Consider the following 71,719-nt stretch of genomic DNA (forward strand, 5'->3'; position numbering starts at 1 on the left):
TCCTGGCTTTGGATCGGCTGAGCTCCTCCCATTGCTGCCACTTGGGGAGTGAACCAGCAAATATAGCATCTCTCTCTGTCCCTCTCCTTCTTGGTGTAAATCTGTCTTTCCATAAATATAAATTTAAAAAGAAAGAAACAAAGAAACAAAGAAAGGAAGTAAGCTAGCAGGTCGCAGGGACCCAGTTCCACAAATGAGAATGACAGGAGGCAGCGCTCAGTGAAGGACTAGGACCTCTCCTGTAGGAGGTGGGACGAGAGAGAGGTCGAGGTTATGAGGTTGGGAATTAGAACAAGGACGCAAGACATGTCAAAGCAGGGTTAGCCTTCACTGCGGAATCACCCTCGTGTATAACTAGTGAGCGTTACATCCCGTAACGATTTCTACAACTGCTTTCACTTGCTTGTTAAAAAGAATTCAGGAAATACAGAAAAACACACTAAGAAAGAACATAGGGATTTTCAATCTTGAGATGAGATTGTTTCTAGAGTTCAGAGCTGGGTAGAGAATCAAAAGCTTTTTTGTTTTTGGGAGGAGGGCTTGGCATGCCTGGGGCCAAGAGAGTGGGTCAAAACTAGAAGCTGGTGGCCCAGCTTTCCCAAATCACCCAAAGCAGCACTCATGCTGACTTCTGTCATGTTTGCTTTGAAAACATTGTAGTCCAGGACCCAAAATAGTCCACATAGCTCTTATCCAGCCAGATAACCAGCACTCATAGTATAGCTTAGTCTGTTTAGGAATTACAGAATCTCAGGATAACAATATTTGTATCTCATTAAAATGCATGCTCTAAATTCCTTTCTGGCAGTTATGGATTCATCATGGATTCTGTTGTCTTCTTAAAATACTTTTATTGTTATTATTATTTGCATGGTATGGTCCTGTAGGTATAGGGAGGCCCCTCTGCGCCTCCCTGCCTCCCCCCCATCTGTTCCTCACAGTCATTTTCCCCGATAATACCACCATAGAACAGTCTTTTAGCAGCAATCATGAATCCAGTATCCTGCTATTCAAGTGCATCATGGCATTGTAAGAATTGGCAAGCGTGCAACATCTAGTATCCCATTGTTGAGGCATATTTAATAGTTTCATTCGGGGTTCCTCTTTTTATTCGGGAGTAGAGCCACATACTGCAATGTATCTTCACTTCCTGGTGTGTTAGTCTCCAGGACACAATTCATCCATTCATCTATGAGAATATTGTATAGCCTTATATCAGAAAATTATATACAATTATTTAGATTAAAATTATATAGAATAATTTAGAATAATTTAGAGAACTTGGATCTTTTCGGACTTCAGATACTAAGCTTTTTTTAAGTACTATCAGCCATGGCCAGTGTTTTTAGTAGGTGAGTGATTTTTCCAAGGGCACAGAACAAGTCAAATTCAGACTACAATTAAATCCTTTGGACCTGAATTAGTTACACCTATCTGTTATGTTGAAATCTAGTTCTGGATCTGGTACTCAAAAGCCTTAGGCTTCTAGCTTTGTCTGGGCCCGGTCCTAGACACTGCATCTCTTGGTGACTGAACCAATGAACAAGAGTAACATGTTCTCTCTCCCTCTCAAATAGGTTGAAGCAATTTTAAAAAGTTATCAAATGAATGAAAGAATGAATTATTTTTGATCCCAGTGCTGTAGCCTAGCAGCTAAAGTCCTTGCCTTGTATGCACTAGGGTCTCACATGGGCAAATGTCCCGGAGGCCTCATTTCCCCTCCAGCTCAATGCTTGTGGTTTGGGAAAGCAATCGAGGATGGCTCAAAACCTTGGTACCCTGCACCCAAGTGGGCAACCCAGAAGAAGCTCCTGGTTCTTGGTTATAGATCAGGTCAGCCCTGGCCGTTGCAGCCAATTGGGGAGTGAATCAGCACATGAAAGATCTTTCTTCTGTATATTTGTCTTCCAATAACAATAAATAAATCTTAAAAAAGAATGAATTGACTTTTTTTTTTTTCAAATTGATAATTTAGAAGACAAGTATGTTACTCAGAAAAGAAACATTTCAGGTTAGTGTTCTCTGGGTCATTTTTGTACTGCACTGCCACTTTTTCTAAAATCAACAAAAGAAATCACTCATCCTATGGTCGTAGAATGGCATTTTCAATGAATAGGGGCTTTGTGCAGAGCTTGTGTCCAAGAGGTAAACCCTAAAACTTCCCACGTCTGACGGTCATGGCGAGTGCACGCAAACACTCTAACATCTGATACTCAAACATTATTTGTGTATTTAGGTTTTTTTTCCCCCTTAAGCTTCCTCTTCTTTTAGGTAATGACCACATCTGCTTTAATAATTTTATGATCTTTAAACTTCCTTTTGCAAGAAAGTTTTAAAAAGATGTCCATACAACGGAAATTTGAATATACAAAATAAAAGGGATAAAAAACGAAACCATAAATATTTTTTAAACAAGGTATGGCAAGGATATTTTTCTCATAGTCTTTCACTCATAGAAATTTATATAGTTATGACTGCAAGAAACAGTGGTGTAAAATGTCTAGCTGAATCATCAATGAATGTTTAATAGATGAGTTAAGAAACAGCAATGCAGGAAATAAAAAAATTCTAATCTTAGCTCCCTTGATGTAATTTCATGATGTCAAATCATTCATTTAGCTCTGTTGCCTCCAATTTTGTTCCTCACAAAAAATGTGGAAACTATTAATAGGTAAGCAGTGGGAAGAATGGAAGAGACGTTGTGATAAAGAGAGATAGTGCGGGAGTTTGAAGAATTGCTTTAAGCCTAGCCTAGTCACTTAAAATAGCTACATGAATTTAGACGAGACGCTCTTGTCTCCGGAGGCTGCCCATTTTCCTCATCCTCTCAAACACATGACAAAATGTGTCTGTGTCTTTTTTCTTTTTTTGGTGTAGAGAGAACAAAATTAAGTCATGTTGGTGAGAGGACTTCATAAATTGCAGAATGCTGTATAAATGCAAATGGTGTTTTCCGAAGCAGCAGCAGGACGCTGCTGTGGCCTGGAGTCAATAGAACACGGATGCCAGTGCCACATGCTGCAAAGGCATTGTCAGTGCGAAGGCCATGACTGGGTCTTTCGGTGGGAATTGCTAGGATGCTCTCAGAATGACATTTGAAGATTATTTAGAATTCAGATTTTACTTTTACTCCATCACACCAATGCTGTTTGTGATTTACGTTTGTTTGGAGAACTTTCAGATTTCCTTATCTCCATTTGCTCCACTAAAAACAGACATTTGTAATAGAAACAGTGGTCATCCTTGTGCCCCGGATGTATGTCTTGCAAATCTGCACCATAAGGAAAGGGAGTTGAAGAGATCTGTGCTGGGACCCGTGTTGCGGCAAATGGGGTTAAGCTGCTGCCTATGGCTCAAGGATTCTGTATCAAAGTTCCATGTACATCCTGGCTGTTTTGGTTCCCAACCAGCTTCCCATTAATGCACCTGGGAACCAGCTGGTGATGGTTCAGGCACCGATGTGACACACCCAGATGGAATTCCTGCATCCTGACTTTGGCCTGACCATCCTTGGCTGTTGCAACCATTTAGAGAATTAGCCATCAGACAAAAGACCTATTTCCCTTTCTTTCTTTTCTTTTCTTTTCTCTTCCCTTTTCTTTTCTTTTTTCTTTTCTTTTCTTTTCTTTTCTTTTCTTTTCTTTTCTTTTCTTTTCTTTTCTTTTCTTCCTTCCTTCCTTTTTCTTTCTTTCTTTCTTTCTTTCTTTCTTTCTTTCTTTCTTTCTTTCTTTCTTTCTTTCTTTCTTTCTTTCTTTCTTTCTTTCTTTCTTTCTTTCTTTCTTTCTTTCTTTCTTTCTTTCTTTCTCTTCCTCCCTCCTTTCCTCCCTTCCTCCCTTCCTCCCTTCCTCCCTTCCTTTCTTCAGATTTGTTCCATTTAACTTGAAACAGTTATATGAGGGAGAGGCAGAAGGATAGATCCTGTATCATCTGGTTCACTGCCTACATGGTGCTAAGGGCCAGGGCTAGGCCAGGCCACAGCTGGCAGCTGGAAGCTTCTTCCAGGCTTGCTATGTGGTAGAGGAGCCCAAGGCCTTGGGCCATACTTCACTGCGTTCCCAGGGAGCTGGATCAGAAGTAGAGTAGCCATGGCAAGAATTGACACACATATGGGATATTGGTGCCCATATGGAATGCATACCACCATGCCAGTTCTTCTATTCAAACAAATAAGTAGATAAATACGTATAGAGTAGCTTTTAAAAAGCAAAGATGTTGTGGGGCTAGTCTGGCTATAGTGAAAGTTAACCTGAAATAATACTGGTTTATTTTATTTGCTGTCATCTTCTGAAATCAATCAAATAGCAATTGTTTCTAGTGTTGAATTCCTGTTCATTTTAATCAGAAGTATTTTTGAAAGAGATTTATTTATTTATTTCAAGGCAGAATTACACAGAGAGATAAATTTTCTATCTGCTAGCTCACTCCTTTAATGGGTGTGATGACAAGGGTTGGTCCAAGCCAAAACCAGCATCCAGGAGCTTCTTCTAGGTCTCCCACATGGGTGCCACCTGCTGCACATTAACAGGGAGCAGCTGGGACTTGAACCAGTACCCATGTGATGCCAGAGTCACAGGTGGCAGCTTAACGTGGCATGCCATAGCAGTGGCCCCTCAAAAGCACTTTTAATAATACTAACATTAATGTAAAGCTGAATTTTCTGTTTCTTACACTTTGCTAATACTCCTGAGTGTTATTTCCAATGATAAGCTTGATTTCTTTACTTGATTTCAGTGTTGGCCCTTTAAATGTCACGAGGACAACACAGTATTCTTGGTATCGTATTTGCCACCAGAACACATTGTTTATCCCAGTCTTCCCCATCCTAATTGATGAAATACTACTCAGTGCCTTATCGGTCAGGCAAAATCCTGTTTCCCATGATTCTTTTTTAATTTTAGCCTATACATTTGTCATCAGTCTTTTGGCTTCACCTGTAAAACACAGCCTCAGTGTTTGCATTAATCTCATTTTTAAAAAGCCATTTAACAGTAACCTGAGGACACAATTCTTCATTACCCATACATACTTCAGTGTTGAGTTCACGAATGGGAGGAGATTCTCTTAGGCAGCCACCGGTTTTAAAAGAAGGAAACGGACCCAGTTTCTGCGTTGCTGTGTTTTGGAGACCTTGTTCAGTTTTCTCCATGGATACAAACCAGAGGCTCTCACTTTCATCACCTTCCTCTACAGAAAAGTGTAGGACGGTGTTGCACTCAGCAGGGCAAGGACAGGCAGGAGCAGCGGTGCCATGGACTTAGTTCTACTTATGTTGTCAGCACCTTTATGAAAACGCATGAAAGGTCTTTGGTTCTAACTGTGAGGTTATGGGAGGTGATCTCTGCGGGCCCCCTGGTACTGGGATTTTGTAACTTAAGGATGGTGTGAGGGGCCATAGCCTAGTCTCGGGCTGAACTCAGGCATCCTTCTGAGGCTTGTCAGGGGCTGAGCTCACAGCAGGAGGATCTGCAAAGGCAGTTCCTGCCCTGGGGGTCTCCACAAGGCCCCCATCAGAGCTCACGCACAGTGACAGGGCTGTGCCTCGCAGGAAGCCACTGAGCTACACTGGGTCCTCTCTGCTCAAGGACCTTCACGCTGCTCTGCTGACAAAGGAACCAGGCCTTGGAAAGCTGAACATCACTAATTGCTTTTGCAACATTTTCTTCTAATGATATTTAAACAGAGGCGAACTTTCATGGCTGGCACCATGGCACAGCAGGGTAAGCCTCCTGTGGTGACCTGGCTGCCCCATTTCTGACCCAGCTCTCTGTTCATGTGCTTGGGAAAACAGCAGGAGATGGCCCAAGTGCTGCAGCGTGGGAGAGCCTAAAGGAGCTCCTGACTCCTGCCTTCTGACTGGCTCAGCTCCACTGTGTGCTGTTCATGGAGTAAGCCAGCAGATGGAAACTGTCTCTCTTTGCAATTCTGCCTTTCAAATAAATGAATCTCAGACATATACACGGATAGGATTGGGACTTCTGACTTAGTTGCCGGCTTAAATGGGATGCCCAACAGATACTGTATTAGATCAGGGTGCTCGGTGGGGTCAGACACACCCAGAGTATCCTCCAGGCACGTCCGTCAGGATGGGGCCTTTAACCTTCTTGGTTAGCTTGACATATAGAATGACACTGTAAGTCTAGACCTGTGCTCCGCTTTGGCTTCCTTGATGAGGGGTGGGTAGGTGGGGCTGCCACATACAGAACCGTCCGCCTGCATCTCTTGAAGGATCCCTTCGCCGTGTCTGCTCCTGCTTTTCCTCCTGCTGTCTTCCCTTCCCCCGTGGATAAGTGTCTTACTTAGTATTACAGATAACTGTGTTATTCCACCACCCCGCCCCGTTAAACATTTTCAGTGACAATGTCATCCTTCCAGGCAAGCAGACACTTTATGTAGCAATAAGTAAGAGCAGGTTGGGCAGGAAGAGAAGGAAGACAAGTTCTCCCGTCTGGCATTAAAATACAAGCTCTGGGGTTGATACCATGCAGCCAAAGCTGAGAGTAAAATTCTCTGGTAACATGACCACATGGGACCTGCTGAGGTTTGATTCGGATTCATTCATTACAGGGAACCAGGCCACGGACACAGTGCCCCTTTAGAGTGCGGCAAGAAAGGCACCTGCCAACAGCTACTTGTGATACCCATTTCAGGCAAACAGACCTGGAAGACCCCGCGTGTAGTGTAAGCACCCACAGAAAAAGAACGCCAACAACAAACGTCAAATCTTATTCCCGTGACATCAAAGTTCATCCAACACTGAAAGCCCACTCTGCTGGGCATGCAGGACACTCAATCCCTCCCTCTGCGAACACCCCGGGCACGGACGAGGTGGTAGCTTTAGCCGCTCAACCTCCTCCAGGCAAACAAGCTGGGGGACAAAACCGACGAGGAGCTTGCTGCCGGGAGGACGGTTGCAGGCGTAGGGGCCATTCGGCTTCCCTGGCTAGTGCCAGGTACACATTAAAAGTCACGACTGGAGTCGAGAATTAACTGCAAGCTCAAGACTGGCTCCTGCCGTGCACACCCAGGGCCCCACGTAAGAAACGGAGCCGCCGCGGGAAGCCTGAGAACGCCGGCACCGACTTGCTGGGGTCCCGGTGGGCGCTCACGGTCACACAGGGAATGTTCTAAGAGGCGCTTTCTGAGCGACCTCACCTGTATGGCCTCCGCGCCCACACTTCCGGGTATCGGTTCGGAAAAGAACCGCCCCCCAACTCGGCACTGACCAATGGGCTTGCCCCGCAACTCGGCACTGACCAATGGGCTCGTCCCGCAACTCGGCACTGACCAATGTGCTTGTTTCGTCCCCTCATCAAGGGGGGGGCTCGGAGACACGCCCCCTCTTCCGTGGCGTACGTGCGTGCACGGCCAGGCGCGTCGCGAGCTGGTTTCTCCAGCGCGCGGCGCCCCCCGGCGGCCCCGAAGGTTCCATGCCGCGGCCCGACCAGAGGCGCCCGCCATGGAGCCGTCTACACCCGGGCGCCCCAGCGCCGGGGCCTCGAGCTCGCCGCCCGCGGACGGGGAGGGCGGCGCCGAGGCGGACGGGCTGTGGGAGCTGCCGGTGGAGCCGGCCGAGCGGAGGCCCGAGTGCGGCCGCTGCAGGTGACCGCGGAGCCGGGGGCGGGCGCTGACGGAAGCGGCGGCCCGGGGGTGGGGCTGCGTCCCGCAGGAATTAGCCCCGTGTCCGCGTGGCGTGCCCCGTGCTGCCGGCTGGGCGCCTTAGGGAAGCGGTGGCCCTGGCGGTGGCGGCCACGCGGGTGCTTCGGTCCCGGGCGCAGTTGAACAGCCCCGTGAAACGGACGGGAAGGGAGAGCCGGTGGGCTGCGGCTGCCCCCGGGGTTGGGCTTGTGCTGGGAAACCTGGCCTGGGCTCCACTGTCCCCCAGCGTGCGAGTGTGTAAAACTGGGTGGTACCTGCAGATACTGCGTGTGCAGCGCTGCCCTTGCCGACACGCCTGCAGGCTCATGTCAGGAGAAGTCGTGAGCTACTGGCACCTCACAGTACTCCATGCAAGATGTTGGCATTGCAGATGGTGGCCCTAAACACGGACTGTGACTTCCATATTTTATAAATGGCATTTTACTGATTTCTTGAAACCATTTCTGGAGTTGATGGCACTGTTCGCTTTTAAACGATGAGACTGTGGCAGTACTGGGCAGGTGGCGTGGGTGGGTCTTCACTCCCCTTGGCTCCCGAGCTCGTGGCAGAACTTGACGTGGCTGCGTGCTGCTTGCTGAAGGAGCTGGCAGGCTTGGAGCCGTGGGTTTAGTGGGCAGCCCAAGTGCAGTTAGCGAGCCTGCGAGGGAAGCTCTGGCTTTGGTAGTTTGCCTTGATGGTGTGCTGCTCAGATCCAGCGCCAGCCACCTGCCATTTGTCTTCTCGCCCTGCCCAGGTTAGCTGCTGGGGGGCTGGCTCTGTCCCTCACTGCAGAGGCCCTGTACTGGCCTGGGTTGTCTGTACCTGACGGGGTCACCGCTGAACTGACTCCACGGATCTGTGGATCTGTGACCGTGGACTTTGAGATCCGGCTCTTGACGTCATTCCAGAGCTGACTGCTGGAAACATTCTCTTCCACTTAGGTGTGTCAGACTTCTCTGTCCACCGCGTGCTCTGTCTGTAGTGTTGGGCTTCCCATCCTGATTAGAGGGTTCTTCTTCTGAGTCTGTGGACTCCCCTGTGGTGATCTTAGCGAGGCTGGTGACTGTGGCCACCTGCACCCCTGCTTCCCTGACACAGACCTCTCTGAGCAGCAGCCCTGTACCGCCGGGTAGCAGGTCGGGGTGGAGTGTTGAGCTGTGTGTGGACAGAGCAGTGGCGTCTGTGTCCCTGTTGGCGTTGCCGCTGTCTGTAATGCAGACGGTGGACTAGTGTACCAGCACACATACACGACACGTTGTTGTCAGTATTTGTAGATCGGGCTGTTGTGTGTCCGTCTCAGAGTGGACCCACACAGGCTGGGTCTCACAGGTCAGTCATTGGATGTGGCGTTGTGAGGTGGTCAACACGAGACATACAAGACTGCTGCTGGCAGGACAGGACATGTGTGTTATGGTCATTTTTTTTTAGATAATACACTTTTTAAAGAGCATACACTTACGATAAAAAACATTAGTAAATGTATCAGTCAGTAACATTTCTTATCAAATATTTTGTGCCCTGCCAAGTTTAATGACGTTTTGGGGGACTGGCAGTGCAGTAGCTGGTTTATGCTGCCTCACCAAAGCTGTGCATGCTGTGTTGTGCTGTGTGATGCCAGGCTAGTTGGGACATTCAGACAACTGGACGTTTTTGCCCCAACTCTGAGCTTATGGGGACCACTGTCCTGGATGTGGCCTGGCACAGACCTGTGGTTACAGACCGAGAGTAAAAGCAGTGATGGGAGGGGATGGGCTGCAGTGCCTGACTGCTGGCTAGCTTAGGAGGAGTTGAGATTAGCTGGAGTTGAGATTGAAGGCCAAGGAAGATCCCAGGAAGGGGAGCAGGGCAGCTGGTAGGTGCCGTCCTCGCCCCCTGTGGACCGTTCCCAAGGGCTGGCTTTTTGTGCCATGGAGGATGGCACCTTGAATGAAAGGAGGCTTGTGTCATTTCTGGGTGCCCTGGGTGTGTGCGTGCGCCTGAGTTGTAATGGTTCATTTTATGATTTTTTGTTTTCAGTAGTAACTGAACTTGACGTTTTGAATTTTGTTCTTTCCCTTTGCTCACATTATTTTTTTCTGTTTTTGGTTGGCAGCAGCTAGCCACAACTTCCAGTCAGTGGTGACATTTCTGGGGTAAACAACTGGTAGACCTTGCAGCGGGCTATGTTGCTACGCTGTGTTGTTCCAGAGGTCGGGTATATGAAATGCACTTTTAACTTACATTTGTCCCAGGGGGGTTTATTGGAATCTAATTCTGTTGTAAGTTGACACTCAGCAAACGTTTGAGGAGGGTGGATCATTTGTGACATCTGTGTATCTGGACAAAAGCATAGGTAAATACAGTTCATTTAAATAAGCTTTCTGGACAAGTTAGGAAAGTCACATTTTAAGGGATCCTCTCCAGAGGGATCCCAGTCGAATGCTGAAAGAAAAGTGTTTGTGATGTAAACCCAAGGCTCAATTACCATGCTGTTTTTTTTAAGATGTATTTTAATTGGAAGGTAAGATGTGTAGAGAGGAGAAGAGACAGAGAGGAAGATCTTCTGTCTGATGATTCACTCCCCAAGTGACTGCAACGGCTGGAGCTGAGCCAATCCGAAGCCAGGAGCCAGGAGCCTCTTCCGGGTCTCCCATGCGGGTGCAGAGTCCCAAGGCTTTGGGCCGTCCTCAACTGCTTTCCTAGGTCACAAGCAGGGAGCTGGATGGGAAGCGGGACTGCCAGGATTAGAACCAGCACCCATATGGGATCCTGGCACGTTCAAGGCAAGGACTTTAGTCACTAGGCCACGGTGCCAGGCCCACCCTGCTGGGTTTATAATATAGTTTGAGTCTATGAAAAAAAAGCTAATTATCATGTAATTTAAGCATTAATCTTTTGTGTAGAGTCTACATTTATGATTTGACTTATAAATGAGTATTGGTTTGCTATATGTTAGCTTTTTTTGTTTGCATTTAATCAGTACTTGAGTTGATAATTCATTTGAAAATTTTACATTTTTTATTTCTAGTGAAATTTTCTGCTTTTTGAAAACTCTTTTTTCCTTTTGACATACTGTACATTTTGTTTATTTTAACTGGTAGAAAACTGTTCCAAAATGATGTGCAATAGTTTGGTGTTAACACTAATGCATCTACTAATCTTTTGTTGTGGAGTGGGTCTGCCAGCTTTAATGTTGCTTGCTAATACTTGACAAGTGACACATTTTAGTCAACACGCAGACTTGGGCTCCCCGAAAATGGAGAGGTCTGGCGTGCAGAGAGCCTTCCTGGGCAGTGGTTGGCTGAACTTGGTGTTGGCTGGGCCTTCGGCAGGCTCGCACCATCCTGCTGAGCTCACTGGTGTTTCATCCTGGGTCTGTCTCACGAGGCATCCCTGTGGTTTGGTGTGACTGAGCAGCAGGGTGGATCACTTGGCAGGTTTGGTAGGAAAAAGTGAGAGATGGTTGTTCCCAAGGTAGTTAATTTAGAATAATTGGAACTGTAGAATTTGTATCAATAGTTATGAAGCAGACTGTTATGTTGAATATAAAATTAAGTAGATTCTGATAATTTTTGTTTTAGAAGTTTAGATATTCTGAAAGTTTAACTTTTTTAAAAAAAGACTTATTTATTTTTTATTGGAAAGTCAGATTTACAGAGAGAGAGAGAGAGAGAGAGAGAGAGATCTTCTGTCCGCTGGTTCACTCTCCAAGTGGCTGCAGTGGCCAGGGTTGGGTCAGTCCGAAGCCAGGGACCAGGAGCCTCTTCTGGGTCTCCAATGTGGGTCCAAGATTCCAAAGCTTTGGGCTGTCCTCTACTGCTTTCCCAGGGCGAGGATTTTAGCCACTAGGCTTTTGTGCCAGGCCCAGTTTAACTTTTTTTTACATTGCAAAAATATCATATTTCCAAGAGAAAATTATTCAGCTAATTTGTCTTTCCTGTTAGTGTGGAAAAATATTTTAGTCTTTGAAGTGGTTCATTCATAATATATGTGAGAAGCTAACTGATTTACAAATCACTGTGTAGGCTAATTATATCTTCACAGATGAGCAAAGATGGTGTATGTCAAGAGGGAAGTTTTTCCCTTTACCTTAATGAAGTCTCCAAAGAGGAGTGACCAGTTTTGAAAAACACATTAGAGCTTTGCAAATATTTGATTTTTTCTCCCAAATAAGAATTATGCTATTACCCCCTGAAAAATAGTTTTTTTCAGAGAGCATCAAAGCATAGTAATTCCATAAGTTCATTTGCTCTGAATTAATGATTTATGGTTCTGTTACTGCTTATGTAGTTGGAGAATATATTCAGAAATAGTCTAGTTTAAAATTTGCTATCATTTAAAGAGGAAGTGCTTTTGCATGCATATTTGATCTCACAGGCAAGGAAGTTCTGTGTTTTGAGCAGTGGTGCTCCCTGGTATAGACCGTCGAGGCCAGGTGACTCCTGCTCGGAGAAGGAATGATGCGGACTGAGTAGTCTGGCTTTGTGTCTTTGCTGCCTATGGCAAGTGCTTGCAGTGAGATGTTTCTCTGCTTTCCTCTAATCTGTAGATTTCTTTTTCTTTGGCCATGGGTGTTGTTACTTTTGGAATGAAGAATTGTTACTTTTTGTCAAAAAAATTGAGTATTTGAAAGAGAGGGAGGGAGGGAAAGAGGAAGAGAGAGAGGAGAGAGAGAGAGATGTGTTCCATCTGCTGGATCATTTCCTAAGTGGCTGCAACGGGCCAGGGCTGGGCCAGGTTGAAGGCTGGAGGCTGAAGTGTCATCTGTGTCTCCCACGTGAGAGACAGGGACCCAAGCACATGGGCCACTTTTGGCTGCTCTCCCAGGTGAATTAGTAGAGAGCTGGATGCGAAGGAGAGCAGCTGGTATTCGGATTGGTGACCATGTAGGAAGTTGATGTTGCAGAAAGTGGCATAACTCATCATGCCGCAAAGGTGGCTCCGCTTTTTTGTCCTTCAGCTGTGTGACCTGGCTGCTTTCTCTGCCCGTGATCAGATGCTGTTGACGCCTCCTTACTTGTCCCTAGGGAGAGACTGGAAGAAATTATTTATGGTAATTGTTTTTCTCTGTTGGGCTTTGGTTTGTGTGCTTGCTTTTGTGTTTCTCCAAGAAAGAAGCCAAGTAGGAGGACTGCTTGCGGAGAAGGTGTGATGAGGCCGCAGCGAGCTGCTGGTCTTGGGAAGGCCAGAGGGGCTGAGCTGACGAACTGCTGTGGTGTGTGTGGGGCTGGTGCTGTCTCAGTGAGTTAAGCTGCAGCTGGTGGTGCCAGGATCCCATGTCAGAGTGCTGACTTGTGTTCCTCGTGCTCTGCTTCGCACCTGGCCTCCTCCGGGTGTGTGCCCAGGCACTGGACGGTGTCCCAAGTACTTGGGTCCTGAGCACCCAGGTGGAATGGCAGAGTGGAGTTCCTTGACGTCTTGTTCACTACAACGAACCAGTGAGTGGAAGCTTGCATACTCTCTGTGTCGCTCCTTTTTTTGGTCAGCTTGCCTTTCAAATAAGTAGCTAAAATAAGTAAGTACATCTGAAAAAATGTGCCTGTTTCTCTGTTTGAGTAGGGAGGTCAGTCATTGGCAAGTTCCGTAGGAAAAAGTAAAAAAAAAAATGTGAATTCTCATGGTAAGTAGATTAGAATAATTTAAATTGTTGAATTGGTATCAACAGTCAGAATTAGAAAGTGAGCTGTTTTGTTAAGTAGATTATTGGTGTTAATTTCTCTGGTAATAATTTAGATATTCTGAAATGTTAACCTTTTGTATGTATCAAAAGTATTGTGTGTCCAACAGAAAGTTAGTGAATTTTTCCCATTAGTATAAAAATATGTGTATTCTTTGAAGTGGTTCATTCATAATATGTATGGGAAGCTAAATTAAAAAAATGATTGGATTATTTGAACATAAGATTATCGAAGTCCATCTCTTGTAGTATCCATCAAAGTTGCATTCTTGTAATGTCTGGATTGAATGTACGTGCCTCATCCTGTTTGTGCGCCATCCATCCAGATGGACCTTATCCCCTGCAGGTGAGGCTGCTGTGCGCATCGGTGTGTCCTTGCTCTTCTGGATCTTGCCTAGTTTTGGATGTGTATCTATCTAGGAGTGGGCTTGTGGCATCATGCGGTGGTTCTGTCCGACCCTGGTTGTACCATTTTCCAACCTCACCAGCAGTTAGGAAGCAGCTTGTTTTTTCACATGTTTTCTGGCTCTCATTAATGTCCTTTTTAAAAATCAATTGTAGACATCCTGGTAGATTGAAGGGATGACTCCTTGTGGTTTTGACTTGTACTCCGCTAATGACTAATGATGTTAAACATCTTTCTACACACGTCTTGTCCATTTGTGTGTGTTTTTTTTGGAGTTGTTTCTGTTTAAGAGCTTTTGGCAGACTAACTGTAGTGAACAGGCTGCACAGTTAGACTCCCTGGGTTCACACACTGGCCTTGTGTAGTTGCTGAACATCTGTGCACTAGATTTCCCCAAGTATAAACAGTGTCTTTAGGAGGCTCAAGCAACCCAAATGGGCAGCCAAATCAGTACCCTACATAACAAACACTCAGGAAAGCTGTATTAAGCTTTGGGACACTCAGAGTGTTTTTCCATAATTTATGAAAGAAAATTAAGTTCAAGTTAATATAGAAAATTTGAAAATTTATTTAAATTCCAGATATTTTTTAAAGATTTATTTTTTTATTGGAAAGGCGGATATACAGAGAGGAGGAGAGACAGAGAGGAAGATCTTCCACCAGTGACTCACTCCCCAAGTGACCACAATGGCTGGAGCTGAGCCAATCCGAAGCCAGAAGCCAGGAGCTCTTCTGGGTCTCCCACGCGGGTGCAGGGTCCCAAGGCATTGAGCCATCCTCTGCTGCTTTCCCAGGCCACAAGCAGGGAGCTGGATGGAAAGTGGAGCAGCCGGGATTAGAACCAGCACCCATATGGCACATTCAAGGCAAGGATTTTAACTGCTAGGCCATGGCACCGGGCCCGATGACTCTATGTTGAAAGTAAAGTTAACTTAATGCGATCCTTGTGGTGTTTGTGCATAGCCTTCCCCTGCCAGAGGAGGCTGATTTTTCCCCTTGAATCACTCATTCTGCCATCACCCCAGAAGGGTGAATTCTTGAAGGCATAGTGGACATTGAACATTCATGATAAGCACTTACCTAAGTAGTTTAAAATATTAAATGCATATAAAATATTAACAACAGATTTGTTTATTTGAAAGGTAGAATTAGAGAGAGAGAGAGAGACAGAATGAAAGAGGGCAAGAGCAAGATCCTGGGACTTTGACCTGCTTACCACTCCCTGAATGGCTGCAACAGTTGGTGGTGGGGCTGCTGGACCAGCCTAAGGCCAGGAGCTTGAGATTCCAGCTGGGTCTCCTGTGTGGGGGTGCAGGGGCCAAACACTGGGGTTGCCTTTGGTTGCTTTCCCAAGTGCGGTAGTGGGGAGCTGGTTTGGCAGTAGAGCAATCCAGACATGGGAGTGCAATCAGCTCTCATATGGAATGGTGGCTTAACTGATTGTGGCACAGTGCTGGCCCCATAAAAAAAAACACTTAACCTGGTTTTGAGTCCCTTCTGATTAACTTTTCCTACCAAAATTCTGAGTGAATTTGTCTCACATAATGTGTTGTACTAGAGGTGTGTGACTGGTGTTGTAGCATGCTATGAGCTCATCTGCCTGGAAAGATGTGAAACAGCTTTTTGGTGAGAAAGATTTGAAACTCATGTTGTTGGACAATTGTTTACATGACATCCAGCTGATGCTCCTTAAGTTTTTTTTTCTAATATAAAAGAGGTATATGCTAAATAGAAAAAGTTGCACATTACAAAAATGTGTAATGGAGCATATGGAAATCCTTTCTTTTTTTAAAATTGATTACATTGCATTATATGACACAGTTTTATAGGCACTGGGATTCCCCCCCACCCATCCCCAAACCGCCCCCTTCATGGTGGATTCCTCCACCTTGTTGCATTACCACAGTTCAAATTCAGTTGAGATTCTTTCATTGCAAGCATCTACCAAGCATAAAGTCCAGCATCTTATTGTCCAGACAAATTCAACGGTTTCCTGGGGAGACCATCTCTGGTCTGAAGGTAGAGCTGGCAGAATATCATCCCAATCAATTAAGAGCCCCGACATTACATCAGTAACAGTTTGTAATGTTATGGAATTAGTTGACTTGGTGTTGAGTAACCAATGTGTCAATTACAACTGACACCCTTGAGCTCACTGCAGCCTACATTGTGTTTTGTAAGTATGTATGTGTGCCTAACTTGGAGGAAACAGCCAGATAAAGCCTCTGTCACCACTGGTGACCTCAGCTTCCAGCAAACGGGGCTCAGTCGGCGGTGTGGAATGTGGATGGGCTTGGTCAGGTCAGTAGTGCCTTCTCTGGGAAGCAGCAGGCAGTGTGGCTGAGTGGTGCAGGTTGTTACTGTGGCCTTGCATCAGATGTGGCTTGGGAGCAGTCTCCTGCAGTTGCATCTCACTACTGAGTGAACATACGTGGGTATTTTATTCTGGAAACACTTGTTATTTCTTCTTTTAGCAAGCCAGGTGCTGGGAGTATTAAAAGATGAATGAAACTTGGCATTTGTCATGAGAGATTTAAGGGAGAAGCACAGTAATTGCCATATAGCATGAGTAATATGGCTTGGGGGCACAGAGAGGGGCTTGTGCTTGGTGCCTCCCAGGGGAGGTGGGATTAGCTATTCTTAACTGGTTTGTCTCATACTGGTGCTCTGCCGTGAGGCTTTACGGCCCTGTACTAATTGAAATGGTTTTCAGCCTCTATTTTTGTCATCTATCCAGTTCCCTTTCAGCAAAGTGTATTCTATTAACATCTGGGTCTGTTCATTTTATTGCTGTCCCGGAGATTGTCCATGCTTCTATTTCTGGTGGAGATAGCAGTACCGACTCTGCAGTGTAACGGGTGAAGTCCTCCAGGGCAGGGTTAGGCTCATTTCTTCACTTTGTGGGTTCTCTTCTCCAGCTTCTCCAGACTGTTCCCTGGAAATAAATTTATTTTGTGCTAGCCTTTGTTCCTGTGTCCTGTTCTGTAAGAGATTTATTTATTTCATTCGGTTGGAACAGTTTTGGAGAGAGGAAGAGAGGGAGAGAGATCTTTGACATGTTCCATTTCCCCACTGGCTGCAGTGGTTGCGGCTTGGCCGAGTAGAAACCAGGAGCCAGGAAGTCCGTTGAGATCTTGCATGTGGGTGGCAGGGTGCCAGGCATTCGGGTTGTCTGCTGCTTTTCCAGGGACACTTGCAGGGAGCTGGATTGGAAGTGGATTGGCACTGTGTGAGATGCCAGCATTGCAGTGGGGGCTTAACCTGTTGTACCACAGTGCAGACCCCTTGTGTTCCATTTTTATAGGACAAACCCTTGCCACTTCCATCTGAAATCCCACACTCTCTCAAGGTCCAACTCAAATGAAACCATTTCTTGTTCATTCTGCTGTCTTCCAAATTTGATTCCTGTCTGACAGTTTCCTCCAACATTTTGTTAGCTTCTTTTGGGCTGGGTGCTCCTATTTCTTGTGGAATCTGTAAGCACGTATCTAGTTTTCCTCAGCTACTTTACAGTGTAGAACTTGAAGAGTGCTTTGGTGTTGTTCTCTTTAGATTCTGGAGTCTGTCTGTCCATCCTCAGATGGGGTCTAGGACAGTCACATGGGGTCACACATCAAAGTGTCTCAGCTCTGTCTCCTTTGTCTCTCTTTTTTATCTCTCTGTTTCTTTATCTTTTTGATTCTTTCTCTGTGTCTCTTTCTCTTTCTTTGTATTTTCTCTATTTTTATCTCTCCTTCTCTGTGTAAATCAGCCTCTCATATAAAAATAAGTCTTAATTTTTTTCCCCACATGCTTTAATGCTGCGGGCTGCTGTAAGTAAATTGCCTCAGGTTGGGAGTTTTGTCATCCTGAGACTTTTCAATAGTATTCACTTAACTGTAATTGATTACAACTTTTTTGGGAGGGATTATTAAAATTACTGTCTTATTCATAGCAGTCTTGTATGTTCTTGTGTTGTTAAGTACCACTAGCCTAAACTGTATCATATATTGTCCTTTATTTTGTAGCATAAAAATTCTCATTTTTCTTTCAAGAAATGGATGTTTCTATAAAAATAGGAGAAATGATCAAAAACAGCTATATAAATCAATATTTTAAATGTAGGAAATTTTTAGATAAGGGAAGATATGTGAGAGTGAACAAAATGAAAATGCTTTCTAGAAATGTGGTCTTGCGTGTCATTCTCTACTTTAATTTTGGACTCCTGGCCAGAAGAAGAATTTGTGATACAAGATTCTGGAGGTTCATTTGATAAATCATGTGTGTATTCTTCATTCATTTGCTTTTTAAAATTTGGTATCAGTATCCAGTACCCTGTAAGTACACATCTGGGATCATACAAAAATGATCAAGAAATTGTTTTATTTAAAAATTATAATCTACTGGGAGTAAAAAAGTATATTAAGTGATATTTAATACCAATGATGTAAGTGTGAAGCAAGATTGGCACAGGAGTGATTATCTTAATTTACTACTAAGGGAATGATTTGCTGTGTTCTGTATTTCTTTATGTATCTGGAAAAGGACAGAATAAAATGTGGTGTGAGTTGATGGTTAAGATCTTACTGTCAGTTGGCCTGTCACTCTCCGGAATCCCCTGGGGGGCCGTGAGGGGGAGGAGGACTTGCTGTAGCTGCCGGCCCACAGCAGCTCTGTGGACACAGGCACCTGCTCTCAAGGCTTCTGTAGCTGCAAGCTCACTCCCTGACTTCTTCAAAATGGATCCTCTAGGAAGAAGTAGGCCAGTGTTAGGGATTGCTCACATTCTGTGGTGGATTACTCCAGAAAGTAGGTAAACATACTTAACTAAATTCATCTATGTTTGTTATATATATAATGTCGCTTATAAAGTATACACAAAAGTAAGTATTAAAAATAAAGAACTTTGGGCTCGGCAGTGTGGCCTAGCGGCTAAAATCCTCGCCTTGAACGCGCCCCAGGATCCCATATGGGTGCTGGTTCTAATCCCGGTGGCCCTGCTTCCCATCCAGCTCCCTGCTTGTGGCCTGGGAAAGCAGTTGAGGACAGCCCAAAGCCTTGGGACCCTGCACCCACGTGGGATACCCGGAAGAAGTTCCTGGATCCTGGCTTCAGATCAGCATAGCACCGGCCGTTGTGCTCACTTGGGGAGTGAACCATCAGATGGATGATCTTCCTCTCTATCTCTCCTCCTCTCTGTATATCTGACTTTCCAATAAATAAATAAATCCAAAAAAAAAAAAAAAAAAACTTAGCAGACGCAGGTATCTGTCTAGCTCTCAGATGAAAAGTTTTGCTACATAATGCTAGCATGATGGAGCTTCGCTGACATTTTTCGATTTTGCAGCATAATGTAATTCTAAGATATGTCTGAAGTTCATAGAAAAGTGGAATTAAAAGATAAGCTTATCTTGGTTGCAAGGAAGTTTAAAACCCATGCATTTTTTTTGAATATGAATTTCCATGATCATCTTGAATATCATTAGTATGCGTGGGTTGTCGTTTTTTGCATTATAACAGACTTCCCTGTTACTGTCAGCTGTATAACTGTTTGAAGTTCTCATGTTAGGATGAGATTATGGAGCCTGTGGAGAAGTGTGAATGCAGTTGAAATGAGCTTGATCATGTGTACTCTGCTCTAGGCATGCCTTCTGGAGTGGAGGTCTCTCAAAGTGTCCTGTAAAGGTAGATGTTTGCTTTTTGAAACTTTTATTTGAAAGGCAGATCTTACAGAACGAGCAGTAGAGTCGGAGGGAGAGGTTTTTATAGGCCGGTTCATTCTCAAGTGGCTGTCATGTTCCAAGTTGAGCAACTCTGAGGCTGGGGGTGAGGCGCTCCCTCCTGGTCTTATGTGGGTGCAGGTTCCCAAGGCTTTGGGCCGTCCTCTGGGTGCTTTCTACGTCATAAGCAGGGAGCTGGATGGGAAGTGGAGCAGCTGAGACTCGAACCAGTGCCCATCAGCATCCATATGGCATGCTGCTTGATGCTAGCGGACACAGGATTAGCGTGCTGTACCACCGTGCCAACCCCAAGATGCTTGCTTTCTTTTAAAATTTACAGTGACTTTCTCTGTTTATCCTCCTTGCACCCTGGAAACAGTTGTACCTGAAATCTCGGGAGAAAAGCAGTTTTGGAGGATACTACATCATTTATTCTTACAGCACCTAGACGTGGCTGGTGTCACCTAGTTTTTTGTATGAGATGAGTGTTCGTTGTAATCTGTATTAACAAAATGATTTCTCTTTTTGTAAGTTGTGTTAAATATGTGGTTTCAGAAATTTAAAACGATGGTTTATCTTACAGATTGTTTTTCTTTAAGTAACAGCAGAGGGCACTGTGGTATCTAGTTTTTCAAAACCTGTTTTAAAATTAAAAAGTTGTCATTTTTATGTGTCATGTGGTGCTATATTCAGCTACTCCAGTGCACAACTCTGAGGCTTGTTCTTGTTTGATACTTCACTCTGTTGGGACTACAGGATTTTTTTGTGTGCTAGATAATTTGAGATGCACACATTTTCTAGTTCTACATATGTTTAGCAGGTTAAAAAATGCTTCAAAAAAGGTAAATTTATTCATTAATCTTGAATTTGCTTATGTGAGATTGTCTTGGTTAGAATCAGTGCTGTGAGAAAAAAGCTTTCAGGTAATGTTACTAAGAACTTTCATCAAGCTTCTCAGAGAAGTTTCTCTTACATCTGGTAGTATGTCAGGTCTGACCTGATGAGCTCAAATGTGGGCAGAGGTGGTGTGCCCAGCTTAGTAGATGACCCTGGTGGCACAGCATTCACTCAGAAGCCAGGCCATCTTCGCCTGACAGGCTCCTATCTACTTCTTCCTGCAACCGTAATGAGCAAAGGAGAAAAAGCTGGTTTCATAGAAGTCTCTTAGATAAACTGTTTGAAGGTCCATTTATATTTTAAGAATATAATTAACACTAATTGGGTTGCATGGATTTTAAACAATGTGAACTTTAATGAATGGAAAAGCATTTGTTAAAGGAAGTTTACAGGGCCCTGTGGCGTGGCCTAGCAGCTAAAGTACTCACCTTGAATGCGTCAGGATCCTATATGGGTGCTGGTTCTAATCCCGGTGGCCCTGCTTCCCATCCAGCTCCCTGCCTGTGGCCTGGGAAAGCAGTTGAGGATGGCCCAAAGCCTTGGGACCCTGCACCCATGTGGGAGACATAGAGGAAGCTCCTGGCTCCTGGCTTCGGATTGGCTCAGCTCCAGCTGTTGTGCTCACTTGGGGAGTGAATCATCGGATGGAAGATCTTCTTCTCTGTCTCTCCTCCTCTCTGTATATCTGACTTTCCAATAAAAATAAATACATCTTTAATTTGAGTGACAGAGTGATGGAGAAAGGAAAGCCAGAATGTGTGTTCCTGTGCTGGTTCCCTCTTGGTTGGCTTTAACAGCCAGGCCTGGTCCAGGCTGAAGCCAGGAGGTTGGGCCTGTCTCCTGCACTCCCACTTCCAGGACCTGAGCAGTCTTTCACTGCCTATGCAAGCACAGCAGCACAAGGCTGGGTCTGAATCTGAGTACCTGGGACTTGAACGCTGTATGTACTGTGGTATAGAATGCCAGTGCAGCGCACAGTGGCTTATCCTGCTGCAATTCTATCCCTTCAGTGTTATTTTTTATTTCTCAGGTATATATAAGTTCTAGAAGTAGCTCTTTACTTGAAAATGAAATCTTGTTATTTTAAAGATTTATTTTTATTATTTCTTTTATTGGAAAGGTGGATATACAGAGAGGAGAGACAGAGAGGAAGATCTTCCGTCCGATGATTCACTCCTCAAGTGAGCACAACGGCCGATGCTGTGCCGATCTGAAGCCAGGAGCCTCTTCCGGGTCTCCCACGCGAGTGCAGGGTCCCAAGGCTTTGGGCCGTCTTCGACTGCTTTCCCGGGCCACGGGCAGGGAGCTGGAAGGGAAGCGGGGCTGCCGGGATAGAACCGGCGCCCATATGGGATTCCAGGGCGTGCAAGGCGAGGACCTTAACCACTGCGCCACTGCGCCGGGCCCAAAAATCTTGTTATTTTAAAAGAATCTTTTTTCACATGTAGCTATATATATGTAGTTATGTAGTCTTATGGAGATTATAGTTCCTAAAAAGAAAAGATTTTTTGGTAAGATTTCTCATTTTAAAGGTATAGTTAGAGAGAGGGGAGATGGAATGATAGGTGGGGGCAGAGAAAGAAAGTGAGCAAGAGACATCTTGTGTCTGCTGGTTGACTCTCTAAATAGCTGCAATAGCCAGAGCGGTCCAGGCCACTCTGGTCCAGCAGCCAGCAACCAGTGTCTGTATGGCATGCTGGCACTGAGCTCTACCTGCTCACACCAAGGAAGGAACTTTGGCAGAGTTCTTTCTTGCACAGTGAGAGCAAATAAGCTCCATGAGGGAGATTATCATGTCTGCCTTACTGTCCTACACGTCTAACATCTGGCACTTAAGGAGTGCAGCAAATATTTGTATGGAAATTTATTGCATTTATGTTGTTTAGTCTATTTTTGATGTGAAATACGTAAACCTCGACAAAAGTTGAGTAAAGGGAGACTTTTTGCTGTTGCTTCAGAATGACTTTAGAATGAAGAGAGCAGTAACTACATTCACCGCTGGTTGGGCAAACAGTGGACGGACAGGTGCACTTAGTCACCATCGCTGTGCTCTCAGAGCGAAGTAGGAGAGACACTAAGAGGCGGGTGACAAGCACGAACTCATGTCCTAAAGTGACTCGCGTCTGCATAAGAGAGGTGACCAGTTGAACTGGTGAACTGTTTTTGAAGAGCTATAGTTTCATTAGTTTGAACCAAGTGAAAGAATTAGGTTAATAATTTTGAAATAAATAGGTAATAACTGATGGGTATATCAAAACATAAGCTAAAGTAATTAGTTCTAGATCAAATCACAGTATGGTGTTTACACTTAAAATGCTTAGCTGTGTTTTTCCTCAGCAAATATTTTGTTCCGTAAATATGTTTGTCTCTTATGTACAATTGCTTATCAAATTGATTCCCATGTATAACAAAGGAAAGTCTGACACTTTGGATTTCATTTATAGCACAAGCTGATTACTTAAGTGCTAGAGAAGACATGAAGGCAAGATAGAAATACGAAGGAATGGGGACGTTGTGCTGGAGTAGAGGGCATCCAGGGAGAAGGTCGGAGGAAATGGAAAGGTGCTGGGTGCTGGGATGGATGGCGGTGAGAAGGGAGGCTGGGAGGCCTTGCCGTCCCTCCTGCAGCCCACCTTCTCAGCAGGGAGCCCTCATCAGAGAGGTCCCATTCACAGAGGTGCTGGACAGATGCTCAGCCCAGAGAGCCAGGGTGCAGCAAGAGGTGGGTGACTTCAGGAATGCCCTGCCGCTGCCAGGCAGAACACACTGGTGAGACCTGGAGACACCAGCGTGTGGCACTGCTCCAGGCCACGCACCAGGGACAGGAGCCAGGAGTGTCCTGTTCTGTCAGAGCCCTGCAGCCCTCTAGCTCGGAGTCTTGCTCCATACTCAACAGCGAATTTGTGGGTTCTAATCAAATTAGGGAAGGCTACGGCACGGCATCCATGTCAGATCTTCACAGTTCTTCAATCCATGTGCAGCCAGCCAGCCAGGGGTCATTTCAGTCACATGCACTGTTGCCTAGCAATGTAGTTATCAAGTTGCCAGGGCAACAGTGCTGGTTAGTTAAGGGAAGGTCAGATTCTTATGCAGAGGGAAAGGTCTGGCTAGCCCTTGGCCCACAGCTTTATTATTTTTTGAATGCTACTTCTAAAGGAGTGTAGGGCTTTCTCTCACAGAAGTGCACCTCACTTTTCCTTCCTCAGTTGCGGACAGAAATAGTAAGTGGAAACGATTTAGATAGAAACAAATTCAAGTCCCTTGAAAAAACACTAAGGTGCCCTCTGGGGATGCATATGGCAAACTCATCGTCCCACCTTCCTCCCCACGTTGGTCACTGAGGAGCAACACCAGCTCCACCTGGAAATGTTAGCAGTGCAGGTTTTCAGACTTAGTGACGATTGTGATGGAAACCGATGTGTGTTAGTCCTGGACTTGGGGATCCAGACTTATGTGAAAAGCTTACTCCCGAGGGTTCTCTGTTTAGCAGGAAGACCCATGTGTGAAAATAAAACGTTGTCACATGATGTGGTCAGGTGGTAAACGGAAGTATGGGCAAAATGTGAAGGAAGTGCAAATGGTTCAAATCGAAGACAGTGACTTCAGCCTTGGAAGTAACAAACAAGGAGAGTCCTGGAGCAGAAATGACACGTCCAAGGTAGCCAAGTACTGTGCTGAGTTTTGGCCTAATTGGTTGTAGGGGGGTGGGCTAGGTGTGTATTCAGTTCCAGACAGCTGACTTTTCCCTGGGCTTGGGGAGCAGGCTTGGTGAATGTTCTTGATGGTTCCTAGCTATGAAGGTAACTTGGTTTCTGTAAAATTGTGTTTACTTATTTAGATTTAATAAGGTGTGCTTTGAGAGGCTGCAATGCTTCCATTTATTATTTTGAAAAATTAGTCTGACAAATTCAGCAATAAGTCTGTTAGAGATAAAGTATTTTTGTGAAGTATTTAAAAAGGGCAACTTGCATAAATTGGTTTAAGTGGCTTTGTGATACTACTAAGGAACTTTAGTCTTACTGAGGTTTTGTATTATTATAAAAAAAAATCGCCCATGTGGACTGAAGTTACACTAGGTGTAGTTATGAATTCTGTGTAACAGTCAATGATGAGTGAGGTACATTGTGAAGACATGGCATAATGGGTGATGGTTCATCTGCCGAAGATTAGAAGTCGGTCTTTTAGGTAAAATGTTGCTGTGGCAGCACAGGATGCTATCATGTTAGTGTTTGTGGAATATTTGCTCAGGGCGCGTGTAAGTGGTGTTATCACAATTGAAGTGGAGTTCTTCCCCATACATTGGGATAGTATTATATTAGACAAACAGCAGTTTTTACTTGATTTTTCTATTCTTTTTCTATTTTTTGGATTTGTACTTCAAAAAAAATTTTTTTTTACTTGAATGTCAGAGTTACAAAAAGAGAGAGGGAGAGACAGAAGGAGGGAGAGCTTCTGTCTGCTGGTTCAGTCCCCAAATGGCTGCAGTGTTCTGTGCTGGCCTGCTGGGAAGCTGGGAGCCAGGAACTTCTGGGTCTCCCACATGGGTGCAGTGGCACACAGATCTGTGACCTCCTTTGCTGCTTTCTTAGGCCATTAGAAGGGAGCTGGGTTAAAAGTGGTGCGGCTGGGACTTGAACTGGTGCTTATAGGGGGTGCCGACGCTGCAGGCAGAGGACTAGTCTGATAAACTGTCAGCCCCAGTTTATACTTGTAAGAAACTTAAAAAAATCAGAATCAGAGGTTTTTAGAATTTATACCTCAGTGTGATCATCCTTTTCCTGAATGAAAAATCTTTTTTTTTAGATGCTTATTTTAATTTCTTTTTGTTTATTTGAGAGATAGGGAGAATGTGAGTGAGTAAGTGTACCACACCTGCTGATTTATTTTCCAAATGCTCACAACAACTGGGGCTGGGCCAGGGCTGAAGTTGGGACCCTGGAACTGCATTCAGGTCTCCCCCATGGGTGGCACATGCCCATGTCCCTGGGCTGCATTCCCACTGCCTTCCCAGGTGCATTATCAGGGAGCTGGTTCTCAAGTGAAGAAATGGGACTGGGCTGGCAGCCAGCTGGGATGGCAGCACTGCAGGTGCGGTAGGGTTGCTATTGCGTCATAATGCTACCCCCAGGATGGGGGTTTGGAACAGCCTCACGGCAAGTCGGAAGGGAGTGTTACACTGGGCGGGAATGATCACGTGCAGGCTCTAGATGTCTTCTGTGAGTGACAGGAGCCCAGTTACTCTCCAGTCGTCGCCTCTGCCTCCCAAGGTCTGCATTTGTGGAAAGGAAGAGCCAGGATTTGAACCCGTGTTCTCTGATGGAGAATGTGGGCTCCCTCCTCCTCAGGTGAATGCCTGCCACAAGCAGCCTGTCTCCTAGCTGACCTTCATTTGCCTCTCAGCACTGTGAGTCACTGGGTTGTTCTGTTGTGTTTACTCTTGCATTTCCTCAGAGGAAGCGTAGTGTGGGCACAGCAATCAAAGGTCACTGAAAGCTGGTGTTTTGATTGTCCTTGAGCCGAGTCACTTGTCCACCCAGGTTCAGTGGGGAAGTGGGATGGGGTCCTGTAGTGCAGCACACTTCCAGCTCTGCCTGAGGGAGCGTGTCAGTAGAGCGTGTCAGTAACCACGAGACTCACAGTGTGTTGCAGGCGTCGGTAGCTATAACAGGTGTTTGAGCCAATTTATCTGAACTTTGTAGTTTATGAACATAAACATTTTCCATCTCAGGCTATGACTGCACATCATTAAATACGAGGAAAAGTGTTGACGGTGGTCAGTTGTGTGGTAGTAAGTATGCTGGTGCAAGTCCCTCTTCATATAGCATTGACTTGTGTACAGATGTAGTGATATGTCAGTCTGTGGCAAAACTTTTATTTCCATAATGTCTGGGTCTTTGCCTTCAGCTTTTATATTAAAAACACTCACTCCCAGTGTAGTAGTTAGAATAGCTAAATATCTGTGTTTATTTGTGATTCCTTGGGAAGAACACAGGGAGTGCTCACTGTTTCCCTAGGATGAGATGACCCCAGTTGGGAGGACTGAAGGGGGAGGCAGACTCTGCTATCCAGTCTATATGTTTTTCCTAAGTGCAGCAGTTATTTAAATCATAGTGAAACACCAGCTAAGCAAAATGAAAACGGAGTAGGCAGGAGCAAAAGGAAGTTCAATGAGTAAGGCGGAAACACTGGGTGTATATTTCTAGACAAGGGCAATCCTGTCCAGCTCTCTTTGGGATTTTGTATACAGTTGGAAAGCTTCTGTATTGACTGATGGTAGAGTTTAATTACAGTTTTTTTCTAAATGGTAATTACATTCCAAGATTTTATTATCCTATTGCTCCTCCAACTTCAGATTGCGTAGAATTGGTAGGCTTGTGTTTGACTTGTGCTTGCTCTAGAATGCAACAGTGGTTTTTAAGTCTCTAAGTGGACCATGGTGACATTAACATTTTCCCACTAGGGGTAACTGAGACCTTTTCATTATACTTTGATTTATATGCATAGTAAATAATTTTCTTGAATCTTTTCCCAAATTCTCATGTCTGAAGTCTGATTAAATGTTGTCTTGATTTTTTTTTTGAAAAGAAGGTGGTCTTGACAAAACTTCTTGATATGTTCAAGTAGGAGTATGTATCACTGTATTTAAAAAATTTGTAATTTTTTCCCCCTTTTTACTCTTCAGCCGACCTCAGAAAGTGTGTTTGTGTCCATTTCTACCAGTTCACCCTCTCCACATCTCTACTCACTTGTACATAATTCAGCATCCTGCAGAGGTAAGATTTTGTAATTACCAGATAAAAGTCCTCATCTCCCCTGCTCTTAATTCTTGCTGAAAACGCATTTCTTAGAGGATTTATTTATTTGAAAGAGTGACAGAGAGAAAAGGTACAGGGAGGGTAGGACAAAGAGATAAAACCTTCCATCCTGCATCTGTGGGTTCCCTTCCAAAATGTCCAAATAGCAGAAGCCAGGTGAAGCTGGAGCCAGCAGCTAGGACCGCCCTCTGGCCTCCCGAGTGCGTGAGCCACCATCTGCTGCTTCACTTCGAGACACGTTTGCAGGGAGCTGGATTGGAAGTTGAGTAGCAAAGGTACGAACTAGCATGTAATGTTGGCATTTCATATGGTGGCTAAACCTGCTACAGTGCCTGCTCCTGGAAATACATTTTTTGCCTTTGGGGGAAAAATTTTCTTTCATATTTTAAGCATATGTTTTAAGGAAAGATATTTCTTTTATAGAAAGCTAAAATTATAATAATCTTGGATAAAGGAAATAAGAATTTTTGTGAATAAGCAGCTAAGAAAATAAATAGCTGTGAATAAGCAGTTTTTTTGAATTTGGTCCTAGGCTGTATTTCCTTCTTGCTAAAGTAGAAATAACTCTGGCACTTCAGTCTTACAAAGTCATTGTACAGATAAAATTCTGATTGCCTTTAGGTGAATAGAAGAAACATGTATATTTTATAATAAATGCTATTTACATAAAAGGGGCTTTATTACAAAATTTTAAATTTTTATTGGAAAGACAGATGAGATTTATGGAGAGAAGAGAGATGGAAAGAAAGATCTTCCACGTGTCAGTTCACTCCCCAAGTGGCTGCAACGGCTGGAGCCAGGAGCTTCTTTGGGGTCTCCCATGTGTGTGCAGGATCCCGAGGCTTTGGGTTATGTTTTGCTGTTTTCCCAGGCAACTAGCAAGTAGCTAGAAGGGAAGTGGAGCAGTTGGGACATGAACCAGCACCCGTCTGAGATCCTGGCACTTACAAAGTGAGGATTTAGCCATTGAGCCATTGTGCCGGACGCATAAAAGGACTCCTTAATATTTTCTGACTCTGGTTAGAGTTGTACATGGGCTCGTGTGTGTGAATGCAGTAGCAGAGTGGGGGTAGAGTGCAGAAAAGCAGGTATGGCTCATACCAGATGAGTCATTGCATGCTGTTAAGAGGTTTTATTGTAAACTGAGTTAAAACTCGTCCAGTGTTCAGGAACTCAGGATATCATATCCATTCAGGCTTATGAAAAAGGAATAGTCATTTTTTTTAAAGATTTATTTTTATTTTTTACTGGAAAGTCAGATATACAGAGAGGAGGAGAGACAGAGAGGAAGATCTTCCATCTGTTGATTTACTCCCCAAGTGGCCACAATGGCCGGTGTTGCGCCGATCCAAAGCCAGGAGCCAGAAACTTCTTCAGGTTTCCCAGATGGGTGCAGGGTTGCATGGCTTTGGGTGATCCTTCACTGTTTTCGTAGGCTACAAGCAGGGAGCTGGATGGGAAATGGAGCAGCTGGGACATGACCCCATCCCCATGTTGGATCCTGGTGCTTGTGGGTGAAGGATTAGCCTGCTGAGCCATCACACTGGCCTCCACTTCCTTTATTTCTAAGCATATACATCTGGGCAGTTATGTTCAAACTGACATAGTACAAAATATAGTTACTGTTGAACTAAAAAGCTTATCAGAAGTAAGTAATTTAGTTAAACACAGGTACATTTTAAATAGTCGTAGGCATTGTATAAATTGCTGTTTGATCACTAAAATACCTGAAAAGAATGAAAAGCTATACTGCAGGATGCTTACTAGGAATAAATTGAGAAAATTTACCTTCATTTGAAGGTTAAACTGTGGTCTTTACTGAAAGGTTAGTGGAAGTTACATATGAAGTGATGAATCAGATGTTGATCATTGAGGTTTTTTAAGAATATATTTCAATAAGAATCTGTGTTCTAATTGAAAGGAAAGCAAAGTGTTGCGGACGGTTCCTCTGCTGGCAGCGTGCCTCCCTAAGGACAAGTGTAAAGTCCAAGTCGGCCGTCGCTTCAGCGAGGACAGGTAAATCTGCTGGTAGGGCAATTGGAAACAGTTATGCAGAGGGGACTTTTGGTGGAGAGCAGTCCTGAAGGTTGGGAAGCTTTGAGTATGGTGGCAGAAATGTGCCTTGTCCAATAAGTTACATGATATCGCAGAGGGAAAATGTTACTAGGAAATTTGGTGATGAAATTAATTTCTTTTGGCCCCCACAAGCTAATGAAGATACATGTAAAAATGTTTATTTTTAGAGATCCTGAACTTTCTGCTGTTTGTCGGAGGTCTGGTACGTTAGTGTTGTATCCAGGGGCGGAAGCTACTGATTTGGAAGAGTTTATGTTAGACTGTCCTGTTTATCCGTCCACAATCATCATCATTGATGGTACATGGAGCCAGGCGAAGGATATTTTCTATAAGAATTCCTTGTTCCGTCTTCCCAAACAGGTAAACCAATATTTTAATAGATAGTACAAATTTGTGATTATGTATATTGTTTCTGTTTTCTGAGAAGGGCTATACATATTCTTTTTTCTATGTAAATTGGATAATGTTTGTGTGAGCATGTGTCTGAGCTAGCTTGTGTGTGCTTATATTTACATTCATGTAATTAGAAAAGTTTAGATTTGTCATTTCTCTTTAATTCCTGGTATCAAGCTTTGCTATATATTGGCTTTATTGAAACTCCTTAACATTTAATCTGAGAAGTCTTTCTATGTGTATGAGTGTTTTTTGTTAAGCATTAAAGTTTTAAATGTTTTTATTTGATTACTCAATTATTAATTCTTAGTAGGACTGACATGATATATTTTTTTGTCATTCCTAATTATAACACTGTGATTTGGCTTTCAGCTTTTTGATGTGCTTAGTTGTGATGACTGGCTTTTCATTACTGAACCCTCTGGTGTCCCTGGAGTGAATTCTGCTGAGTCGACAGTCAAAACTTTGATAAATTGCTGAAGCTTACACTTTATTTAATGATGTTGAATTTTAATATTTTTCTTGTATTTTTTTGAGTAGGTTTGGGTCCTGAATTAACACAAATTTTGAAGATTAATTGGAGCAGTTTAAATATTTTTTTCCTGTGGCCTGAAGTAATTTTTTAAGTATTAGAATTTCTTGTTACGTAAAAATTAGATGGAACGCATTGGTGAAAGCACTTGGTTCCAATCACTTAAGAAAAGGTAGCGTTAAATCCTTTAAAATGCTTCTGTGGAAATCCGTGAAGATTTCCACTTACGTTTGGGTCAGTTTTAGTAACTTTTATATTTCTCTAGGGAATTCTGTTTTTTCCTCTAAGTAAACAGATTGGTTGCCATTACATATGCACATTTTGAAATCCTGAGTTTCACCCAGATGTGTTCTTTTTTGTTTCTAATCCTAGATACATACACACATATACTTCCTTTACTGAGCTTTTTAAATGGCTATTACACCCAGCCTGTTGTAGCCACTGTTCTGCACCATAACTCGGGAGGTGAACTTTTTAGAATCTGTATATGTGATGTAATATGGTATAGATATGTGCCCAATTTCCCTTAATATATTACCTCCAGATTCTCTGATGTTGTTGCAGATGATAGGATTTCATATTTTAATGCCTGCGTATGCTCCGTTGTGCATATATAAATTTTTTTTGTCCATTTGTCAGTTGGTGGGTACTTGGATTGTATCCGTATTTGACTGTTGTGAGTGTTGCTGTAGTGAACATAGATGTCAGATGATTTTCCAACCTGTTTCCTTTGAATACGTACCCAGTGGAAGTGCTGGAGCATATGTTAGTTCTGTTTTTAATTTTGAGAAAACTTCGTTTTGCTCTTCTTAGTGGTTATACCAACTTACATTTGCAGTAGCCGTATGTTTCCTTATTTTGACATCCATGCCGACATTTGTGGTTTCTGAGTTTTGAAGTGACCTCTGACTGTTTTGATTTCCGTTTCCCTTATAATTTTTCATGTGGAGATTCTTTTTTCATGGGCTGATAACCTGTTGTATGTCTTGTTTTGAGAAATGTCTTTTCAAAAATCAAGGTACTTGTGTTTTTTAGCTAAAATATGTTTTTTGTGTGTTCTTGATGTGAACTATTTTTTGTCATAATTGGCAAATACTCTATATTTTTTTGGAAGTTGTCTTTTCACTTTGTTGCTTTTTTGATGTGTAGAAGGTTTCAAGTTTATTTATAAAATCTTCACCTAGACCAATGACGTGATGTTTTTGTCTAGAGGTTTTAAACTTTCGGTTCTTACGCCTGAAGTCTTTGCTCTGTATTTGGTTGATTTTCATGTGTGTTGAGAGATAGGGTCTATTTAACTCTTTTGCATGTGGGTAACTAGTGTTTTTGAAAAGAACTTACTGAATTGATTGTTCTATTCACACTTAATCAGTTTTTTGTGACCTTATATTTTATTTTTGTTTCTCTGTGACTTTGATTTGTTTTTTAATTTTTTTTGAAGATTTATTTATTTTTATTGGAAAGTCAGATATACAGAGAGGAGGAGAGACAGAGAGGAAGATGTTGCGTCTGATAATTCACTCCCCAAGTGAGCGCAACGGCTGGTGCTATGCCGATCTGAAGCCGAGATCCAGGAACTTCTTCCAGGTATCCCACATGGGTGTAGGGTCCCAAGGCTTTGGGCCATCCTCAACTGCTTTCCCAGGCCACAAGCAGGGAGCTGGATGGGAAGTGGAGTTGCCGGGGTTAGAACCGGCGCCCATATGGGATCCTGGGGTGCGTTCAAGGTGAGGACTTTAGCCACTAGGCCACGCCGCAGAGCCCTTCTCTGTGACTTTGTAAGATTTGTGCTGTAATAACGTCTGTGGATTGGGTTAGATCCTCCCCTTACTCCCACGCTGGACTCTGACCCTCAAGTGCACAGGGTGTTGATATTTAGAGATGGGACCTCGAGAGCGGAGCTCTTATGATGGTATTAGTGCCTGTCCTAGAGGCTTGCTGCTGTGTGTTTGAATGGGCTCCCTGACCTTGCTTTTTCCTTTTCTTAGTAAGCTGGACACTCTTACCAGAACACTATCCATGCTGGTATCCTTGTTGTAGACTTCTGACCCTTTAGAACTGGGGAAGTTAATATGTTTGCTAAGCCTGTGGATCCGTGCTCATTTATTATAATGGCAGAGCCAAGACAGGTACTGATTTCCACTGTTAAAATTAGTGAGTTCTTTGTTTAATGATAGATACAGGGAAGGAATTTGGTCATCTTTCTTCTTGGTATGGTTTCTTTATATCCTTTCATTCTGGGATGAGGTTTTAGAATGCCTGTGGTATTGCTATGACTTTATAAGTATCATGATTTATTTCTATCCATGAATTATCCTTTTTAAGTTCTCAGATGTAACATTTTTGGTTACTGTTTTGTTTTTCTGATTTTACTGAGTGGTAACGAGAGCATTGATTAATATTTTGAATAAAGTTATGAATGGCTAGCCTATGAATACATTTTAGGTATATAAACATTTTTAGGTTTTTAGGTATATAAACATTTAAACTGTTATTATTAGGCTTATTAATTGCATTTCCTTTTGTGCTTATTTTTCCCTTTTTTAATTTTTATTTTTCATGATAGTTCCATAGGTGCAAGAATTTCCATTCTACCCTCTGCATTCTCCCTATTCTCCACTGTTTTCCACTATGCTATTACAGTAGGACAGTCCTTCAGCAACAATCACAAGTCCATCATTTTCTGTTTAAGTGTATCATGACATTGTAGGTATAGAGACATACTGTGCTGTATCTTCCTTTCTCAGTGAGCTAGTCTCCATTATACCATTCCTCTAGATGAATATGTTGTATACATGTTTACATATATACCTATTGATCTTGTATTTTGCATAAAGATTGCTGTGTATCATATGGTATTTGTTCTTTTGGGACTGGCTTATTTCACTGAGCATAGTGGTCTCTAGTTGGGACCATGTTGTTGCAAATGATAGAGCTTCATTCTTTTTAAAGGCTGGGTAGTATTCCATAGAGGAGATGTAGCACAGTTTCTTTATCCATTCCTCCTTCAATGGGCGTTTGGGTTGTTTCCATGTCTTTGCTATTGTAGATTGCAAAATAAATATGGGATTATAGATCATGTTTTCATATGCAGATTTCGTATCTATTGGATCGATTCCCAGAAGTGGGATAGCTGGGTTATATGGTAGATCAGTTTTCAGTTGTCTTATCTGTGCTGACTTTATTTTAGCTGAAATTATTTTATTTTGACAATCTTTACATAGTTGATTAGGGCACAAAGGGTCAGTGGCTACAGGAGAGTGCATAAGGCCATTGTTTCCACGTTATTATTATTGTTATTATTTTTTTCTATATCTGGGGTAAGGGAAAAGAAAGAGGGAGAAGTCCCATCCAGCCTCCCACCCATCCCAGGTCCCTGATGTGGGGCATGCTCCGAGGGTCCTGCTGAAGTGGTTTTGATAGTTCAACAGTTCTGAATTGCTGTCAGTCTCGCCATTCCAAGCACATTGAAATGTCTCCAGAATCCACTGGCTGACATAGTTCACCTTAGAGTGTCCGTTTGCCCAGATTTTCACTGCCATCTGTGCTTACTTTTGTTCCCTGGACTATTAGACACTGGAGGCAGTGTATGAGAAACATCAGTTCGCTGTGTGTCAGTGGTTGCCTGCTCTACCTTCGTTGTACGTTCAAGTTAATAAACCAAATGAATACTGATTTTCTGGTAGCAAAAAGTAAAAATCTGGAAAGAAAACTTAAATCAGTTTTTACCCCAAATTATAAATTATTTACTCTGTTAATTGGGGTTTTATTCGAAGTGCAATTTTCTTTGCCAGACCCTCCTCAGCATCCCTGATACATTGCATAGGCTTGGCTTTAGCTGTTGTTGTTAATTGATCAATTCACTTTCTGTAGTCGTGTAAAAGTTTTTGCTTCAAATATGTGGGACAAAAAAAATCTCAGAAAGGAAACAGATTGTTGTTTTTCCTCCTAATAAGGAAGTAACTGCATGTGCTTGCTTATATAGTCGAGGGATGATAGAGTTGTAAATTAAACGCTCTACAATTTGGCCTTCTCTGAATCTGGAATTCTAATCTGTCCAGACCATTTGGCAGTGAATCTCTTCCTTCGGAGAATTCTGTGTGTAAGACCCTGACATTTGCTAGGAGTAAGTCCAAGGTGAATTTGGAAGAGTTTATAGAGGCTCCTGGCTTTCTTCATAAGCATATTTCCTTGGAGTATTTTCATATCTTTCCTCTGCCGTTTTTAAAATGTCCTCTAAAGCTGCATTTCTCACTTGATAAGCACAGGACTTTTGTGAACACTCACTGGCTGAGGTATTTTGTTTTATTTTATTTTTAACATTGTTTACATAGTTGAGAGGAATGCATGCACATATGGGCCTCCGATCAGGGTGGGTAGGGTCAGGTATGGAAGAAGGTGGGTGGGACCATTTCAGTCTGCAAAGGAGAAGAGAGAGAGGGCTACTCCTTGCTGTCAAATTTTATCAGTATTCCGGGTGGAGGACAGTCCTTTGATGACCCTGTAGAGACCCCAGTGTGGGGAACAGTGTTCCAGGGGTGTTCTTGAGTTGTTTTGATAGTTCTGAGACATTGTCAGTTTCATGCTCCAGGGTTGAAAAAAATCTTTCCAAGGTCTGCTGGTTGACAGAGTCCACCTTCGTGCATGCTACAGAGCTTGGCCAGGATTGTTCAGAGCGTTCTGCTTTCCTTCCTATGGCAAGGTAGCTGCCGTCCCCTGCCAGTCTGGATCATCTGGCCCTCCCTTCCTGTGCAGGTGGAAAGCCAGGCTTAGCTGTGCCGGAGCAGAATGGGAAGCCACGTGCCATGGCTTCTCTCTCATGCTGTTGTCTGTGCAACTTGTGACTGTGGATGCGGGTTCTGAGGTTCCACCTCTGAGCTGCTCAGAGCCTTCCGTTCAGCCAGGTCCTCAGCAGGTGTTCTGGAGGAGGAGAGGAACACTGACCATTCCTGGGAATGTGCTCGTCGACTGTGCAGAGATAAACTAATGCCTAGACGGCTAATGTGCATGTAGCACGCACAGATGTGTGGGTACGGACCTCCAAGGCAAATACATTTCATGTGCAGTTTGGGTATTTTAAAAATCATTCGTCAGTGTGTGAAGTTTCTTTTATATTTAGCTTAGATTGTTAGGAGTGATTTATATCTGGCATGAAATGTTTTGTTTTTAAATGCTTAGAATTCAAAATAAGTTCTTTGCCTACTTTTTCTTGGCATTCACTGAATTGATTGCTTTTATTATTATCTTTCCAAAAACAATCAGTCCTCAAGAATAGATTAAAATTAGTGTATGTATTTTCCTTTGTTCTCAATCTAAGAGATTCCTAGGAAATAATTTTCTAGAGTTTGAGTGCTGAAAGCTCAAAGGTAGCAGCTTTCACACACTGATAGAAATGATCCTCTTCAGAGTAGAAAGGACTCATTTTATTTTATTTTTTTCATTTTATAATACTGGGAAAATTTTTGCAATATGAAGATAATCAGGTATTATGAAGAAAATAATTTTGTATTCTTTTGTTTTAAAATTTTTTTTGGGCCCGGCGTGGTGGCGCAAGTGGTTAAGGTCCTCGCCTTGCACACCCGGGATCCCATATGGGCGCCGGTTCTATCCCGGCAGCCCCGCTTCCCTTCCAGCTCCCTGCCTGTGGCCCAGGAAAGCAGTCGAGGACAGCCCAAAGCCTTGGGACCCTGCACCCGCGTGGGAGACCTGGAAGAGTCTCCTGGCTGCGGATCGGCATAGCATCGGCCGTTGCGCTCACTTGGGGAGTAAATCATCGGACGGAAGATCTTCCTCTCTGTCTCTCCTCTTTGTATATCCACCTTTCCAATAAAAAAAAAATAAAAATAGATCTTAAATTTTTTTTTCTAATTTTTATTGGAAAGATCCACAGAGAGAAGGAGAGACAGAGAGAAAGAACTCCCATCTGCTGGTTCATTCCCCAAGTAGCTGCAAGGCCGGAGCTGAGCCAATCTGAAGCCAGCAGCCAATAGCTTCTTCCAGGTCTCCCACTTGGCTGTAGCTTCCCAAGGCTTTGGGCCGTCCTTAACTTCTTTCCCAGGCCTCAAGCAGGGAGCTGGAAGGGAAGTGGATCTGCTGGGACAGAACTGGTGCCCATATGGGATCCTGGGGCACGTTTAAGGCAAACTTTAGCTACTAGGCTACTATGTGGTTCCTAGTAAGATCTGACTTTTCATTAGCATTCTGTAATATGAATCCCCCATACTGAATTCCATGATCAGTAATTCCTGTAATAATAGGTATGTTGTCTTTCAGAGTACAGATTGTGATGGAATGAACCTATTAAACATCTTTTCCTATGTTAAGATTTACTAGAGTGCTTATTTTTAGGAGATGGCAGCAGCCTGTAACAAATTCAAGTAATATTGTAAGGTCAAGGGCCTTGAAAATTCCTGCTCTTAAAAAGTAGATCATGAAAGCTCCACTCACTGGCTTGGATTTTTTTTTTTCTCAAAATGGAATCATCATGGTGTCACCCTTTTTACTTTGTTTAGCAAATGAAGTGATTTTGCCTGTTAACAGCCATGTTAGTGGCACTAAAGCGCTGTGTGGTGTGTGGTGTTGGTCACTCTGTTGAACAGCCTGGACTCACGCATGCCCCATGTTTTCGTTTTCATCAGTGCAGACTGCAGTTGAGCCTGCTGGAAGGACTGCTGAGCTCTTTGTTAGGGATGCTCCTTCCTCAACAGGAATCCTCAACTCTTGATCAGTTGTAGAATCTGTGCTGCCTTTGTTTTCATGTGTTTCTTCTGTGAACTTCATGTGTTTCTCCCTATGAACTACTGAGAATCAGGATTTCTTTAAATTAATAATTTTCTATCTGGAGTTGAGAAAAGTGACTGGATTCAGTCAGGCATCCTATGTGGGTGGTATGTGAAGCCTGATTATTTTCTAGAATGAGAATATGAAGTACAAAGAAGAGTATTTAAGATTGGGCTTTAAAGGTTTGTTGTGTGTATTTGTTTAAAAATGTATTTATGTATTTGGGAGTTAGAGCAAGAGAGAAAAAGTGAGAGTGAGTGTATACCTGCAGCAATTGGAGAAAAGCTTCCATGTGCTGGTTCACTCCCCAGATGCTTACAGTGGCTGAGGAGCTGTAGTCTAGTCTCCCACAAGAGTTACAGAGCCCCAAAATAACTGAGCCATCATGGCTGTCACCTGGGGTTTGCACTGGCAGGAAGCCGGTCAGTAGGGGAGCCTAGTACCACACCGAGGAGCTCCAGGGTGGATGCAAAGTATCTTGAACTTAATGCCCTGATGGTCAGGGAAAAGATGTGAAACCATAGAGGGGGCTTAGGCTCTGTATCCAGAGAAGCTAAAGGAAAGCTAGGGAGTTTTGTCTCTTGGGAGCAAGCAAAGAGGGTGTCACAGATTTGGGTGGCCACTGAGAACAGCTGGAATGATGACTGAAAGAACCTGCTAACTTTGCTCCCAGGATGATCATTGCTGCCTTGCCGTGTTAAGGGACAGGTGGGTTAGAAACCCCGCAGTGTGGCTCTGGGAAGGCACAGAAGGACAAAGTCAAAGCAGAAAGCCGCTTTGAGTGGTTTGTGAAGAAACGGAAGGAGATGGAAGTAGATGGAATTGTGTGAGATTTTAAGGAGGTATTTATTTTTTTCTGGAGAGTTTTAAGCAGTTAGAAAACCTATAGTGAGGAGTCATGGAGAGAGGTCACTTGTAGCTTGGAGAGGAAGGACATTTGCTAGTAATCATATTTCTGAACAGCAAATAGGCAGAGCAAAGCTCCTCGAACATTATTTAACAAGCCTTTTTATGTCCTATGTTTTCTATTTCTTTGTGCACATATCTAGGAGTGGCATTTCTGTGTGTTTTATTTAGCTCTAGAAGAGGACTGCCATGCACTTGTCTGAAGTAGTTGCATCATTTTGGTCCCCATCAGTGTGGTGTCAACATGGTTCTGATTGTTCTGTGTCCTTGGCGACACTGGTCAGTGTTTTGAATTCTAGCCATTGTGATGGCAGTGTAGTGGTTTCTCACTGTTTTTAATTGGCATTTATAGTTCTTTTGTGGTTAGTGATGTGGAACATCTTTTTGTATTTTATTTGCCATCTGTATTTCTTCTGTGTGAAGTGTCTGTCCTTTCCTGTTTTTGAAGTAGGGGTTGTTTATTGTTGAATTGCAACTTTAAATATATTTTGCAGATTCTTAGATTTATGAGTGTGTATTACAAACATTTTCTCCTAATCTATTTCTTGCCTTTGCAATTTTAATATTGATTTGAAAGAGTAAGGTTTTGGTTTCATTGAAGTTCCAGGTTTTTTTTTAATGATTGGTTTTGACAACATTTTCATTAGTGCTAAGCTAGAATAATTTATTTTCTTGCTTGTCTAAAAGTTTGTACATGTTTTCTGAATGTTTGAGGTCAGAAGTTTAAGCTAACGGCAGTTGTGTCTTCATTTGATCACTAGTAATTTTTTTGGTTATTCTGGTTGCCTCAACTATTCTGTTAGGGAAGCTTATAAGACACTTTGTTTACCTATGAAATAGTGCCTTGACACCTTTGGTCTTATGGGCTTCTGGTCGTCTCTGAAGGCATTTAGCAATTTGAGGCAACTTCATATTTGTATAATCAGTTACTGCAACTTTTAGTGAGCTGTATCACTTACTGACAAGTGTTAAGTCTCTCATTGTTTACGTTCTTTTAGAGAAGTCTATTATTCAGAGATGTCTTGCACAGTCACAGTTGAGAGTAGGCTGTGAGCAGCGTCATTCACACTGTGGTGTCTCTTGGAACAGCTGTCACATTTGGCAGAGGTAATGCTGGAGAAACACCATATTAAATTGATCCAGCAGACACAATTAATTGAGAGAAAGAAGAGCTGTTTTCCTAGCAGACTTCTTTGGCATAGTTAGGCAGCTGGTTTAATTCTGTAGCATAGGGAGTGGTGGGCAAAACTGCCTCCATCGTGGAGTGATGGCGATTGGATAGTGGGAACAGATGGCTCTAAAAAGACTTGACTGTCTAATAGCTTGCCATACTAATAATGAAATATAAACAAATATAAATGGATTTAGTCAGAGAAAATAATGCATATTTAAAAAATCTTTCAGGACAGGCTTTTGGCCTGGTGTTAAGAAGCCAGTTAGGGTGCTTTTTTACTGGCTCAGCATGCATGGTTGCATGTTGCCTCTCACTCCTGAGTCTAGCTTGCTGCCAGGGCCGAGCCTGGGAAACAGTGGGGATGGCTCAGGTGGGCTCCTGCCCCCACCCTGGCGTTGATGGTCCTGTCTCCAGCTCCAAACCCAGTCCTGACCTGTCTGGCTGCTGAAGGCATTTGGAGAGTGAGCTCGTGGCTGAGGGCACACGGACTCTCACTCTGCGCTGCTGAGATAAATAAAGCTTTAAAGACTCCTTAATTAGATGTAGACATTACTAATGGAGTCTTATATTTGATAAAATTGTTACATGAACTTGAAGACTTTTAAAAATTTATTTATTTATTTATTTATTTTTAAAGATTTATTTATTTATTGGAAAGTCAGTATATAGAGAAGAGGAGAGATAGAGAGGAAGATCTTCCGTCCAATGATTCACTCCCCAGGTGAGCACAACGGCCAATGCTATGCCAATCCGAAGCCAGGATCCAGGAACTTCTTCCGGGTCTCCCACACGGGTGCAGGGTCCCAAAGCTTTGGGCCATCCTCAACTGCTTTCCCAGGCCACAGGCAGGGAGCTGGATGGGAAGCAGGGCCACCCGGATTACAACTGGCACCCATATGGGATCCCAGGGCGCGTGCAAGGTGAGGACTTTAGCTGCTAGGCCACGCCACCGGGCCCTAAAATTTATTTTTTTTAAAGGTATATTTATTTTTATTACAAAGTCAGATATATAGAGAGGAGAAGAGACAGAGAGGAAGATATTCTGTCTGATGATTCACGTCCCAAGTGACCACAATGGCCGGTGCTGAGCTGATCCAAAGCTGGGAGCCAGGAGCCAGGAACTTCTGCCAGGTCTCCCACGCAGGTGCAGGGTCCTAAGGCCTTGGGCCATCCTCGACTACTTTCCCAGGCCCAAGCAGGGAGCTGGATGGGAAGTGGAGTTGCCGGGATCAGAATCAGCTCCCATATGGGATCCTGGTGTGTTCAAGGCAAGGACTTTAGCCACTAGGCCACCACAACGGGCCGTTGAAAGCATTTCTTACCCTGTAGAATTTCACATTTAACCTTCAATATGTTTCTCTTGTGTTATTCAACCTGTTCTAGGGAATTAAAAAAAATTCTTTAATTTATGGATTTATGTGATCTTTAATTAGAGTTATTCACCTAATTTAGATACAGAACTTGATATATCAGGATTTTGCATTTTGTTGATAATTGGTTTACATTCTTAGGATTGCTTTTGTCTAAAAACATGGTACATCAAGCTTCAAAGACTCATAGAAATTTAAAAGAATTTGAAATCTAAGAACCTTTGAGATCATAAATTGTGAATTACAAGATGGCAGATGAAATGGTTTGGAACTTTCCTGTAGTTGGACAATAAAATGTGGGGGACAGGCCAACTGGTGTAAGGTTTATCAAGTGGGGGTAATAATAACAACAACATTTAATTCCAGTTTGGCTTTTAGAATAAGTGAGGTAACACACGCAGCGTCTTAGGATAGCTCCTGGCACATCCTAATGCTGTGACTTAGAGATACAAAGGGGTAAGTAGTTACTTTTTTGACTAACTGGGGCTTTCCAATTTCTTTTTTTTTTTTTTTTTTCCTAAGCAAAATCGAGCATCATCTCTGTGAACTGGAGAACTAGATATCTCTGTCATCCACAGCATAGGCCCTTGTGTCAGCTTTACACCCCGTGCCTTATTTGTCATACTTTTCATATACATTCATAGGCTAGACTATTTCTCACAAGTTAGGATAAGAAAGTCTCTTAGGGGAATAAGTAGAAGGGTAATACTAGATTTGACATTGACCTTAAATCAATCAGGGAACATCTCTCTCTCTCTCTCTCAGAGTTACAGAGAGGGAGCTTCTATCTGCTGCTTTCCTCCTCCCCATGCAGCCGCATCAGCCTGGCTGCACTGATGCCAGAGACAGACCCTCTAGCTCCCATGTGAGTGGCAGGACCCTGGTGCTCCGACCATCTTCCGCTGCTTACTCAAGTGCATGACAGGGACAGGGAGAGGGATGGTTGCATCTGTGGGTTCATTCCCAGATACCTGTGTAGGCTGGGGCTGAAACCAGGAGTTGGGAATGGAATTCAGTTTCCTCAATATGGAAATAATAGTCTTACCCACTTTCCTGTAGCCCTTGAACCTTTTTACCCTAATTAGCTATATAAAGATTGTCAAAATATAATAAAAACAAAAAGAAAAAAAATTCAATTTCCTGTGTGGTTGGCCAGACCTAAGTCCTTCAGCTGTTAGCTGCTGCCCCCCAGGCTTTGCACTGGCAAGAAGAAGTAGGCAGGAACTGGGGTTGGAAATTGAACTCAGGTACACTGCTAGGGCATGTAGGTGTCTTTACTGCTAGTCTAAGTACCTGTTCAGGTCCGGTTTACAGTTGTGTTTCATGTAATTGCTTTCCTTGTATGCTTGTATAACATTAGGCTTTCCTTTGAGCTATTTTCATAGCATCAACAAACTATTATCTACGTATTGTATTGATTATCTTTTTGCATATATTTCTTTCAGGAGTACAAGGTAGTTGAGAAAGGGTTTTTCTTTTCTTTGTGTTGAATCCCCAATAATTTTAAATTTCTTGAATGAAGGTATTTCACTTACGTTTTGTCAAATGTCCTAATTAGTACCTGTAGAGTGACCTGCAGTGAAATATTTGCTGAGCACTGCAAGCACTTTTATAATTTAGTTCAGCTTCAGTTATAGCAAACTCATGTTCTGTGAAACTGCTTTACAGTAGTGTTTGTGTGGTTCCTAGATACTGATTTCTAAAATATGATGGGAGATTCATAATACTACAATGTTATACAATTAGTATTTCTAAACTTCATATTAATAAGTATAATATCTCTTGAAATTAGCTAGTAAGAATGTAGAATTCAGTATGGTTATGGTTCTGTGGATGAGGTCTTTTTTTAAAAAAAACTTACTTCTTTTTATTATTATCATTTTTATGATACAGTTCCATAGGCCCTGGGATTTCCCTTATCCCCTCCCCAATTCTCTCCCCACTCACTGAGCCTGCCTACAACATTGCTATAGAATAGTTCTTCATACACAGTCATATGTCCATCATTGCGGGCATGGACAATGGCAGAGTCCAGCATCCTATTGTCAAGTTTCATTGGAAGTCCATTTTCATCTGGAAGCAGAGATGCATACTACGTTGTATCCTCACATCTGGATATGAAAGTCTCCATTACACAGTTACGTTATATCCCCTTAAATGAAAAGCTGCAAAACAACATCAACAACAGGAAGAAGAAAAGAAATTAAAAACACTATGTTATCAGATTCTATTCCTCAGGGCAGATTTCTAAGCTGTGTCACCCACAGGTCTACAACTTGATTTTATGGGCCTGGCGTGGTGGCGCAAGTGGTTAAGGGTCCTCGCCTTGCACGCCCGGGATCCCATGTGGGCGCCGGTTCTAATCCTGGCAGCCCCGCTTCCCTTCCAGCTCCCTGCCTGTGGCCAGGGAAAGCAGTCGAGGACAGCCCAAGGCTTTGGGAACCTGCACCCGCGTGGGAGACCCGGAAGAGGCTCCTGGCTTCGGATAGGCATAGTATCGGCCCATTGCGCTCACTTGGGGAGTGAATCATCGGACGGAAGATCTTCCTCTCTGTCTCTCCTCTCTGTATATCCGCCTTTCCAATGGAAAAAAAAAAAATCTTTACAACTTGATTTTATTTATTGTGGTTGGTGCCTGGTCCTTTGTTTTCAGTTACTTGTGCCATCCTTCCAGTGAATTTCAGACCTGTGCTCTTTTGTTAGAGCTCCCCCATAGGCTCCTTAGCCCCAGCTCCTGGTGCAGTATTCACCACCTCCTGTGCTGAGGTTGCACTATTGTCTGTACAACCTTTGTTCCACTTCCAGTTCAAACAGCTCCCAGGGTTAGGGAGGCACCAGATGTCCTAAATAGCTAGGTTGCTGCTGGTGCTGACCTTGCTGGAACCTCCTGGCTATTAGGTCTGAGGGCCACACGGACCTGTTTTTAGTTGTAAGATGGCAAAGTTGATACTATTTTTGATGTGGGATCAGTGCAATGCACTGAGTTTGCTCCCAGCTGAGCACATGTGCAGCTCACTGTTGTCCCTGCAGTTTCAAAGCCTTTGCCACATTGTACAACATGGTGCCAGATGTGCCGCTTGTAGAGTTCTTGATCTTCTTGCTATTAGGTCTGGGAGCTATCCTGACCTATTTTGGATGGAACCTCTAGGATGCCATGTCATTGCAATGTACTGAGCCAGAAATAAGTTTGCTCCCAACTTAGAGCGTGTGCAGTCCTGTCCCCATAGGCTTTGCTTCACTATGCACAATCATGCCCGATCACTTTTACTGGGGGATAAGGGGGGTTAGGCTGTGAAATCTACCCTGGTTCTGCGCTGCTTTTTGAGATCTGCTGCTCTGTCTCTGCTCCTGGTCAAATCAAACAAACCAGCACAACGGGCAGTTCTTTGTCTGGGCTCACCTCCTGAGTTCCCCCACAAACTACCCTTCCCACCTGGTTGCTGGTGGAATTCTGGCCACTGGTGGAAATCAGATCGCCGCTGTCTGAATGCCCTGGGTTATCTGATCACTGCAACACCGCTTTCCCGTGCTTTCCCACTGTGTCCACTGCTTTCCGTGTCCCGTCCCCATGTGCCTCTGTGCTGTTGTTCTGTCCTCCCCTGTTTCCTGCTTCACCCTGGCTAATGTTTCTTCCTGTGTTTAAACCTGTCCTTAGTTTTTTCCTGCCCTCTTGATTCTCCAAAACAATGATTATCTGTAAACTGATTTATATGATCATTTGCTCGCATCTGGTAGCATTTTAATTGCCTGTCTCTGTCCCATGACATTTCATTATATAACTTAACGGTACAAATAAAATGTATTTTAAAAAATAGAGACTTTGTCCACACTCTGATGTGTGAACATTTATTATATTCTGTATCTAGTCAGTTGTACATAAAGAATCAAACTGTGTGTTATCAATAAGCCATGGTGTTTTACAAAAGGTCTGGTATTTATAACCTGTAATTTTTTTTATTGCAATGTGTAATTTTTTTATAATGTAAGTGTCTTATAGTGTGTATTGTTGAAAGGAGCATATAAATGTATTGTTGCCCACTACTTCTATTTGTCTTTCTAACACTTTTGGTTTTATAAAATCAAACATGCATTCCATCTGCAGTGGTAGAGGAATCTAAGGGCATATTTCAATAATTGGTTGGAGGAGAAGATAAACATTTAATCAACATCCAAGAAATAAAAATTTTTTATTTTCGGACTGATTTTCAGAAATCAGTATGAGTTTCTGCCTTGTTGTTTCTGTTGCATAATATTGTGTGGGAATGTTTTAAACATGTATCTAAAGATAGAGGTGGAACCTCTAATTACTTCTGTGAATATTACACACCTAAATGATGTTCACAGCTTGTCCTTAGAGGGTGAAAGGATACAGAACTGAAAATTTCTGTGTCTGTAACTATGTCTTTGGTAACAATATTTGAATCTTTTTCAGAAACTAGGGCTTTAACTCCAGTTAATATTTATCTGGCAAAGTAACTCTTCTCTTTCCTCTGATGTTTTATAACGCCTTCATTCTGTTCTTTACCTGATTTCTTGGATGCCTTTTCTCAGCCTACTGTGGAGGTTTTCTTCCTGCAGCCTCCTGCACGTTGGTATTCTCTTGGCTCTGTCCTAACCTGTCTCACTCTGTGCAGAAAGGCTGAGTTGAGGGAGGGTCAGCAGCCATCCCTCCTTCCTCCCTCCTGCTGTGCAGCAGCTGCAGTGGTGTCCCTTGGTCTCTGCTGTGTTGGTGCCTGCTGTGTGCCAGGCATTGCTAAGCACTTCATAGGTTAGTTCCTTGGAGCCAGTCTCTTTCGTAGGTTGTTAATGTTTTAAGCTTTGAGAGTTCCAGACACTTACTTGGTGTCATGAATTACTGTGTGGATTAAAATTCAAGTGCAGTCAACTCCAAATTGCATGCCCTTACTTTCTGTGCTTTTTTTTTTTTTGTCTCCCAACTCAGGTACATTATTTTCTAAGGTTATAGGACACAAAGTTTTTTAACTGAATGAAACAACATACATTTTAACTTGTAATTTTTTTTTATTAATTATGTTGCATTATGTGACACAGTTTCATAAGCTCTGGGATTTCCCCCAACCCTTTCCCGTACCCTCCCCCCATGGTGGATTCCTCCATTTTGTTGTAGTATTACAGATCAAATTAAGTCGAGATTCTTTCATTGCAAACATATACCAAGCATAGAGTCCAGCATCTTGTTGTCCAGACAAATTCAACAGTTTGTTGGGGAAACCATCTCTGGTCTAAGGTAGAGCTGGCAGAATATCATCCTGATCAATTGAAAACCCCAGCACATCAACAACAATTTACAGCATTATGGAATTAATTGACATGGTATTGAGTAATCAATATGTTACCATGCATGTTCTTAACCACATCCTGTGACTACTTCATTGACATTTCATTTTTTGTTTATACACAGAACTGGCTGCTATATACCGTAAAGTGGCTATAAGATACTATTCAGCTGTCTCGTGTCTATTTTCATGTAAATTTTAAAATAAATGTTTTGTTAAGCAAATGAAGTTACGGTGTAGTTTGAAATTTTTCTGAAAGTTCAAAGAAAATGTATGTTGTGAAAAAACTACACATGAATTTCAAATGTCTTGGACCAAAGTGTCTGATTTTTAAAGTATCTCTATATATGTTTTATTCCACATGTAGGCCAAGATACTGTTTACTGTAACTGTGAAGATATTGCAGCATTAAAATCAGTAAAACTGCTGTTAGATGGGGTTTCATTTGAATTAATGTGTGATTCACAAGACGTTTTAACTTTCATATTATATAGGAAAGACTAGTGAGTCTGTTTGTAAAATCCTAAATATTTAGGTTTCTACCAAAATGTATAAGGGGATGTAACCCAATGTGAAGAAGTTTAGATATGTAAGTACCCTCCACTTGGACGAATCCATTTTCAGAAACTGATAGAAAAGTCAGTTTCTATAGCATTGTTCATCAGATACTTGTATTCACTGATATTATGAATAGGTAAGATCCAGCCATTACTACTTTCTGTACTAAAATTTGTTAATGAGGAAGAATAAGTTCTATTTTTAAAAGCTATTTTGCTTTTAAATACGATATATATATGCCAAGAAATGCATCCCAGTATCAGAGAAGTGAATTTTTTTTCTGATCACACTGACAACCAACAGCAAGACTTCTTACTATTCCTCCCATGATTTCTTTTTAAAGTGAGATAAGAGTGCATTGTCATTACGGGGCGTGAGTCAGTGGAGCACTGCTTATAGCTGTATGTGACTGATAGGACAGTTTTTATACTGTATGTATAACTACCACAAATAAGCAAAATAGATTTATCTGAATCAGTCTGAATTATTTAGCATAATCTTCTGTACTGGAATCCATTTTGTTGCACATGTTAGGATTTCATTTGTTTTTTATCTGACAGATACTTTGTTATTATATGGGCTGCATTTTATTTATCCTGTCAGCAGTTGATGGACATCTAAATTTATTCCATATTTTAGCTACTGTGAGCTGACCAGCTATAAAACATGGGGGTGTAGGCAATTCTTCCATACAGTGATTTTGTTTCTTACGGATATGTTTCCAAGAGTGGATAGTTGGGTCTTATAATAGACCTGTTTTTAGTTCCTGAGAAATGTAAGTACTGTCTTTTAAAGTAGTTGTACCAGTTCATATTTCCACCAGCAGCGTGTAAGAGTACCTTTTGTTTCACATCCTTGCCAGCTTTTTTATTTTTTATTTCTTGGAAGATAGCCATTTTAATGGGGTGAGGAGGAGGTGAGGGCTCCTCACTGCAGTTGTTTTTTTTTGGGGGGGGGGTAATGCCATTGTTTTCTGAATTTCCTTGATGTCTTCCTTAGTTAACTCTGAGCTTGTCAAAGGCTTTATTTTTTCTTTGCAGGAGAGTCTTCTGTAATATTCACTGTGTCTTGGCTCTTGTTTTGCTGTTTGTCATTGCTATTCTGATTAGCAGTTGCTTTCCTTAGGGCTGCTTTCTAAACTGTGTTTCACACTGCTCTGCAGGGCGGTTTTACTAACTGCAGTAGCCAGTTTGTACTTACTTGGGCCATTCCCTCCAGTGAGTTTCAGTGTCAGGTTCTTGCGCTAGGCATCCACCATGGCCTTCATAGCCCCCATTCTGCCTCACCACTTGCTAACTCTAGTGATCCTGTGCTATGGCTGCACCTTTGCCTGCACAGCCTTTTCCTCACTCCTGGTTTGAGCAGTGCCTGGGATTATGGAGACACCAGCTGTCCTAAGTCACTGGGTTGGCAGTGGTGCTGGTCTTGCTGGAGCCTCCTGGCAATTATGTCTGAGGGCCACATGGATCTGTTTTGGATGGAACCCGTAGGATGCCTGACTTAGGTGTTCCTTTAAGAACACGTAAGCTGTACGTACAGATAACAAACTTCGGGGAAAATCCAAATTGCCAAGGCATCATTTGAGTCAGCAGGCTTCCCAGATTTGCAAATTAGCATGGTATGTATATGTAATCTGAGTGTTGATAGGTGAAAAATACGTTTTTGACAGTATTGGAATCAGCTGTATGATTTCATGGGCATGAGGAAAAAGTGGAGGCAACTAAGAAACTAAAAATTGGTATTAGTTGTCAGGTTCATGCTGGTTTTTCAATAACTGCTCTTTATACTGTAGTTGCATCATATGTTTATTTTACCCTTTAATTTTCTTATATTGTTACTTAAGAAAACAAAGTGCCTCTCACAAATGACTTGCTATGATGCTGCCTGTGACTTTTTAAGAAGCTACATTAGGGCCTGGCAGAGTGGCCTAGTGGCCAAAGTGCTCCTCTTGAACGCGTTGGGATCCCATGTGGGTGCCGGTTCCAATTCCGGCTGCTCCACTTCCCATCCAGCTCCCTGCTCGTGGCCTGGGAAAGCAGTCGAGGATGGCCTAAGGCTTTGGGACCCTGCACCCGTGTGGGAGACCTGGAAGAAGTTCCTGGCTCCTGGCTCCGGACTGGCACAACACCGGCCATTGTGGTCACTTGGGGAGTGAATCATCGGACTGAAGTTCTTCCTGTCTATCTCTCCTCCTCTCTGTATATCTGACTTTGTAATAAAAATAAATAAATCTTAAAAAAGAAAAAAGTTACATTAACAGGTTCCTTTGTGCTCTCACACAGCTTCTCAGTGAATCAAGTGGAAGGAAGGTAGACGAGCACGAAGTGTGACATGAGCCATGGGGAGAGCTCAGTAACACGCAGCTGCCTTGGAGCGTGTGGCAGGGTGCCTCAGGACAGTGTCCTGTGTCCGGCTGGCTGCTCTGTAATTTCTAGAGGGTTTGTGAAAGATATTCTGTAGTCTTCCAGCATGGTAAATTTTTAATTCTGGGTTTTCCCTTAGTGAGAAATGAACTCCCTGAAATAGCAAACTTCTTTAAATCCTTTCCCTGAAGAAAGTAAGGATCCAAGTTTTTGGAGAGAATTCTTGAACAAAGTGCAGAGGGAGGTGTGTTTTTGTCGTGGGGGCTGCGTGAGATGCGGCAGGGGAGGAGCTGGGGGACAAGGTGCTGCGGGTAGTGAAGTGATTGGAGACTCACATGATTTTGACAAAACTAAATAAAAGAGGATGCCAAATTTGTTAAGTTGCTATGAATTAAGACTAGATTTTAGACTATTTCCAATTCTCACATTCACATAGTTTATGGTCAAAATTGAAATTATTACCTACTCAGATATCCTCAGCTATGATTCTGATCAGAGTATGAGTTTTTAATTGAATTTTGTAAGTATGAAATAGCTTGAGTTCTGTTTAACTAATAGGAATTGAAAGCCCAAAAGATTCACATTCACTTTTTTATACAATGAGCCGCAACCTTCAGGTTTCAGTGAAAGTGCTATCTCTGAGAAGTGTGTGTGTAGTGTGCTACCTAGGGCTGTTCACACCCTGTGTGCCTGTGTGCCTGTGTGCGTGTGGTGTCAGCTTACAGAAGCCAGTACAGAATACTGTCAGTTTATGCCAAGAAATAGTGAAACAAACCATAGTATTGAGCAGATAGTCAGTTCTCTAAAAGGACTGCTGTGCCAACTCTCCTACAGAATGTGGAAGTTACATTTGCTCTTCATCCTATTTGGTTGTGTTTGTCTTGCTGATTTATCTGTGTGTCCTTGTTGAGTTTTTTTCCCCATGTATTTGTCATTTTTCTATTTTCTGTAATATGTTTGTTCAGTTTTTTTCCCCAGGACTGGAGGCATTAGTCTTTTTACTTGGGATATGTACTAGTCTGTGTATATTCTGGTTGTATATTATTTTGTTAATTTTATGTATAATTATTTCTTTCTACAATTTAACAAGCATGGCAAAAGGATATTGTATCTAAATAATAGTCAGGTTAATGGCCAATTGTAGAAAAGAGTAATTACTTTTCAAGAAGCACTCTTTATAATTTTAAGTTTAAAGTCCAATAACATTGTATTATTTTGTTTTTGGTTGCAGGTGCAGTTAAAAACTGACATTTCTAGTCAGTATGTAATTCGGATGCAACCAACCAATAGATGCCTTTCTACGCTAGAGTGTGCAGCTGTTGCCCTTTCCATTCTGGAGAAAAATGATAATATACGAGAGGTATGTTTATAAAAGGAAATAAACCAAGAATTTGGTTATAATTTATCTACAAAATTTAGACATGCTTAATTAATTTATTACATTTCTAACTCAAATGATAAGTAGACGGTATTTGTGATAGAAACTTAGGTTCTCCTAAACTTTTTTTCCCTCTAGTGTTTTTCTGTATTAGTTTAACTTTCCAGATTGTATTATTGAAATATTCATTCTGAGCTGTGTAAACAGCACTTATAGCATGTTAAATTGCATTTAAGTAGCACAACATTAAATAAAATTTTCTGGGTTAGATTTTTCTTCCATTTTTTTCTTTTTTTTTTTTTTTGAAAGTGTGTTATGCTCAAGTTCTCTTTTTTTCTTTTTAATTAAAATAATTTTATATAGCAATTTTTAAACCTTGTTTTTATTGAAATAGGTGAACTAAATTTCTCATTATCTTTTTCATCCTTACTTAGAATGTCAAAAGGAAACATTTTAGAAGAAAATATGCAATGAATATGAATGAAGAAGTTATAGTCTTCACTTATTCTTTTTATTTACTTTCTAAGAAAGTCAGTTTTTTTTTGTTTTCAGTGTTTTTTGAAACATTTGTGGTTCTTTTTGAAAAATGTACTGATTTGAGAGTTATAGAGAGGTGCATGTGCGTGCATGTGTGTGTGCACACACGCAGTCCCAAACACACAGGTTCTCCATCGTCTGGCTCTCCCAGGTGCATCAGCAGGAAGGTGGATCCTAAGCAGAGCAGCTGGGACTCCACCTGGACACTCATATGGATTGGCTACCGTTTCAGGCTGCAGCTTACCTTCTATGCTACAGTAGAGTCCAGAAACCTTATGTTGATAGGAAAACAAATAGCTAACTCAAACTTAAATTGTTATGATGTTCTAATAGTTGAAAATTTTGATAAATGTAACCCAGGAAGAAAACTCACAGGTTAATACAAGCATGAAGTCAGCACACAGAAACACACACAAGAACACGTGTGTGTACCAGGGCATAACTTGACTACTCCTCTCTGCCTTTGCCTGCTCACTTCCTCAGTGCTGGGATGACTGTACTGTCTCCATAATGGAAATTTTGATGCTAGATAAAGTTCAGAGTACCTGGATTAGTTGTCTAAAGAGAACCAAATGATCTCAAGAGTGAAGCATGCTAACGAATCCTTGAAGACAGCACTGAGCTGTACTTTCCTCTCCTACCCTAAACGAATGAAAGCACCAGAGTTAGAGACTTGTTTTGGAAGAAATAGGCTTTGAGGGGAAGGTATTGAATTGTGTGAGCAGACTTTGTTCTGGGTCTGATCGGTTTTGTTTTCTCTGTTCCCCCTGAAGAACTCACAAGGGACTCTAGATTGCTGTTCCAAGTGCCTAGCTTGTATTCTCAGATGCTTCCTGCTGCGCACACTCCTATGCATCTGGCCATCCGGCTAGCATTTCTGAGTAAAAGCATTATTCTTGTTTCAGATGTTACAAGAACTATGAAGGCCTGTGCTGTTGTTTCAGTGTGTTGTGTGTGTATTCTCTGCATTTCCCATTCTGTTCATGTCAAATTTTACCATCAGACAACATCAGATCGAGGACCTGACGGGAAGTTCAAGTCTTGAGGGAAGACTGTAATGTCCTTTAACTCTGGAAGCATATAATATTTGTTGGTTCTGGAAGGAGTCTTCTGTGGACTTAAAGCTCCTGTTCACACATCTGAACTGGCTCTGCACTGCAATTCTGATTGGAGGGTTAACACTGGCAGTCATGGTGGCAAAAAGGTTACGTGACAAAACACCCGTTGCTCCTCTGGTCTACTTTTTACCACTGCAGGAAGCTTGGTGTGGGTTGTGATTGAAACTGAATTAACTAATTGATTGTGCTTGTCTTTGTATTGAAAGGACTCCTTCCTTGTGCCTGTCTGTTACAAAGAATTTTAATGGCAGTAAATTTTCATGGTGTTTGAATAAATTAATGTCTAAAACTAAGCTCAGATTTTATTGCCTAATGGAAATCAGTATTTATATCATTTTACTAGAAGACCTTAGTGGAATGTGAGGTGTGAATTTTAAGGCATTATTTATTTAGACGCCGTGTGTACTTATTAGATTGTCTGTTGCTTTTCCCAGTTCAAGGCCAGCAGGTGTGAAGAGGCGCAGGACCTCTGCTCCGGGAGTGTTGTGACCATCCACACAACTCTGGGCTCTTTTCTCCACAGGCTTTACTCCGTCCGCTGCGAGCTCTGTGCTCGTTCCAGCTGCAGCACGGCGCTCAGATTCGCCTCAGCAAGGAGCACCTCCTGGAGAACGGCTTATATCCCAAGCAAATGCCCAAGAACAGACGCAAGCTCAGGAAAATGGAACTGCTAATTAACAGTGTTAAAATTTAGTCTGTTTCAATGGTGCTAGTTTACTCATTTTCAGCTGACCAGACCAAGTGAAGTTGTCCTGCACTTTAGTTCTTTTGGAAAGCTTTACTGTCAGAGGAAGATTCTGGATTGCTACTGATCTTGTCCAGCAAAAAGGATATACAACAAATGGCCATCATAAGAACAAAACAGTGTCATGGACTCAGCAAAAAGCAAGACTTTATGCTGTTTTGTTTTCTTTTTAAAATGTGCCTCTAAATACAGTTTTACAAATCCAAAATTTTAAATATGATTGGTTACTGACCTGGAATTAAATGGTGCCTCATTGAAGCAATAGCATTTCCATGAATGTTTGTGGATAATTTTGAAGTAGACCAAAAATAGAGCATCAATTTGCAATCTTGTACATGAACTTTACAATTTGAAACAAGCTGTAGAAGAAAATAATGATGATCAGAAAGTCTAGACACAGCTTACTCATTTCATAAAATAATTATGGAAACTTCCAATATACTTAAGGGACTAACCTTGAACTTGGCCAGATTTTTAAAGAAGAGCATGGAAGGCTGATATGCTGGCTCCGCAGGCTAATCCTCCACATGCAATGCTGACATTCCGTATGGGCACTGGGTGGAGTTCTGGCTTCTCTGCTTCGGATCCGGCTCTGTTTATGGACAGGGAAAGTAACAAAGGATGGCCTAAATCCTTGGGCCCCTGCAGCCACGTGCGAAACCCAGAAAAAGCTCCTGGCTCCTGGCTTTGGATCAGCGTAGCTCTGGCTGTCGTGGCCTTTTGAGGAGTAAATCAGTAGATGAAAGACCTTTCTCTTTGACTCTTTCTGTAAATTTGCCTTTCAAATAAAAAAGTATGAAAAATTTAAAAAATGAGGTGTATGAGATTTTTTTATTAATATTTGCATGGGCAGTCCAACTGAATAAGTTTTGTTCTTTTAATATTCACTAAACAGGTTTGTTGGCTATGGTAAATTGATTTTGTTGAAGTTGTCATATATAGGTAGCTGGAGGAGATCTATAGCACAACTCTCATATTCTAAGAACGAACTTCTCTAACTAGGGTTATTTGAATCTTTTTCAGTGGTGAAGCCTTCAGTTTGAGAGAACAAATGCCCCAACCTCTGCTGGGAAATTTATACTGAGATTTTGTGTAGAACAGGAGACATGCATGCAGTGTATATTTATGTCTAACTTAAATCTACTGCAGCTATGTGTGTATTTTGTCAAGAAGAGAGAGCTTCATTTAGTTTTTGTTTATGACTTCCAGAATTTCCTGTGTCCCATGTCAAAGTGTAAGGAAAAGCGTAGGTGCAGTTCGAAGGTAAGCTTGATGAATTTCTGCGTGTGTGAGTGCGTGTGTGAGTGGAAGTGTCAGCTAGTGGTCATGTTCATACTCATTTCTGTGTTTGCTCTTGACCTGGGTCCGTCCTGTTTGGACAGCTGTCGTGCTGATGACAGAACACTGATCGCTGTGGTGGGATGCTGTACACTAGTTGTTTTATAGTATTAAGAAAAGCTGGCTTTTGGTTTACATTTTGACTTTTTGATTGAAGAAAAGTTAGCTAATTTATAATTGAAAATGCCTAATATCAAAGGGTTGCTTGGTGTAATGAAGGAATAGTAGATAATAATATATAATGGTTTCTTAAATGGGTTAAAATTACTCCACAGTAAATTTTTTGTTATTTTTCAGATTGTACTTTACTATTTTTCTGAGCTATCGTTTTTTTTGAAAAAGATAATTCTTACAGAAAACATCATTTTTATACCAGAATTTTACTTTAGGGGGCCGACATGATGACCGAGCAAGCTAATCATCCGCCTGCAACACTGGCATCCAGTATGGGTGGCGGTTCAAGTCCTGGCTGTTACTCTTCTGAACCAGTTCCTGCCAATGACCTGGGAAAGCAACAGAGATGACTCAGGTCTTTGGGCACCTGTACTCAGGTGGGATGCCCAGAAGAAACTCCTGGCTCCTGGTTTTGGATAGGATTGGCCCAGCTCCGGCCATTGTGACAATTTGGGGAGTGAATCAATAGTTGGAAGATATTCTCTCACTCGCTCTCTCTCCCTCCCTTCCACCTTCCTTCCCTCCTTCTCTCTCTCTGTGAATTCTCATCTCAAATTGAGTGAATCTTAAAAAAAAAAAGAGCTTTTCCTTCCTTTTCCATTTTTTTTTGTTTTGTGTTGATTTTTTTATTATCTTATTTTGATAATCTTTACATAGTTGATTAGGGTGCAAAGGGTCGAGGGCTGCAGAAGATTGGGTAAGACCATTGTTTCCACATTCCCTCTCTCTCTGTCTCTCTTTTTGTTTTCTGTATCTGGGAAAGGGGGCAGAAAAAGGGAGATGCCTCACCCAGCCTCCCCTCCCATCTCAGGGCCCCTGATGTGGGGCATGCTACGAGGGCGCTTCTCAAATGGTTTTGATAGTTCAGCAGCAGTTCTGAATTGTTGCCAATCTCACTATTCCAAGCACGATGAAATCTCTCCAGAATCCACTGGTTGTGTTGACTTTTTAAAGTAATTTCTGATTTTATCTTTTAAATGCAATGTATTATGACTTTTTGAACACTTCAGAGTTTAAAAAATATAGTGTTCTTGGAAATTCATAAAGTGTTCTTTAGGAAAAGACATTTCACAGCATCAGCTGGCTGATGCTGGCTCTGGGGGCTGATTGTGTCAAGTCGAACTGCAGAACCACCTGGAGAGTGCATATTCCAGGAGTGACCCGGTAGGGAAATAGGGGGCAACTCCCTCTTTGGTTATCACTCCACTGGAGAGCATGAAAACCAGGACTGGGGCAGTGGTGGCTATACAGAACAGCACCCGCCAGCATGTGCATGGGCTGGATGAGGGGCCGGTTAGGTTGAACTAGGCCTCAATGCCCATTCACATGTATGAGAGCTGAATGGGATGTGGGACAGACTGAATCAGTGTACTGTACATACTGGCAAACATGGGAACCAGGTCAGGAGGCAGACCTGATGGGAGTTATTGCGGGTTGCTCCGACTAGGTTGCAGCTCCCATTAGTTTGTGTGAGGGCTGAGTGTGTGCTGGGCAGAAGAGTCAGGCTGGACTGCAACACCCATTGGTTAGTGTGGAAGTCAGGGCTGGAAACAAAATTGATCCAGCAATTGCAACCACAAGCATATGCATAAAATGATTGAGGCAACAGACTGTGCTGGACCCTGTACAGGCAAGCATGTGCAAGAATCGGATCTGGGATTACTTCAGACGAAGATTCTTTGGGGATCTCCCCAAACTGCCCGACTCAGAATCCCAACCATGAAGAGAAGTGCAGGTTCCATGGTCTGACCATGGAGTACAAGTGTCAAAGCTGAGGCCCCTCAGAGGCTCAGGTGGAGCAGTGGACAGCATATCCAGGTGCACAGGGAGGATATGGCAGACCATAGGAACCTGCAGAGGATACCCAGTACCACAACAGAGAACGGCGGATGGAACAAATCATTCAACTAGCCCAGCCATGTGTTGGTAGTGAAAATCTGGGCAGACAGAGACTCTAAAGTGAACTATGTCAGCCAGTGGATTCTGGAGACATTTCATCATGCTTGGAATGGCGAGACTGGCGGCAATTCAGAACTGTTGAGCTATCAAAACCACTCGGGCAGGACCCTCGGAGCATGCCCCACATCAGCAATCTGGGATGGGTGGGAGATTGGGTGAGGCATCTCCCTTTTTCTTTCACATTACCCCAGATGCAGGAAAAAACAATAACAATAATAATAATGTGGAAACAAAGGTCTTACCCACCAAAAAAAAAAAAGCCAGTTACTTTTTCAAAATGTTTTTATTGATCTCTTATTTTACATATTTTAAAAATGTCTATTTTTATTTGAAAGGCAGATTTACAGAGAGGAGAGAGCAATAGAAGTTGTTTTCATCCTCTGGTTCACTCCCCACGTGGCTGCCATAGCTGGAGATGAGCCCATCTGATGCTAGGAGCCAGAGCTGCTTCCGGGTCTACCATGTGGTTGCAGGGTCCTGAGGCATTGGGCCGTCCTCTGCTACTTTCCAAGGCCACAAGCAGGGAGCTGATGGGAAATGGAGCAACAGGACAGAAATTGGCATCCATCTGGGATCCCAACATTTGAGGGGGAAGGATTAGCCAATTGATCCAGTGCACTGGCCCTGTAATTTTATTTTTACTGAATTGTTTTCCTTTCCTTTTCCCCTTTTCTTCCCTTCCCTTTCCCTCTCCCTTTCTCTTTCTCTTTAATATTTATTTATTTTTATTTGAAAGGCAGATTTTATAAAGAGAAGGAGAAACAGACAGAGGGACATCTTCCATCTCTTGGTTCACTCTCCAAATGGCTATAATGACCAGAGCTAAGCTGATTTGTAGCCAGGAACTAAGGAATTTCTTGGGGGTCACCACCTGTAGATGTAGGGGTCCCAAGACTTAAGCCACTCTTTGCTGTTTTCCTGGGCCTTAGGCAGGAAACCAGTAAGCTAGATTAGAAGTGGAGCAGCTGGGACATGAACCAATGCCCACATGGGATGCTGGCACTATAGGCAAGGAGTAGCTGGCTACGCCTCCATGTCAGCCCAGTTACTCATCTTGTAACAGGCGGACTATATTTTGTCTTCTCTAGTCTATGGTGCTGCTTTACTTACCTCTGGTTATTAAAATTTTAAGTACTTCTTAAAGTTATTTAATTCACTTGAGAGTCAGAGAGGCAGTCAGATATGGATATCAATCAGTCAGTCTGTGTGCTTACACACACACACACACACACACACACACACAGAGTGCACGCGCAAGTGCAAGCGCAGACATGCTTCAGTCTGGTTTTCTCCCCAACAGCAGAGCTGGGTCAGCTGGAGGGAGTGGCCAGGGACTCAGTTTCGTTCTCCCAGGGTAGGCAGGGACCCAGCTCTCTTGAGTTATCACTTGCTGCCACCTGAATGTTCGTCGGCTGCAATGGGGAGTTTTGGTAGAACTTGGACTCAGGCACTCTTTTACCACGTGTGGTTGTGCTATAAGGAGCATCTCAGCTGCTGGTCCAAATCCCTGCCCTTCAACTTTGATTATAATAATTGACTTAGTTACTTTTTAGAGTGTTTATCACCATCCTGAGCTAGTGTCTGTGTTGATGGGGACATAGTAATGTGTATCACTTAAAATTAAATGTTTGCATTTGTAATCATAATGCTTAATTTCACTTTTTAAAGACATTTAAATTACTAATGATATCGGTCATTTTGGATAATGTGTTTATTACTGCTAGTTGGTTAAAATATTATTTGAATTTAAAACTTGATTAGTTTTTTGCTGATTTATTTGTCATCATTTGCCAAAGATTTTCATAGTTTCATTATTAATAATATTAGTAATGTAGAAGACTGAAGTTTTTGGAGTGCTTTTATAAACCTGCTTAGTTAAGATACTCTTGTGATAATTAAGGTTTCAAAAGTGCTGTTAACAAGTACTAGACAAGTTATTATCATTGTTGTAACCTGGGAGGGGTTCAAAAACAGAGCATGTAGTGGGAAGTTCTGTAATGCTGCAGTGAGGAGGTAATTAGGTCAAACTACATGGGCTTGAATTGAAAAACGGCAGATCTAATCAAGACCATAGTTGCGGGGGCACAGTGAACTTGAATCTGATCTGGCTGGTATTATCTGGGATTCCTTTTGTGTGTGTGTGTGTGTGTGTGTGTGTGTGTGTGTGTGTGTGTAGAGCCTTAAGCACAGGAGCTAGAGAGCAACACGACCTGTTTTAGCGTTTAAAGTGGTCCCTGGGCTGTTTGGAGAACTCTTAGACAGGAGGAGGTGTTAAGTGCCAGAGACAGCACAGTGGGGAGAGAATGATGGCTTTGAGTGAGGTGGTGGAGGTGCTAATGGGGAAAGTGAAATGATTGGAGACGAGAAATGGAAGACTTGGGATGACTCATCATTCTGAAAAACCAAAATCTTAGGTTTGGAAAGTAATTTGTGTCAAAATAATCCTCTCACAAATAAAAGAATTCAAGTTCTGGTCAGAATATAAAAAGAAGAAAGCAAAAACAAAATGCAAATGTGTGAGTGAACTGAGGTGATCAGAACTTTGAATTTTATTGTAAGGTGACACCCTCCAGAGTTGAATGACACTTGTTTTGTATGATTTTTATCCTTAGGACACTTCCCAGTGTCTAACAGAGTGTAAGCAGACCTGAAAACAGAGCTTGGAAATGTTGAGTGACCAGAAACTGTGTGTGTGTATCTATGTACATTGTGTGTGTCTGAGTACGTCTGTGTGATCTGACTGGTATCAGCGAGAGCCCTAAATTTTCCATAAAACTTTTCCTGAAATTCTTGTCTGACTCATTAATTCTGTAGGAGTGATTGAGACTACTAAGAAGCTCAAAGGTGAATACCAGCAAGCAGACACGGGGATCGAGTTGAAATTTAATGTAAACCTCAGGCTTTTCATTGAAATCTCAAAGAGGACATGCTTTAATTATGGTACTAAGTGGTTAGCTGCAGGAGCAAGGGCAAGATAGATCCACCCTAAGAAAGGGTGAAGTCAGGTCTCCAGGTGTGTGGATTGATCTGACTGTTGGAACAAAATCTTACTCCTCTGCTCAAGGAGAAAACGGATCCAGAGTGTCCACAACAGGTGGAAACAAAGTCCTGAGAAGAGGAACGTTTTACCAGCATGCAAGAGAGAATTCTACAGACAGACCTACAAGTTAATCAGGTGTTGCAGCTCATAGATCAGTATGTTAGGGGTGAGTGTAGTGGGCAGCAATAGGGTGCTTGTCAAGGGGACATTATCTAATAATATAGAAATGTAAAATGTAGATATGCATGCAACTAGTAGAAACTCTATAACTGGATGAAGCATGTTTGAAATAATTAATTGGACAAGATTGAAAAGATTGAACAGAAAGGAAGAAAAAGATTAATGAATTTGAGAATGTATCTATAGAAACACCAAATGTAAACACTGAGAGACAGATACGCTCCGGTGATCTATGAGTCTGTACTCAGTGGCTGACTTACTCTGATGAGAAGGGAAAATAAATAGAAAATTTCAAGAGATAGTGGCCAAAAATTAGCCAGATTTGATTAAAATAGCAATACTCAGGTGCAGAAACTCCACAGATCGCAAGCATGAAGAAAACAGAGCCATGCTTTAGCAATCAGACTAAGGGCAGCAAAGGTGACAAATCGTCAAAGCCCAGGGCAACTAAAGAACACACTACACACATGTAGTGGACACAGAACAGCTAACCTTTTCAGGAATAGTACATACTAGAAGACACAAGAAGGCTTTTTAATGTTTCCTGAAAAAAAAAAATCGGCCCGGAATTTTATTCAGTTAAATCTTGTATCAGGGCAGGTGCGGTAGGTCAGCGGCTAAAGTCCTCGCCTTGAATGCACTGGGATCCCATATGGGCGCCGGTTCTAATCCTGGCAGCCCTGCTTTCCATCCAGCTCCCTGCCTGTGGCCTTGGAAGGCAGTCGACAATGACCCAAAGCTTTGGGACCCTGCACTGGTGTGGGAGACCCTGAGGAGGCTTATGGCTCACAGTCCCTGACTTCAGATCTGCTCAGCCCCCCATTGTAACTGCTTGGGGAGTGAATCAACAGGTGAAATATCTTCTTCTCTGTCTCTTCTCCTCTATTTCTAACTTTGCAATAAAAATAAATAATTAAAAAAAATAATAATCTTGCATCATCCAGGGCACGAAGTCAGTGCTGTGGTGCAGTGGCTTGAGCTGTCACTTGGGGTGTTTGCATTCTGTATCAGAGTGCTGGTTTGATCCTTGCTGCTCTGTCTCTAATCTGGTTTCCTGCCATTGTGCCTTGGAGGCAGCAGGTTGGTGGCCCAAGTGCTTGGCCCCTGCCAGCCACGTGGGAGATTCCGATGAAATCCCAGCTTTCCGGCTTTCACCTGGCCCAGCCCTGATGCTGCGAATGTTTGGGTAGTGAGCCAGTAAGTGCATGATTTCCCTGTGCTTTCACATCGATGAAAACGAATAAACACCTTTTAATTATTTTTTGAAAGTGAAGACTTCTAAACAAAAAAGAATTCATGTCTAGCCTCCCAGGCCTGCACAACAAGAAATTTTCAAGGGTGTTAAGAAGGAAGGAAAATGATACCAGATGGAAATTGGAACCATCAGCAGGAAGTGGCATTGTGTTTCACTGTTAAAAAAAAAAAAGCATTGTAAATGATATACAAAGCCATCAGATACAGTGTGAAGTAATGTAAAACCCTATTTTGATATAGTCAATAGTGAACATTTCGATATAGTTAATAGGAACAGTTTTTCTTTCACTTGAACATTCCTTTTTTTTTTTTATTGGAAAGGCGGATGTACAGAGAGGAGGAAAGACAGAGAGGAAGATCTTCTGTCTGATGGTTCACTCCCCAAGTGACCACAACAGCTGAAGCTGAGCCAATCCGAAGCCAGGAGCCAGAAGCTCTTCTGGGTCTCCCATGCAGGGGCAGGGTCCTAAGGCTTTGGGCCATCCTCGACTGCTTTCCCAGGCCACAAGGAGGGAGCTAGATGGGAAGCATGGCTGCCAGGATTAGAACCAGCACCCATATGGGATCCCAGTGCATGCAAGGTGGGGACTTTAACCACTACACTGTCGCACTGGGCCCCACCTGAACATTCTTTAAAAACAATTGCTTGAAGCAAAAATAGTATTAAGTTGTTAAGTATGTAAAATGTGTGCGATAACAGCATGAAAGATTCAAGGAAGTGTAAACGTAGTTGTGCTGTCATTGTGATCTAATAGGGGAAGGTGTTTCGGTGCAGTGGGTTGAGCTGCTCCTTGGGTCACAGCTGTTGTATGCTTCTGGTCCAGCTTCCTGCTAATGCAAGCAGCAGGCAGAGGAAAGTGGCTCAAGTACTGGGGTTCCTGCCACCCGTGTGAGTCCTCGATGCAGTTCTGGGTTCTTGACGTCGGTCTCTCCAGTGATGGTTCTGGTGAGCATCTAGGGAGCGAAGTCAGCAGCAGATGATCCCCCTGAACCCCTACTCCGTAACGCTGTTTGTCAAGTGGCTAACAGGCAAGAAGAAGGGCAAGGGAGAGTCTGGCCAGCTGGGAGCCATGAGACCATGCACCGTGTCTGACCTCCAGGAAGCAGTGAGCTGCTTTCCTTCCACTGAGCCAAACAACTAACTGTAGGCCAAATCTAATCTGTTGTGGGCTTTTGCGGAATGAACTTGCAGCTGTATAACTTTTGTAAAGTTTATTATTTGATTTAATTTTCATAAAGAATTTTGTGCAGTATATTCTATTGTATATGTTTTACAAGTGGAGAAGCTGAGGCTTTTATTTTTTGCTTTCTTCTTTTTTGTGAGGTTTGAGGAAATTGTCAGTCATAGCAAGTGGATTGCGGAACCAGCATTTGCACTCGGGCTTCTGGGATCTTTGAAGCCCCTCTGATCGCCTGCTCTGCTTTCAGAGCTGCATGCTAAACTGCTTTGTATACTTGTGATGTCCTGGATAATCCTGCAGGTACAATTCTGGTAGAACTTTACCAGGATGCCCAAATATGATACTGGCTAAAAGATGTAAGGGAACCATAAGAAGGGAAAGGGGAGCTGAAACAAAATTTGAGTAAACTTGATGAAGATGTAGAAAAAATACATGGCTCGGTCAGGACAAGGCTGACTTTCTGAGTGAAGCGACGTTGGGTGTTCAGTCCTCCTGCATTTTGCAGTCTCTGTCGCCAGGCAGCTGTGATGTTGGCACCATGGCCCCCAGGCTCCTCGCCCACCTTCTCAGCGATCGCCCTGTTCCCGGAGATCACTTATTAAAAGTGACCTGAAAATAACTTCTATCCTGCCTGCCTTGCTCCACCTTGTTCAGACTGTTCAACTCTTGTCATTCTTTGACCTCAGCATTGATCCTCTGCATCCTCTGATTTAACCAGACCACAAGTTTCTTCATTTTGTAATTCATTCTTCGCATTCATCCAGCAGATAAATGTTTACCACTTGTAGGTGTCAGGCATTGTTCTAATTGTGGAGATAATAGCAGCTAACCACATTGTTACTTTGAGACCAAGTATTCACTTTCCGTATACCTTCTTCACAGAGCCCAGTGGACTGAGAAAAGTTTCAAAAGAGGACACTGATGTTAGAATTCCATTAGGAAATACTGAAAAAGGCAGGTGTGATCAGCACTTCTTTTTTTGTGTGTGTTCCTCTTTTGCTTTTGTTAGTGAAACTAGTCAAACTTTCCACTTATTTCTTCTTTCATCATGTATCCTACCTCATCCAAACTGTCCTGCTGAGTTTTCTGGAGGATGCTCCAGTAAGTAACATACCTCTTAGTTGTATTATAAACGTATAGTTGTTTTTTTTTTCAAGCATGGGGAACCTGAGTTATGGCACTGAAAGATCTGGACTGTGCTTCGGAACCAGGTGGACTTGCCGAGCCCCTGGGAAGTGCACTCAGAGAGCCTGCATCCACAGGGGGCTGTGACTTTGGCACCTTTGGCACAGCTCTACCACTGTGTTAATTTAAATCCACTTGGGTTTTTTCCCATATTTTGGGTTTTACATTGGAAAAATTGACAGGATATTTTAGCAGATACTTGTTCCTTAACTAAATATTTCTTAAAAAGAAAAAGCCAACTTTGTACGATGCAACCATCCAGTTAATACTCCTTTTGTAGCTATAATTGTCTACTAGAAATAAATAGAATGTTAATCCCAGGCACATGATCTGTTACTTTAATTTGACTTTAATTACAGTGGTAGGCATCAGTAGTCTAGTAAATCTTTTAATTCCATTTAGATCGTTGTAAGGAAGGCTGCAGCAACTGTGGTGTTTTATATGCATGTGATAGACTAAAATGTTTATTTTAATTCTTTGTGCTCTAATCATTCGTTTCTTAATTTATCACTTTAGAAGCCATGTCACATACACCTCTCGTCGGAGTGGGGAGTGCAAACTGATTTTACCTTTGGAGCCCAGGAGATTACCCTTAAAGTGTGATGAATTCCTGTCAGGAGTGAATAAAAGCTCCAGTGGAGTTTTCCTATGAAGAAAATTATTTTTTCTTTCTTAACCTATCTCACTTTTGTGATATCATTCAGAAAGAAGGGTATAATACATGCCAGCGGGGCTTTGCTGCGGAGAGGCTCTTGCAATTAACTTGCTGGTTTCAACAAAAAGATGCAGGCGTGGTGCACAGTGGAGGGCGGACAGTAGTAGGGGATTGGGCTGACCTGTGCTAACAGCGAGGAAATCATGTTGGTGCCAAAATATTCTATGTAAAATGTATGATATGCTTATGCTCACATTTAATATTTAATAAATCAATTCCTGAGGGTTAGTCTTTGAAATACAGTTTCAGTTCCCTGACTGTGATTGTGCAGGCCACAATTAGAGCTGTCAGAACAACCTTTCAAAGTCGAACCAAGAGTAGCCTGAGTGCTTGTTGTCTGAAGTTTTTGCAGCATTACTTGATGTAAGTGTAGAGTTTCCACGATGCACAACACACACACATGAGCACACAAACACCCTGAAGGAAGCAGTGCACGTCCCCAGGCTAATGCTGAGCTCTTTTATTTAATTATTTAGGTATCTATGAATAAGCAATGAGAGCAAAAAAAAAAATCTGTGGAGGAATTTATAGCACACTATGTTTGGAATTAGGTTATGGAATAAAGAGGTCTCAGATATATTGTTGAATTTTGGAAAAGAAAATGGTGCAATATAGGAATGATCCTAGAATTAATATTTGTTAATGGGCATTGTATATCTGTTGGTAGTGCTTTTGGCCTATTAGGGCATCAAGTAAGGTTAATAGTTGGGTTATAGATTTCTCCTGTCCTTTTCCTGTTTCAACTGGTTTGCTCTTTATTTGAAAAACAAATCCCCCAAATTTCTCTTTTTCATTTGCTAATTCTTGCAAGGACAGCCTAATTTCCATGTAAGCCAGGTTGCTGATTGTTCAGTTTAAAAAATTCTGATAGCAATCCCACGCAGATTCTGTGGCAGAACCTGAAACAGGATGTCAATGGTGGGTCTTGCCACTCTTATTGAAACTTTTAGCAGGGAGTGAATGTTGAGTGGTGTTCTCTCACACTGTCAACATGCCCCAGAACCAGTAGCAGCAGAGAGGAGCCTTGGTCCCTGCCATGTGCTGAATTTTAAAATGCGCACACTGCCTTTGGAGAGCAAGGACACACTGTCACGTACGGGTTTTACTCTTAAAGCCTAACCATTCCCTCCACAGTAACTGCCGCTTGTCTTCGTGTTATGTCGGTGGTGTCCAGCCGTGCTTGCTGGAGACACGGTCCCTGACATTCTGTGTTCTAGGTCTGGATTGCCTTTCTCAATGATAGCATTTGCTCATTTGTGTCCTTGGAGCTCCCATTGAAAAATGCATGTTCCAAACACACATGGCCAAGAGTCAGGTGTACAAAGCCCCTTTTACCCAGGAGGCAGCAGGGAAGAAGAGAGGCCCAAGGTGGTTCCGGTGAGGAGCAGGTCTCATCTTCCACCTGCTAGGCTTCTCACACTGATAGCCTTCAATTCTCAGAGCATCCAGACCCTCCGGAGTCATTCCTTGATTTAACAAAAACATCAGCTGACATAAATTCAAAGGGAGGGTGTCCCAAGCAGGGTGAGCAGATTCAGGAGTTGTACATATATTCTACACATTTTAAAAATCTTTGGAGTTGCATCCAGAACCATCTAAATAACATTTTATCCCCTGCCTATTTTAAAAGATATATTTATTTACTTCAAAGGCGGAGTTACAGAGGCAGAAGCAAAGAGTGAGTGAGAGAGCTTCCATCTGCTGGTTCGCTCCCCACATGGCCACAGTGACTGGGATGGAACCAGGCAGCCTGCGGCTTGGAGCTCCAGCCAGCTCTGCCACATTGGTGCAGGACCCTGGGCATGTGGGTCACATTCCACTGCTTGCCCAGCTACGTTGGCAGGGAGTTGTGCTGCAATTGGAACAGCTAGGTTTCTAAATGGGTACCGATGTGGGATGCTGGCATTTTGTGGCTTAATCTAGTGTGCCATAATGCTGTCCCATTTTTCTCTATTCTCTCTTGATTGTTGCTTTTAATTTGTTAAAGTGTTCAAAAATCTTTTAACTTAGAAGAAGTAGAGAATAAACTTGTTGATAGGAAAATGTGACTAAGAGATTGCAGTCTGTTTTTCTTGAGTTACAAAGGAGACTCATGAGAAAGGTGTTTGGCCTTGCCGCCAAGATGCCACCTCCCATAATCACAGTGTTGAATCCACTATCAAGCTCTAGCTCTGGACTCCAGCTTACTGCTAAGGGGGATGTGGTATGGCCTACTTAACTGGCTTCCTGCCACCTCTGGGAGACCTGCCCCCGTCTAGCCATTCTGGGCTTTTGGAGAGTGGATCAGCAAATGGGAGCTGCTTTCCCCTTACTGTCTCTGCCTTCAAAATGAAGAATAATAAGAAGAAAAAGAAACAAAATACATTCACTTAGCCATCTTTATATATCAAGTCTCGTTGTTCCTGCAGCACGAATTCTTCATGAAAGACGGTACTGATTTGAAGTACAAATTTGTCAGCCTTTACATATTTTAGTTTTCTGGCATTTGAATGTTATAAAGTTTCAGGATACTTGGGATTTCTTCTTACCTCACTGCTGAGTAATAGTTGCTGTAACATTAAATATCATGTCCAAAAGCAAATCTTCATTTTTTGGGAATATTTATTTGAAAATTAATGTTACAGAGAGAAGGAGAGACAGAGATCTTCCATCTTCTGGCTCACTGACTACCCAATGGCCTCAACAGCTGGGGCTGGGCCAGGTTCAAGCCAGGAGCCACAGTGTCCACCAGGGCTCCCATGTGGACAGTGGAGCCCAGGCATTTGGACCTCTGTCTGCTGCTGCTCTCAGGTTTCCAGCATGGAGCTGGATGAGATGTGGAGCAGCCGAAACATGAACCAGCTCTCAGCTGGCATGTCGGCGTTGCAGTTAGTGACTGTATCTTCAAGGCCACAACTTGTGCCCCAAATCTTTATCTTTTACTCAAATTCTATGACAGTAATTGCCTAGGTTTTTTTTTTTAAGATTTTATTTTTTTGTTTGTTTATTTGGAAGGTGTATTCACAGAGAGAAGGAGAGAGAGAGAAAGGATAGTCAGTCTATTGGTTCATTTCCCAAATGGCCACAAAGGCCAGAGCTGAGCTGAGCCAGGATCCAGGAGCCTCCTCTGGGTCTCCCATATGGTGCAGGGGCCCAAGGCTTTGGACCATCCTCCTGTGCATTCTCAGGCCATGAGCAGGGAGATGAGTTGGAAGAGGAGCAGCCGGGATTAGAATTGGCATGAGGAACTGATCTGGCCTATTGAGCCACTGTACTGCCTCCGGCTATACTTTTTTTATTATTAATTTATTACACAGCCATCTTTATGTTCCACTCTTCAGCAGTCCAGTATGTTTTAATGAACTAAGTCTTGTCTTGCCAACATTTTCATGTTGAAATCTTTATGGAAAATACCATGGTAATGAGACAACTTACCACTTCACATAGAATTTTCATGATGTTTTTCTTTAAAGCTTTTGAAAAAGCCGAAGAGCTCTTACTTGGTGTAACTTCATCTCTGTTAAGTTCTTTTAACAGGTAAAAATCTCAAGGACATGTTTTTGATTGATAATTATGAACCATTTTCATGCTGACCTGAAGGAGCAGGGACGGCCAGTTCCACGAGGGTGACTTCACCTGGTCTTGGCTGCTGCTGAGAGAGCTGGGACTTTAGTGTTGCACCATTCCCTGTTTGGCTCATCAGTGGTGATTGTGATTCGCAGGCCAGTTGTCTCACTCATTGTGCACATTCTGACTCTGGGAAGTCACAGTAGATGCCCTGTGGCTACTTCCTTTATTTTTCTTCTCTCTCTCTCTCATATTTATTTGAAAGGCAGAGTTAGAGAGAGAGATATACAGATACAGATACAGATAAGGAGGTCTTTTGTCAACAGGGTCATTCCCCAGATGACCTAAGGGCCAGGGCTGGGCCAGGCTGCAGCCAGCATCCAGGAGCTTCTTCCAGGTCTCCCACGAACATGCAAGAGTCCAAGCACTTGGGCCAGCCTTTTTTGCTTTCCGAGGTTCATCAGCAGGGAGCTGAACCAGAAGTGGAGCAGCTGAAAGAGTGCACATCTTGGATGCTAGTGCAGTAACCATTAGCTTAACTTGCTACAGCATGGCACTGGTCCTAGAGGAAGTTTTTGCTACCTAAACCACTATTTTACCTTCAGCTCTAGCATCAGCTCTAGCATCAGCTTGACCATATTCAGATCCTTTCATCTGCAGTCTAGACCTGAATAACTTGGTTCTCCTTGCATCCTCCCAACAGCTTATCTATACTTAATTAAAATCCTTAGAAGATTGGATGACCAGGCCGCATGCCCAAGCCTACAGTAGCGTCTCCTGGAGAAACTTAGTGGGAAGAAGGAACAATGGGAGGTGTGCAGTGCCTCCCTCACTGTCCACTTCTAGAGCAGCGCCAAAATATGCCCCGACTCCTAGCAAGGGGCTGTTGTTGTGGGCCTTAGAAGATGAATACCCCAGCCTTTCTCCTAGCATGAGCAGGGTGACAGTCCATCCTGGGGTTATAGCTGTCTGACATGGTTGAATTGTGGCCTCCACAGTGCTGTCCTTTGAGCATTCCGAGCTGCTGTTTGCTTGATGATCTGTAAGCACAAGGCCAGGTGTGTTTCTGCAGAGGCGGCTGGTGATAGAAGAGTCCCACTGCCTCTCGTCCTGTGTGCCTCAGTTTCCACTCACTGTCTGAAGGAAGGTAGGGGGTGGAACCCCCCTAGGTGGTGCTTTGCGCCTCACCTTTGTCACAGACACAGGCTTGCTGTCCCCTGGTGGTGTTGGGGGGTGTGAACAGTTTCTTCAGACTAGGCGCACTGGCCGCTAACCTGTGGACTAACATTTCCCTTTGCAATCTGCTTAGTGATTGAAGCAGCTCTCATGGGGCCGCCAGCACCACAGGCAGAGACTTAGCCTGTTAGAGCGCCAGCACCTCTGGCTTCTCTTCAAGCACATTGCTTCTGTGCAGCAGACATGTGACCCGCCCGATGGGACAGGCATGATTGTTTCCATGTCTCTCAGGCTTGTCACAGCCTCTTGTGCGTCCTGCCTCATTCCTGGAGTCAGGTGCACCTGGATGTTTGGCCGTGGACTCCCAGTGAGTACTCACATCTAACTCCTTTAGTCCATGATGCTACCAAGAAAAGTGTCTGCTGTTGTGGGTAAAGCTGCTGGCAGATCGTGTGTCTGATGTTAACAGTTCGATAATGGAAGCAATAAGCAGTCATCGGGATGTTGTTTGTGCCTGTGGTATGTTTCAGTTTTTATTGTGGATGTCGGAGTTTCTAAATGTATCCGTGCAAGTTTTTTCTTTTCTAGTCTTTCTTTCTCTTTCTTTCTTTTGATGGAAAATGATCATATTTTAGTCTGAACTATGTGACTTAGCTCAATCTTTGTTGCTTGTGGTGGAGGCAAGGTTCTTCAGGCCATCTCCTACTGCTTCGCTCTGCACTTGAAACACTTTGCAGGCTTTTGATCCAAACAAGGGGAGATGTTTTTTTCAATGTGGAGGAGTGATGGTACATTGCTTTGAAGGGCTGGTGTCTGTCTCAAACAGCCCCCAAGGAGTGTGTAGCAACTTAGGAGTGGCTGATTTTGTCAGCGCTGTCGGAAGGAAGCAGCAGGTGAGCAGAGCTCTGCAGAGCCCTGGGTCAGTTGATCCTGGGCTTGGAGGCGGCTCGCCTGCCGCGCTTCTTTTTGTCTCCCTGGTATTTTTATAACTCGGGCATTGAAGATCTGTGCCAGAGATGAAAGCCAAAGTGATTATGTTTGTGTTGTTCTCCTGCAAGTTGGAAGCATTTTTATGTGTGATCTTGATGTTCTATGTTATTTTTATTTTTACTACTAAGTTGAGACAAGGTGTTAAAAGCACATATTACAGAGTGAACATCTGAGAAAGCATTTTAAATTTAGAAGATGATGTGAAAGTGTTGCAGTGGCTAATTTTTTTTTAATATTAAGAATCAGGGTGTCGGGGGCATGTGAAGCAGGAAATGAGAGGTCCAGAATGGGAGACTGAGGAATTGGGGGAGTGGCAAGGAAAGGGGAGCAGGAGAGTGAGTTGTGTACACATGTTGGATGTGCGATTTTAGGCAACAGCAAAGTCTGGACTATAATTGAGCATACCTTATGAGATTAAGCTGCGCAGAGTTGAAATGCTTGTCTCCCTTCACCTACGTTCCTGTACCCTGCCCTCCATGCTACTACTCACATCTGCATCATTTGAGTATCTTCAGGCGAGTTTCAAGGCAGGATACTTAATCAAATCATAAGAATTACTCAAGGATTCAGAGGGTGGTAGGGTGACGCTCACATTTTCATTGACTTTTTGGAAACCGTTGAATGTGAATGCAAATGGCACCTGAGAAGCAAATGCAACGGGGCTGCTGATAAATTGTGGACAGCCCATGTTTAAGGCCATCCAAGGCTGTGAATGTCAGCCGAGTCTGCGTACCCTGCACGGAAGTCCTCGTCTGCTTATTTTCATTTTCCCACAGACCATTAAGTTGTATGATGCTTTGGAATCATCGGACATTTCGGGATGGAATCAAAGAATTGTAAATTGGACCCTTAGTAGGCAAATTTAATTTTGAAATGATTTGCATCTGGTTCATTCAACAAGTGCCTGCAATGCTTGGAACTGGACCAGGCTGAAAGCAACCTGGAATTCAGTTTGGCTGTCCCGCCTGGGTGGAAAGGACACAAGAGCTTGTGCCACCACCTTCTGCCTCCCAGGGCACCATGAACAGGAAGATGGATCACAAGCTGGGATCCAAACCAAGCACTAATCACAGCATCACAACAGCTGACTCAAATGCCTGGAAAATCCCCCTTTTGAAGCAATCTCAACTGATTCTATTCCAGTGAGACATCTATTTATGTATTTAAGGCATAAAAATACTGATGCACTTATTGTATTAGACAGCAAGCAAAGTGGAGTGATGGGAGCATAGTGCTGATAAATAGTGTGGAGTACTACCTGTCGGCCTTGTCTAAACATGAAAGAGGAGAAAACTCAGATGGTTTAAAAACGACTTTTTTACTGAAATAGTTACTAATCTCAGTACAGGTGCTTGAAAGGAAAGATGTCACACTGGGAAGTCCTCATCTATTCATGAGTGCCCGAGACCTGAGAAGAGTCATCCTAGTGCTGTGGTCAAAGGGATACTTGTAAAAACCTACAGCAGTTGTAAACTCATGTTATGAACCCCAAACGAACAACTAACTTGTCTGAACCAGCTTCATGGAAGATGATTAAGACCTACTAATCCTTGCATCTGATGCTGCCACACATAAATATTATCAAAGAAATGACAAGAAGAATGAATACTTTACTTGGAGCCCAAGCCCCTGGATCTGTGTAAACAAATTTAAACTCTAGGAGTGACACCAGGTTCCCCAAACCTTTAATTACACAACCTCAGAATCCACCTGGGCAAGTCAAGCTGGCAGCTTGAAGTCCTCTTGAAGGGAGTGCTAGTGTTAGGAGGAAAGCAGACTTGTGAGGGACTACTCTGTGCTTCACCTTTCCTGCTGGTGACTTTTTTTTTTTCTGGATTTATTTATTTACTTATTAGGAAGTCAGAGAGAAGAGGAGATAGAGATCTTCCAGCTGCTGACTGACTTACCAAATGGCCTCAATGGCCAGGGCTTGGCCAGGCTTAAGCTGGAAGCCTGGTCTGTCTTGCAGGTCTCCCACGTGGGTGCGGGGCCCAACTACTTGGACTGTCTTCTGCCGCTTTCCCAGGCTAATTAGGAGGGCGCTGGATTGAGGTGGAACAGCCAGGACCTTGAGCTGGTGCCCATATGAGATGTTGGGGCTGCAGGTAGAGCTTGAACTGCTCTACCACGATGCCGATTCTGTTCCCTCTCCTCCCTACCCCTCCCAATTATTCTTACTTGGATTAGATGGAATTAAAATTAAAGAATGTGTGAAAGGATGAGCTAAAATTTCATGAAATGAGGGCAGATATCATCCTTCCTTAGAGTGCATGTTAAGGGAACAAGGCCCAATTTGTTTCTTTAAAGATTAATTTATTTGAAAGGCAGAGTTCCAGAGAAAGAGGGAGGAAAAGATAATTGATGGAGATCTTACCGCCTCTGGTCCACTCTGCAGATGATGTCAATGGCTGGAGCTAGGCTGGCCCAGAGCCAGGAGCAAGGAACTTCTGGGTCTTGCATGAGGATGCAGGACCCCAAGTACGTGGGTCATCTTTTGCTGCTTTCTCAGGCGCACGTTAGGCAGGGATCAGAAGTAAGCAGTCAGGACATGAATTGGAGCCCATATGGGATGCCAGCATTGTTGGTGGTGGCCTGACCCACAACTCTACCAGCAAGGCCCAGTCTGCTCTGTGTGCAGTAGATTCA

General features: G+C 42.9%; 1 protein-coding gene across 1 annotated transcript; it reads left to right on the forward strand.

The window, feature by feature from the left end:
* The first annotated feature begins 25,642 nt into the window (after positions 1 to 25,642).
* On the forward strand, positions 25,643 to 53,019 carry DTWD2 (DTW domain containing 2). Its single transcript, XM_040996791.1, has 6 exons — positions 25,643 to 25,662; positions 26,976 to 27,066; positions 29,030 to 29,124; positions 29,352 to 29,544; positions 49,789 to 49,917; positions 52,114 to 53,019. The coding sequence occupies exons 1-6, from the start codon at positions 25,643 to 25,645 to the stop codon at positions 52,282 to 52,284; spliced, it is 699 nt and encodes a 232-aa protein (XP_040852725.1). The 3' UTR covers positions 52,285 to 53,019.
* The last annotated feature ends 18,700 nt before the right edge of the window (positions 53,020 to 71,719 follow it).

The sequence above is a fragment of the Ochotona curzoniae genome, unplaced genomic scaffold (assembly GCF_017591425.1).
Source record: "Ochotona curzoniae isolate NIBS_2020 unplaced genomic scaffold, NIBS_Ocur_1.0 contig_1, whole genome shotgun sequence".
In the NCBI taxonomy this organism is placed as follows: domain Eukaryota; kingdom Metazoa; phylum Chordata; class Mammalia; order Lagomorpha; family Ochotonidae; genus Ochotona; species Ochotona curzoniae.

What these genes read in the sequence shown, in the direction of transcription:
- DTWD2 (XM_040996791.1), top strand. Translation starts at nt 25,643, where the DNA reads ATGCCTGCCACAAGCAGCCT. An exon ending in TAATTCAGCATCCTGCAGAG is followed by an intron (nt 27,067 to 29,029) that starts GTAAGATTTTGT and finishes TCTAATTGAAAG; the next exon opens with GAAAGCAAAGTGTTGCGGAC. An exon ending in TGTTCCGTCTTCCCAAACAG is followed by an intron (nt 29,545 to 49,788) that starts GTAAACCAATAT and finishes TTTTGGTTGCAG; the next exon opens with GTGCAGTTAAAAACTGACAT.